This window comes from Sycon ciliatum, chromosome 4, assembly GCF_964019385.1.
Source record: "Sycon ciliatum chromosome 4, ocSycCili1.1, whole genome shotgun sequence".
Taxonomy (NCBI): Eukaryota; Metazoa; Porifera; class Calcarea; order Leucosolenida; family Sycettidae; genus Sycon; species Sycon ciliatum.
This window is the reverse complement of record NC_088646.1, coordinates 28678388-28744842: the sequence shown is the minus strand read 5'-3', so window position 1 is coordinate 28744842 and position 66455 is coordinate 28678388. Positions and strand designations below refer to the sequence as shown.

The 66455-nt window shown below is 48.0% G+C and overlaps 6 protein-coding genes across 6 annotated transcripts; 2 read left to right on the top strand and 4 right to left on the bottom strand.

The window, feature by feature from the left end:
- Positions 1-11622: 11622 nt before the first annotated feature.
- On the bottom strand, positions 11623-12201 carry LOC135813500 (uric acid degradation bifunctional protein PucL-like). The gene has a single exon (XM_065326593.1). It carries the CDS (start codon positions 12199-12201, stop codon positions 11623-11625), a length of 579 nt encoding a protein of 192 aa, XP_065182665.1.
- A 1440-nt stretch (positions 12202-13641) lies between these two features.
- Positions 13642-14226, bottom strand: LOC135813499 (uric acid degradation bifunctional protein PucL-like). The gene has a single exon (XM_065326591.1). It carries the CDS (start codon positions 14224-14226, stop codon positions 13642-13644), a length of 585 nt encoding a protein of 194 aa, XP_065182663.1.
- Positions 14227-20118: 5892 nt separating this feature from the next.
- Positions 20119-24669, top strand: LOC135815485 (proton myo-inositol cotransporter-like). The gene is made up of 5 exons (XM_065328791.1): positions 20119-21141; positions 21376-21532; positions 22138-22346; positions 22561-22672; positions 23266-24669. The coding sequence occupies exons 1-5, from the start codon at positions 20697-20699 to the stop codon at positions 24200-24202; spliced, it is 1860 nt and encodes a 619-aa protein (XP_065184863.1). The 5' UTR covers positions 20119-20696; the 3' UTR covers positions 24203-24669.
- An 851-nt stretch (positions 24670-25520) lies between these two features.
- Positions 25521-46118, bottom strand: LOC135815484 (uncharacterized). Its single transcript, XM_065328790.1, has 14 exons — positions 45776-46118; positions 40648-40721; positions 39736-39834; positions 31150-31967; positions 30759-30816; positions 30119-30168; positions 29639-29804; positions 28929-28999; positions 28208-28276; positions 27710-28007; positions 27207-27307; positions 26717-26860; positions 26544-26611; positions 25521-26143 (listed from the first exon to the last, which is right to left on the bottom strand). Exons 1-14 carry the CDS (start codon positions 45823-45825, stop codon positions 25984-25986), a joined length of 2226 nt encoding a protein of 741 aa, XP_065184862.1. The 5' UTR covers positions 45826-46118; the 3' UTR covers positions 25521-25983.
- Positions 46119-46936: 818 nt separating this feature from the next.
- Positions 46937-61698, bottom strand: LOC135815483 (uncharacterized). The gene is made up of 13 exons (XM_065328788.1): positions 61401-61698; positions 61130-61289; positions 60063-60733; positions 59463-59559; positions 59175-59269; positions 54080-54179; positions 53243-53308; positions 51189-51245; positions 49901-50025; positions 49592-49668; positions 49123-49203; positions 48510-48553; positions 46937-48044 (listed from the first exon to the last, which is right to left on the bottom strand). The coding sequence occupies exons 1-13, from the start codon at positions 61449-61451 to the stop codon at positions 47707-47709; spliced, it is 1962 nt and encodes a 653-aa protein (XP_065184860.1). The 5' UTR covers positions 61452-61698; the 3' UTR covers positions 46937-47706.
- Positions 61699-61955: 257 nt separating this feature from the next.
- On the top strand, positions 61956-64049 carry LOC135815480 (26S proteasome non-ATPase regulatory subunit 9-like). The gene has a single exon (XM_065328785.1). It carries the CDS (start codon positions 62092-62094, stop codon positions 62716-62718), a length of 627 nt encoding a protein of 208 aa, XP_065184857.1. The 5' UTR covers positions 61956-62091; the 3' UTR covers positions 62719-64049.
- The last annotated feature ends 2406 nt before the right edge of the window (positions 64050-66455 follow it).

The window sequence follows — 66455 nt, the reverse complement described above, 5'->3', positions numbered from 1 at the left end:
GTGATGAGCTCATGTTGACACACCGGAAAGTTCTCTCCAGACGAGCACAGCAACAATACGAACACCAACATTCCAAGTGAACGTTGTCATCCTCGTGAGTCGTGAAGCAGTGGTTTTTTCAACATAACAGTAGACCCTCATTGTGTTGTTGCATCGTGCATCCCACATGTTTTCATACTCCATAGGTTTTTGAATTAACCTTGCAGTCTGCTAAACATGCCACTGGGTGCTTATGCACACGTGTATCACTGTATATCAATAGCAATTCCGTGGACCTTTCAGCTTTTCGGCTTCAAATAGTGTTGGGAGTCCTTCAGCATCTTCTACCGCATTTGTGGGTAAAGATAACCTAGTTATGTACATGATTGTAGTATTATTGTAGGTGACACGACTGACGCCAGCAATAAGCTGATATCGAGTGCTGAGTCATTCATCGAGTCAGCGGATGATCCAATCCTATCTCTACTCGTGTGATGATGATATCATTATTGTTTCTCTTCATTTCCCTTGACATAACAACAACACCAACAGAAAACAACATAACAAACAATTGAACATGATTGTGCAACTATAGATTCAGATACATGCATGCATGCACCGGTACATGTACGTTACCGGGCTGACTTTCGTTCGTTGTCCTTGTCCCTCCAGCATGATCACGCCTGCCACATCATGTACTGTAATCGTCTTCTCCGTCTCATTGCGGCGCGGTCTCTCGTGCCCCTCCCCCCCCCCCCCCCATCAGCCCACTATCAGATCTTCCCCATCTGTACTTCTTCGTATTCACCAACCCACTTTCCCTTCTCAATGTACAGTACAGTCATGTACAAGTACCACCTAAAAGTAATTCCGAGCTAACGTTAATCCATCGTAGGTTTGCCATAGAGCACAGGGCAGCTTTGTCAGTTTAAGGTAGCAGTACTGGAAAACGGGTGTCAGATTTAGCCAAAATATCAATTTCATGGGAACTGCTTCAAGTGTGATTTTTCTGAAAGAAGGAATACCAAAGGCTCTACAAATGAAGTTTTTTGGCATTCGAACCAGCCAAAGCAGAGATATGGCCCTTCAAAAACTGAAAATACCCGTCAAAATTTCAAAATTGCACTGATCAGCTGATCGATGTCAATCTATTTCGAGAGGGTTTCTGTACAATATCAGCGCATCTTTGCCAATCTCGGCGTGATTCACACTATCTGTCCAGCTAAAACCAGTTTAGAGCTGGGCTGAGTGTCGCGATCGCCACATGCAGCGCCTGCCTGGCCCAAGCTAGCTGGCCTGGCTGGCCTGCACTCAACCCACGCAATTGTATTTTCAAAAATGATAAAAAAATTCTTTGTTCTCAAACTGTTTGCCAATGCGACGAGCGTTTGTCATCGACGTTGCAGCTCCGCGCTTGAGTTGTTGTGCTGGCGCTACTTGGTCAGGAGACGGGTGATGAACACAAACGAAGGTCGCTCAGCAGGCCAAGGAAAAGCAAATTTCCTAGAGTTACGTCCAAGCTCGTTTCAAGTCCTGAAGTATTTGAGCCAATTGAGGGGAGTGAAAGCGAACACTCGGCGAGTCGCAGGCTGATGGAGCTGGTGAGGGCGTAGAAGATGACTCTGATCTTCCAGCTGATTTTGTATTCAGTGATGCCTCGTGTGATAACGATGGAGATTAGTCTGAAGAGGATTGCGATGATATTCCATCAGGAAATCGAATTGTTCACATGGAGAGCTTACAGCAATTGGTGACGTCAGCGTGTGTATGTAGTAATTATCAAGAGGGCAACCTGACTATCAAAGATAATTTTCGTCATGGCCTCGCCTCAACAATTAGTTTGCAGTGCGAATCGTGCTGCTCATCAACCAGTGTAGCCCTGGCAGAAAGACACCCACTTGCTGAATTGTACGATATAAACCGCCGCCGCAGTGTGCTTGCCATGCGCCTTATTGGTAGTGGACGAGAAGGTCTGAACAATATCTGTGGGATATTGGATATGCCGCCTCCTGTTAGCAAGTCCAATTCTGGGCACAGCGATGCACTACACACTGCTGTGGAAACTGATGCTAGGGACAGCATGAAGAGTGCTGCACAGCGTCTTCTTGTTCGGCGAACAACAGAACAGCATTCCCACCCGGAGCATGTTGCAGTTAGCACCGATGGAACGTGGATGAAGCGCGGATTCTCATCAAGGTTTGGTATGCCAACTGTTGTGTCCTATGAGAAAGAAAAGGTTCTGAACGTGGAGGTGCTATCAAAACACTGCAGTGGATGTAAAACTTGGAAGAACAGATGGCAAGCAAGAAAGATTTCTAATGCTGAGTACGAACAATGGAAATGTTTTCGGCTGTGCTGGAAATGATGAGCTGCTCTAAGGGTTCACTTGCCAGCTCTGGTCTTCTCAAGTTGGATGAAGAGAAGCAGTATCACAGGAGGAGAAGGTCCAGTGAGGAGCAAAAGTCAGCCAGGAAGAGAAGAAGAGTCATTCGAAAGGGATTTGCTGACACGATACAGCAAGCAGAGGTAGTCACATACATTGCTGGAGGGTTCTCAGAGTGCCAAAAGTTAGTGTTTTTTGGCCTTCCGACCAAACTTTGGTACACTATATCTCCAGACTGGCTCATCACAGCCCAATAAACCTTATATGTAGATTGATCAGTGGAAAATTTCCCAGATGCTGAATATATTTATAAAGCCATAGTTTTTTGTTTGGCGGATGTTAGCTGCCTCAGTAGTAATAATCTTTTTCGACGGTGACGGGCGTCTTCACAGATGATGTTGACTGGGTGGTGCTATTTGTGTCCTATCTCCAATCTGTTCTATTCAGCATCTGCTACTGTTGTAGACTGTTGCTTGTGATGCATTTTTAACACTTCAGCTGATATTATGTTGCTGCTAGCATGTACCAAAAATCTGAGATGACGGCATTTTTTTACTCTCCAGTGCAGTGAACTTTTGGGACGATGCGAAGTAAATAAGTTCAAGGTAGTACTTTTATTAGGTGGTGGCGTGAATCATGAATCTGTGCTCAAAATTTTGTGGGAAAAGATTCACAGACGCCGAAGTAATACCCGATTTTAGTTGTATGTATTTGCGAATGGCATATTCCAGTACTGCTACCTTAATTAATCCGATAAATAGCATGGCTGTGTACATGTAGCAATACAAGGCTCGTTTGCGCATACTAGTAGTAGTAATCGAACGAGAATCATACATCCAGAGGTACACCCAAATGTCAAGCAGGTTGAACCCAGGCCGGGATCGAGGGCATTGCCATTGCAGAATTTGAGCTCATGGACGTGTACTATCGACTTCATAGTCGTCATACAGTCGGGCACGACGGGCAGGGCATTCCAGAGGCGGCAGCTGGCTAGAAGCGGTCGGTATGAGCCAGAAGCACTGTGAACCAGGGGAGGGGAAGGTGGCGTTCCAACTGACCTCGAGTGGCCATGCCTGTAGTGTGAACCAGGGGAGGGGAAGGTGGCGTTCCAACTGACCTCGAGTGGCCATGCCTGTCGATGGGCCTTGCAAGACGTAGTGAACCCCTGGGTCCTCTGCCCGTGGTTGTGATGTTAGCATACAGTAAAACCCGCCAAGGCGACCACTCGGACAAGGCGACCACCTGTCCAAGAAGACCACTGATGCTATTTCCAGTCAAATGACCCCGGATAAGGAGACCACCTGGTAACAGAGATCACATTTTTAAGGTCCCTTGAGTGGTCGTCTAAGACAGGTTTCACTGTACTTGAAGTTCAAGTTCCTCATTGTGTTACTTACACGTTACAACTGTAAAAACGGCCCCACTCCGTTGACTGAAGGTCTGAACTAATACTTTTACCTTGTCCCGTGACCTCAGGTTTCCCCGTGAGTGTGAATCCCCTATTACTAATACTAGGGAGAGGTGGTGGACAAGTATCACACATCTTTTGTTTTATTTTTTGTTTGTTCACAGCGTGCCAAAGTCTCAGCGTGAATCATCCGCATGCACACTTTACATCTTTCCAAGCATTCGTCTAGGGATTGAGTTGAATCTTTTACACATGCAACCTTGTTACATTTTCCTTGAGTTTCTTTGGATAAGACTTTTTCAAATTTTCATTTTGATTTCATCGTCGAGTTTCATCCCTTGTGTCTTTGGTTTTCTTCCTTCTTTCCAAGTCGTATTGTTTGCATAAATCCGTTTTGAGAGTATCACACATCTAACTGTACGAGAATTAGGAATCATATAATAATGTTGTATTATGCAGCTCTCACACATGGTCGAAACAGTGTTTGGCAAAGCAAGGACTACACGAGCACAAGCCGTGTCGTGGCTTTCAACGCGGACGACCATTTCCTCTGCCTGTAGTATGCACAGTGTTCTATTACCTCGAGTCAAGAATAAGCTCAATGGTGTGAGACGATCTAACGTTAGCAATATAGTGTGTGGCTGAATGTGCACAAATACGGTCGCAAAGAAATGCAATCAAAGACTGGCTGCGGTTTTGGATGTACGAAATAGAAATCCTCTTTAGTTCTAATGACTTACAACAACTTGCTTGTTCGTGTCCACATAACATAATCATGGACAGGAATAATTGTAATGATCTTCATTCACAATGGCTGCGTTGCCCCAATCATGGCCATCACCTCATCGACTGTTCACAAGTATATTGCAAGACTGCCTCTGAACAAATCCCCCGGAGCTGATAGGATCACCAATGAGATCCTCAGGAAACTGAGCTACTCAATTGCCCGCCCACTCTCCATTCTTTTTAAACTTTTCCTCTCCTCCGGCACATTCCCGGCACGATGGAAGTCAGCCACTGTCATTCCAGTGTACAAAAATAAAGGCGACAAGAACAACCCGTCTAATTACCGACCAATCTCCCTCCTGTCCTATGTCTCCAAACTGCTAGAGAGAATAGTGTACGACCGCTTGTATGGTGGCCATATCTCCCCTCTTCTTCACCCCGCACAATCTGGCTTCCGTCGTAAGGACAACACATCCCTGCAATTGTCCCGCATAATCCAAGACCTCTGCTCCCTAAAAGACCAGCGGCAGGTCTCCTGCATCTGTTTCTTCGACCTCTCCAAGGCCTTCGACACCGTGTGACACAAGGGCCTGATCGCCAAACTTCGTGCCCATGGTGTCTCCGGCTCCCTACTCGTCTGGATAACCAGCTACCTCTTGGACCGAAATCAGTGCGTCATAGTGAATAGAACCTTATCTGACCCCGAGTCTGTGACATCCGGAGTGCCCCAGGGCTCCATTTTAGGCCTCCTGCTCTTCCTCACATACGTTAATGAACTCCCCTATGCAATTCCCAATATTTCTTTGTTTGCAGATGATACCACTGTCCTTAAGGCCTTGCTTCCTCCCCATCTCACGCCACCCTGTACCCCAAAGTTCAGACCTGTATCAACGACATTGTTCACCGGATGAGCACTTGGTACCGCACTGTGGCAACGTGATGCCGTGCAAGATCCCGGACGATGTCCCTAACATTATACTGCGGACAGCAGTGGGCCAAGGACTGATCCCTGGCCTGGGACACCCCAGAGCCGCTAACGTACTCATATCAGCACTTCGCTTGTCTCCTACCTGGACCACTGTGGACGTACTGCCTCTGATCAGATACATGTATACAGTAGGTAGTCCGCGAACCATAGCAACACATGTCCGCTGATGCCCATATCAAACAGGTCCACTGACGAGTGGTGCTTGACCATGTCGAAGGCCTTCGACATATCTACAAAATTAGTGCGCTTCCAGGCGGTGGTCTCTCGTCGTCTCGAGCCTTCCGTACCTGCTCGGAGCTGTCAACAGCTAACACGGAGTCTGGCGTGGAGTGGTGCTTGCGATATTCAAATTGCCCTTCAGGAAACAGACCATTTCCGCGCAGATACTCAACGACTTGCTCGTGAACTCTCCAGTAGCTTTGAAATAGCTGGCAGAAGTGAAACAGGCCAAACATTCTTTGGTTGGCTGGGGTCGCCTCCATTGAACAATGGGTTCTTTTTAGTCGTTCTGAGAGAAGTGTTCCTTGGTTTGTTGGTACTATTAGTAATATTACATGTCTATCCTTCATTGAATACTGAGCGCAGTATTGCCTATGTATATACTATAGGTGTTCCGGCGAGCTTGTGCCTAGTTGTGGTCTTCACTTCAGGCTTAGTGTAGTACTCAGTCTACTGACTCAGTAGTACCAGTAGTACTGGTAGTGGTGGTGACCTGGTGACGGCGTATACGTGCAAAAAGAAGCCATGGCCATGGCGGACCAATCCGCAACTAACGTCGGTGTGACTTTCGGAAACTATGTAGCGCGTAGCGCTCACCCAGCGCGTTTCATGTCAGAGAAGGAGGCAGCTGTGGCATGTCTCTCTGGAGCTTCTTGGGAGGCGATTGCTTTGGAAAGTGAAGGCAGAAAGCTGCTCTCCACGAACATTGGCAAACACAGTTTTCGGTCATCTCTATCGGGTCTCCACGTTCTTGTGGCTGCCAGCCATACTTGCTTCGAGAGCCATCTCCCCCTGGTGCTTAGTCCAGATATGATTTGGCTGACCATTGCACAAGGTCTGTCGCAACACATCAACTCTGCTCCCGAGAAGTTCAGATATCGCTTTGTGGAGCATGAAGGCCAGCTTCAGCTTGATGTAAGGAGAGATGAGTTCATCCGTGGTTCTCCATCCAATGACTGGCCAGGTGTTTTCAAGGAGTTCTCCGGCAAGATCCGGGACCACATCGGAGCTAATACTCATGATCTGCTTGTTCCGACTTTCTCCACCACCACACCAGTGTCAGCCGCAGCTGCAGAGATTGTGCTTATGGAGGCCATGCAATCCTACTTCAGGTATGATGTCCCCACAAAGTGTGCAATTCCATCATTCACCATTTTGGGCACACCCGAGGATTGGAAATCGATACGCGACCGGGTGCTTGGCTTCCTTAAGATCGACCCCGACCTCTCATGGTGGACGGATGTGCTGGTGACAGTTATTGAGCATTTCATTCGTGCTGCAGAGGGCAACGCAGATCTGAGCTTTTGGAAAAGCTGGTACAAGTCTGAGTCCATTTCGGGTGGGGCAGTGGTCACAGGCGCGATTCTTTCCCTTTTCCCCTACATAGAGTTAACACGAAACAAATTTGTTGATTACCGGAGACCGCCATCCAAGAGAGAGTTTTATGCCGCGCGAGGTGGCGTGATATTATGCAGTTTCCCATCGTCACTGGCCAAAGCACCATTCACCTGGCAGTACCTGGGCACAACACTTCCGATGGCGTACGTCTCTGGCCTTATGGCCATGTCGTATGACGAAGGGCAAGGCGTGAAGCCAGTTGTGGGCTGGGCAGTGCTGCAGGACGAAGCTCTTGAAGAAGCTGAGCGCGAGCCCAAGCGCAAACGCTGGTACTGATGCCTCAATAGGGCACTATGGGCCTGGTGGCGAAATCTTGCAAGTAAATTGTTCAGTACATCTGATAAAATATTACAGGGTGCGACTGAGCTCTCGGTCATTGAAGAACATGTTGACTATCACCTCCACCACTACACTGTGCTCGTAGAGCCTCCTGCATACAACCAGCATCACTCTGAGGACACTTCCGTCGATGATATTGATAACTCCTTCAGACAGCTGTTTCGCTGATATATAGCTCATCAGTGAAGTTGGATGTTGAATGATAAATATATAAGAGGGAGGGATGGAGGGACAGACAGATAAAGAGAGAGAGAGAGAGAGAGAGAGAGAGAGAGAGAGAGAGAGAGAGAGAGAGAGAGAGAGAGAGAGAGAGAGAGAGAGAGAGAGGGAGAGAGAGAGAGAGAGAGCGAGAGAGAGAGAGAGAGAGAAAGAGAGAGAGAGAGAGAGAGAGAGAGAGAGAGAGAGAGAGAGAGAGAGGGAGAGGGAGGGAGAGGGAGGGAGGGAGAGAGAGAGAGAGAGAGATGGAGAGAGAGTCTACGGAGATGTGTACATGTACATGTGTGTGTGTATCCTTACAAAGAAAGATTCCCAGCATTCAATGATCTTCCTTCTTCTCCTTCCGACTGCAATCTCGCCGCCCACTCTATTCTTGCCTGGTTTTGCCATGGCCGCCTTCCACGCGGCCTATCTATAACTTTAGTTGTGTCCCAGTGTGAGGACTTCAGGACTCTATGTGCTGCTGGTGGTTGGCTAGCCTTTGGATCGTTTTGACATTTACACCGGCTTTTTTTGTTTTGTTCGACGGGCTCCATGGTCGAGACATTCATTTTCTTTTAAATAGAATTTGCTTAAAGTATTTGTAATTCCTGCAGGATAAGGACGATTGGTCTCACATGCCCTCGTAATTGTGGTACCAGTATGGAATGTTGAAATTGCACATGTAATCCCTGTACAATGTCCATTTCTGGTCAAGTACTCCATTTGGCCGCACCCGGGTGACCTGAAATTGTGGCATCAGTGTGTCGCGGGATTGGGTTCACTCAGAACTATTACTTGTCCATGCATTTCTATTTGAGGGTGTGCTTATACCCGGATGTAGGCACATGCGCTTTTATGCCCATCGCGACAGTCATAACTCTCTCTCTCCTCTGAAATAGGGTTTTTTTCCCATGTGAACTGCAGGCTGTTTAAAAATACTAGTACAGTCAACTTGGCTAATAACGACTGCGGATATAACGACAATTCGCGAATAACGACTGCGGATATAACGACAATTCGCGAATAACGACAGAGTTTCCATGCCCAGAGCACAGTCCATTCTACCTGAATATATAATGAGACTTCGGGTATAACGACACTTCGCGAATAACGACACTTTTCTGATGCCCCGCCGAGTGTCGTTATACGCAACGTTGACTGTAGATGGACTTCAGTATATATAATATACACACGAAGAGACGAGGCCAGTTGAAAATCTGATGAGGCCTCAAATCAGTACATGTTGTCTTTTGGTGATAATGTGACGAAGCACAACGATGTCAATTTATACAGCATATTGGCGGAACAATTGTGATGAAACGTACACAGGCCGAATGAGCTGCTGCTGAATGGTGGTGTGAGTTGCGCCAAAGAGTACAAGAACTAGAACAGGGAGGTGGGAAGTCAAAAGCTGAGCACCGGGTTCCTAACAAAAATTCCTTCTGTCTGCAAAGCTCAGGCTGTAGCTTGGCTATGTAAACAGCCAGCCGCAATGCGAGAGGGTCAACTGAAACGACTGAAAACCGCGCAAAACAAAGCCATCCGCTGCATCGATGGCAACTCGCCCCGGACAGCCATGCAGCCGCTGCTCACTGCTCACTCCCTGTACCGGTCCGTGTCAGCGAGCTCTACACTACAGGCAGAAAATATTGATCACCATCTCATCTGGCGGTGCATCCACGCCCGCACCAGCCCTGTGCTCGCCCAGCTTCTGACCCTGGCACAAGGCACCCCTACCCGCCATCAGCAGTCAAATGGCCTTAGCCAGGCAAACCGTAGCCGCCGCGGTCAGCGGAGATTTTCTGTTGCTGGTGCTCTGCTAGCTGTGGAACGCTCTCCCTGGCTGTAGGGAGTAGTTCGAGTTGCTGCTGATCGCTCTGCTCTCCCTCCCCGTGCAGTTCAGTAATCCTCACGTAGTATCACAGATACATCATATTCTCTCTCCCCCCCCCCCTCCCCCCGTTTACTCGCAGCTAATATTAGTATCCTATTCTCTTACTATGTGCTTCCATAGCTTTTACTATGTTCTTCCATAGCCACTTCTAGGCTAAGCCTTCGCCGTCATTTTATTGGGTCGTCATCCCGTTTGAATGTGCGAAGTGAAATAAAAAAGCCAACCAACCAACCTCTAGCACATCTACTGTAGGTGGCATTTTGCTGCGCACCCGCACGTGAATCACATTATCACGGTGTCAGCCTTTTCGCTGACGACACAGCTCTGCTTTGCTCCAATGCTTGCCCGATACGACTGCACGAAGCCATGCAAGATAGCATTGGCAAGGTTATAACCTGGATGCATGATTGGAAATTGCAGCCAAACGTTGATAAAACGGCAGCTATGTACATTTCCCCTTCTCCTCCTTCCCTGCCACTTTGTTTTCCTTCTTCAAGTGTTGCTATTCGTATTGTTGAAGAGCATAAGCATCTTGGCGTTGTTATTGACTCTAAATTGTCGTGGTCACCCCATGTGCAGTATGTCTGCAAGCGCACAAGCTCCATCCTTGGGGCTCTTCAAGCCCACTGTAGACATCTTCCTCTTTCTTGCAAACGCTTGTTTTATTGTTGCTATATATTGCCCTTACTTGACTACTGTGATACTGCTTGGTCTGGCATAATTACTACTGTATTGAACAAGCTAGAAACCCATAACCGCATGCTCCTTAAAACTTATTTAGCAAAGATCGTCGCTTTCCCTCCGCTAGTCTTTACGAAATTGCCAAGATCAGTCCCCTTTCCACTCGACATAAGTACCACCTCTGTGTTGTCATACATAAAATATTACTAAATAAAATACCCTTGCATATGCAGGCTTATAATTGGTTCTCCGAAACACGGAATACCCGGAACTCATTCAGTCTCCCGCGCGCTGCCTCCACCCTATTCACTAGATCCCCGATCTTTGCTGGCTATGTGTTTTGGGCAACATTAATTTACCAACGCAGGCCAAGACCAGCACGTCGATAGATAATTTTGTTGCTAAAATCTCTGCTCAATAATAAAGATTTCATGTATATCCTGCTGGTTTGTCTCCTTTGCCTTTTATTTGTATTCTTTTATCTGTTTTACTGCTGTGGTTGGCTTTCACCCTTGTCTCACTTTTACTGGCCGTCATCATGATGTGCCATGAGATAATGATATAAATACAAATACAAAATACAAATCACCATGGAAGTCACTTGTCCCATTTGCCCCAAAATTGCCGGATTAATTTTTATAAATCATACATTCTTCCCCTCTTCACGTACGGCTTCCCTGCCTGGTCCACCATTAACAAAACCCACATAGGTAAATAGGTAAATTAGAAGTTCTCCATCGCCGTATACTGCGCATCATATTTCGTACTGATCGTTATATCTCAAAACTAGACTTGTATGCTGCTGCATCCACTACCATTCTGCAACACTACCTTGATGCTTCCAAGTGCACCCTGGCACATTCATTTTTTCTTGACCAGCACCCTGCTCCATTTACAGTCCCTTAATTGGTTTAAGTCAGGTGCCACCACCCGAAGCTGCGTTCGTCTCCCCCTAGCTAGGTCTACCCTATTCGTAAATTCCCCTTTCTTTTCCTCCAACTCCACGTGGCTCCAACTGCCTCCCAGTGTTAGACAAGCTCCAGATATGCCCAAATTCCGTACCCTCGTCAGACAGCACTTCAGTATCTCCCAGTAAACAAAATCACAGTCACCACTTCCGCTGCATAGCTCGCTGAGCATCCCATTGCTTTGTAAGTTGCTAATCCCTTCCCACTTTGTGTACGTGCTCTTCATTTCTTTTCTTTTTTTCTCTTCTTCCGTGGTTGGTCTCACCCTCTCCTCAATTCAATTGGCTGTCTTGACATGCCACGAGGTGCAGAAATAAATAAATAAATAAATAAAAATGGCTTGCATGACAGCATACTAATGTACTAGTTCAGCATGCCTATGGTACCGGTCCGGTGGTAGCCGAATACCAATACGAAGCGGTGTATGTTCACACTGCGCACTCACAGCTTGGAGACTTCAGCTTTGCCCATTCTATCCAGACGCAGACGAGCTCTTCTGTGGATCTGTTGGAAGGCGTTGGAGAACTCGGTGTTCGCATCGTTCTCGATTCGCGCGGCAAACTTCTCCAGGACTTCAGTGCGGGTCAAGCCACGCACAGCCAGGAGGAACGGATGGCCAAACTTGGCCCGGTACCTGGCGTTAAGGCGTTGGAACTCGGCGAATTCTTCAGGTGAGCAGTTATACAATCCGGCACTGGCTTGCTCGGATGCCGAATCCGCTGACAGTTTACCAGCCAACGTCAGCCTTCCCTGCAGTTCGGGATGCGAACGAAGTAGGGCCAGTCGCGTGTCATACCCAGCCTCGTTAACGACTTTCTTCATTCTGCTAGCTAAGCGATCGATTGACGTATCCGCTTCAGATATTCCTTCCAACAGAACCTTCTCCGCTACCCATGTCCCATGTTCGTAGATACCGCTAAACTTGGCCTTAAACTCATTGCTGCTCAGCCTACACGGTGGCGCCTTGAAAGTCAGCGCTTGCTCACGCTCTTCTGTTTGCGGGACCAGAATAGACTGCATGTTATCGATGATGGCGTTGAGCTTTGTTTTCACCCGTGCTCGATAAAATTTAATATAATTATGACCCCGGGGTAAAGGGTTAAAACTAACGTCACAACACAAACGGCCGAGCGGCCCGAGCCTTCTTCCTAGCCTTCTTTCACACATGTGCATGTGAGGGACAGAATGGGAAGAATATACAGTAGTGCGGAAAGCAGAAAAGAGAGAAGAGCAAGGGAAGGAGACCTGGCTCTTATAGTCTTGCCGCTGAATACAAGTATGAGTAGTTATCATGTAGTCTTATTTGAAGAGCAATATAAAGGCTGCAATGCAAGTGAGCATGTTCCATCATCCATGGATCATAAAAGCCTTGGGGACATTTCATCATGAACAGCCAGCATTGCTTTGTTCTGGATTTAACGCGGTATATCACCAAGTTATTTTAAACATCTCTGGTGATTTATAGAAAAGAAAAAGGACCAAGGAACTACAAGTTACGCTATAATGTCCACTGCCCACCAGTTAGCTCATGCGATAACATTGCACGACACTGACCAACGGTACTGACGTTCTACAACTAACTGGCTACCAGCTCTAGCACATCTTGGATGCGCACTCCAACAGCCTTCCAACTTGGAACTGAGGTGCTAAGTTAAAATTAGCTGATGCGCTGATTGTTTAGTAACTGGTGGTGTTAGAGAGAGAGAGAGTCCATCGCTTGAATAGATCAGCAGTCTCTATTATAGCCGGGATTCCAACCATAATATAACAATGTATACGACTTGATATGACTGCGAAACAATGCCAAACGTGTCCCTAGTAATTATAATGCACCCTCCCAGCTGATTTACAGTAGCTCAGGTGCACCTCTTAAAACTTTAAAGCAGAGGCGCAAGTCCTTTAGCTTGGGTCAATTCTCTTCTTTGTTCAACGAGAACAGCCACTCACCCAACATACACACACAGCACACACAGTTCAGAGCTGTGGCAAGTCTTTCAAGCTTTCTCTTGCAAGCTTTCTCTTGCAAGCTTTTTGCTGCAAGCGTTATCCTAGCCGGAACTACTAGCCTCAGTGCAGGCCAATGGACACCCTACTCCCTAGCTGCGGGTCCGTATGAGCTCAGCTGGTATTCCTTTCAATGCAACAAGGAACTGATGTGCGCCAGGTCAGACCAGAGGTCTGGATGGTCATGCATGTGATCGGGATGCGTTGGCTGGGCAGAGAAGGGAGCATTGAAGAGTGCAGCCATCCAAAGGGAACATCAGGACATAATCATTGTCTGCCTGATGATCTCTTGGCAGTGATTGATGTGCGGCTAGTCAACGATAAGTGGCTCCAAGTATAAATAATAGAATGTTTGTTTTTCTTACTTTTAGCAGATCCACATGACAACTACTTGTACATCATGATAACAGTAGTACTCAGAGCTTGAGTTGACCTCTAGTAGAGGTCAAACTAACTTCATAGTTTTGACACTTCAGTTCTGGCTAGCATGTGCAGGCGCAGACGAGCTATTTTATGTACCTGTTGCAACGCTTTAGAAAACTCTGTGTGCGCATCGTTGTTGATACGCGAGGTGAACATATCCAGGATATCGGCGCGTGAGAGGCCGCGCACAGCTACGATAAACGGATGGTCAAACTTGTCCACGTACAGGGCGTTCAGCCGTTGGAACTCAGAGAATTCTTTAGCAGAGCATTTATCCAGGCCGGCACTAGCCTGCTCTGCAGTGGACTCCGCCGTCAGTTTGCCTGCAATAGCCAGCTTTCCAACCAGCTGGGGGTGCGATCGTAGCAGTGCCAGCCGCGTGTCGTACCCAGCCTCGTCAACGACTTTCTTCATTCTACTGGCCAAGTGATTGATTGACGTATCCGCTTCAGATATTCCTTTCGACAGAACCTTCTCCGCTACCCACTCGCCATGCTCGTATATACCGCAGAACTTGGCCATAAATTCATCGCTGCTCAGGCTACAAGGTGGAACATTGAAAGACAACGCTGGCTCAACTTCAAGCCTTCTTGCCTGCATGGCCACGACCTTTTGCATCTTACTACACTGTACTTCAATCTACACCACTGCCACGATGGCTGTGAAACTGGCAAAATGAAAACGGAACTGCTTTTTGAAATGGCAAGGAGTGAGGATTTGCGCAGTTCACGCTGATATGATTAGTGCCGCTCATGCCTGAGCTGAGGCCTGGTAGACCTACACGTCAGTGTAAATCTTCAACAAGATTATTTTAGTATAGTACTGTCTGTATACTGACTGTAACACTGCTGTAAACACAGTTGCAAAAAAGTAAAAGTAGCGACTTCTGCGGCGTAGACCTCTACCACTACAAAGTACAATACAAGACAATAGTAGTTCAAGTACTTGCACTCATGACTCAGGGGCGTCGGCCACGGTACGGTCACTACGGTATTGACCGTACCACTATTTGCCCCAAGTACTCTGTGAATCAATAAAATGCACTGAGTTGGGCTCTAATTTCCCAAAAATTTCGGCTCAGCCATCCCTCCCACACGAGTGAATTGTACTTCAGATGGCTGACCGTACCACACTAATTACCTTCCGACGCCCCTGCATGATGTACTAGTAGTAGATGTAGAGTCAGTAGTACTGCCAGTAGCACTTACCTCAACACCTGTAAGTTTAACTGACTCAGGTTTCACTCTGTACTCCATTTCACTTGGAGCCAGCGCCTGCCTCAATCATTCCCCACCCGGTACCCGTTCCACGGAACATCCAAAAGTTAGTAAATTGTTAGCTTTAATTCTAGACAGCAGCTTATCACCATCTCCTCAGAGCGAACTGCACTGTCACTAGTCACTGGGCCACTTACAGCTGACGCGATGGTGCGAGCCGACGGTAAGACGACACAGTCAGTGTATACATGTAATATTAAATTTTTATTTTCACAGTGTACTTCGCAAAGTCAAACGGGATCATTGCCCAAAGTCAAGAAGTGTCTAACCTGCTTGGACATCATCTCTCCTCCCAGCTACAAGTACAAGACAGTCTCCTCTTGAATGAAGAGTCATTGTCTGTAACGAACAAAGTACTAGTAGACTGGACATGACCAAATGTTTCGATTTCGCTCAATGTTGGCTCCTCTCATCCCTTGGTAGACCTCGCTCAAACACTATCACTCAGCGGTGGCGACAGCATCAGCGCGAGAAGGAGGAGGAACAGGAGCAACATCATCACAGGTAGTAGCGACGACTACTACTTGAATGAAGAGTCATTGTCTGTAACGAACGAAGTACTAGTAGACTGGACATGACCAAATGTTTCGATTTCGCTCAATGTTGGCTCCTCTCATCCCTTGGTAGACCTCGCTCAAACACTATCACTCAGCGGTGGCGACAGCATCAGCGCGAGAAGGAGGAGGAACAGGAGCAACATCATCACAGGTAGTAGCGACGACTACTACTTCAGTACTAGTACTAGCGAGTCTAGTCAGTACAGTACTCGAGTCATGGTACTAGCAAAAGTCCATAACTATTACTTACTACATACTACATCTTTTCTCGACCAATGTCGCCTTCTGTCCATGTAACCGCCTTCGGTATTCATATGTTGGCCTATTTAACATTGGCATGCTCTGCGGATTTGTAGGCATGCTAGGCAATTTAAATATTATTATCCTGCAAAGTATTTTGTAGGTGCGTGACTACTACGTCATGTACTACAATTGGTACATGACTTAATAATAGCCGTCTGGCATGGTACAATAACCTTTTTTATTTGCTTTCTCTTCTTCCTCGGATGGTTTACAATCTGTATCACAATTATTTGTGGGTTAACTATTACTTACTACCGGTAGTAGTAGTACTACCGGTATGTTACTTGCATAATAGCCATGTTAACCCCCGTATGGCCATGTCATGGACTGACTGTTGGCAGTGTAACCAGTGTTGCCTTGGTACTACACCAGTACCATGTACCATGTATACGCCCGTCGCAAGAGAAGCATGCAAATCTGCAAATGCACTGGATGTGCACCCACAGATTTTCTATAGCAACGATAGCGGATCTGATTCTGATTGAAACAGATCAAGACAAGCGCCAGATAACTGTCTAATCCACACAACTGGCGAAGCCATGTGAATCGACCCCCCAATGCACACCTGGTCTACACCACACGGAGTACATCGGAATAGGACGGCCAAGACAGATACCTATGCACACCCTACACTTGCTGGGGTAACCAATAGACAGCACGCTGCTTTGATCAAAGCAGACACTAGATGCACTGGTACCTTGGAGTGGAATTGGAGTTATTTTACCAACCAGCCTCGGCAACTGGGTACTGGGAACCCAGGGCCAACAGACGTACCAACAACCTTAGCCATGAAAGCTATATAGTAACGACACACTGGATTGTGGACCCGAAACTAGTCCAACTTCCAAAATGCTTTGGCAAGAGGGTAGCCTTCCGACACCAGTACACGAGTACATGTAGTCTGCGAAGCCCAGAGACTCAATGACGACTACTTCGGACTAGTACAGCTACAGTAGATCTACGAGGGCTGGTTCCCTGTCAGGTTCTTCAACTCCTACTAATTATTATTTCCTAGGTTCCTTCTGGAAGTACATGTATGCCAGGAGCCAAGATACCCATTCTGCACCCTCACCGCACAAGAAGACCAAAGCTTCACTGTGACTTCAGGACCAAGTTTCAAGCACAAGTCACTTTTTTTAGTGACAAGACACAATAAATATTATACATGTACTTGAAGTAATTCGTATACGGTAACTATTTACTTGATGCCAAGCAGAAAGCTACATGTACATGTACATGTACATGACATTGTACAATCATGTAGATCTACAACTATACATATTATTATTAGATAAACCTTGTTTTAGTTCACACATGTTGTTGCTTGACAGCATGAAACAAGTAAAAGGTGGAGGACACCGTGTTCGAAAACAGTGACCGATCTACAACCATACACAGTTGGTAGAGCCCCGGTTCGTTGAGACCATCCCAACCGTATGGGTCTCAGACCCGGTTCTGACCCTCTTTGTTCCAGGGAGTTTTTTATAGAGTTCTCCGAACGTCAGCCGTGTATTCTGTGATCCCACCTGGATGTCTTCTTGATAGTCGTCAGCTGACAACAGTCACTGTCACCACCATGACACGGTCGTGAGAAGGTGCTCTCTGTAGACGAGGTTGGTGATGGCCCGACGCGCCCATTTCAGGTTAAAATAGCTTCTATTTTGTATCAGTATGACTACTTAGTATCAAGAAGAATCCAGGTGGGATCACAGAATACACGACTGGCGTTAAGAGAAGTCTATAAAAAAAACTCCCCTAGAATAAAGAGGGTCAGAACCGCGTCTAAGACCCATACGGTTCAGATGGTCTCAACGGACTGGGGCTCTACCAACCGGGGATGGTTGTAGAAAAGGCCACTGTTTCCGAACACGGTGTCCTCCACTTTGTTTTATGCTGTCAACCAACAACAATCATGACTGTAGTCATGTACATGTACATGTACGGTTGAAATGCAGCAGCTACAAAAAAAACTGAAGCGCATCAGAAAGCGCACCTACTTGTATGGATTATTGTTCTTCTAAAACCATTATATTTATAATCCCGGCCGTTATGAAGGTTCTACAATAACAATATGCATAGGCGAAACACATCCACCCCACGGCCAACACCATTCAGCCAGTAGCAACAGAATACAACCATGTACCCAGATTGTGGATACGAATAATGGTTGCATGGTAGATCTACTACTAGTACTACTAGTACTAACTCACTGTACTGCCACTGGTGCACTGGAACATGGTAGCCTACTACTTACCAGGTCTCCGACCTTGGTGGACAAGACGGCATGGCAAGAGACGCTCAGACAGGTCCCCAGCCTCCGAGTCCCATTGTACGTATACCATGTATACGAGTCATACTCGTAGACCCTACTGGCACTGAGAGGCCCCCAGAAAAAGTCAGGAGTCAGTTCACTTCCTGCTAGCATGCTGCTGACCATTTTGAGTATTTTGTTCATATTATTAATTTATGGCGGTAACATGCACCTGGCAATATGGCGGTAAATACACGCCGGATAGTAATTATACAACAGGAAGAATAAAAATGGCTGTGAATACAGTCTAATGTCGAGCCAGACGAGCCTCAGCCTGGACGAGGTCGACAGGCGCTAGCCTACATGTAGGTGGAAGTGACGGCGGCGAACAGAGCGTGATCTGCGGACACAACGGATGGCAGACCTGGCGAGAGAAAATGCCAAGCAGCACCGCAGCCACTGAGCTACAACCCGGCTATAGGCAGTATTGGGTTTGGTGGCCAAGCCGTGCACCAGCCTCTTGATTACCATGGCTGCTTCTGGGCCCTTGCCACCACAGGAGGAGCACACTAACGGTGTGAAGGAGCCATGCTCGACTTCATTGACACGTTCACCGTAGACACGCTTCTTCTCGCCTATAAACCTTCGGTAGAGGGAGGGGAGGGACTTGGCACGATAGCTTGACGCGTGGGGATAAAACACCCTTGTATCGAAGACTGCGTTACGGCTATCGGTCCAGAATCCCTTCACCCGCAGGTCGGCACGGGCATCAGGATCAGTGTTGGCTGACCGATGGTAAAAGGTTTCACCAGTTAGGGGCTGCAGTGGTGGCTCCACCTCCACATCATGATGGAACTCCTTCATGCAATGAAGTCGGTGGGGTCATTGTGTCCCATGTGGATGAACCCCGACAGCTTGCAAATTTGAGCATGGTCGACTGAAAACCTTGAGCCACAGGGACAGGATACTGGCAGCAGTGACAAATTTGAGCATGGTCGACTGAAAACCTTGAGCCACAGGGACAGGATACTGGCAGCAGTGACAGGTTGTCCAGGGGCCAACAATAGTACCGGAGCCGGATATGGTCGTGAAAGTCAGCTTTCACATCAAAGCTGAAACCGTGCTCAGCCGCAGGGACGGTGGTCAGGGTACTGGACCCACCCTTCTCGTGTGCCAAGGACATAGTCATTGCTCGCTGTTGTGGCTGCGGCAGTGGGTCTTGGATGGTGGTACATGTAGCTGTTGCGTCCAGTACTGCGGCAGCGCGGTGGCGAATCCGTACTGCCGAATTGGCTGCCTGGTCCAGCCGAATGGTCTCCAGCAACCCCGATCCGCCGGTAGCAATCTGAGCTGCGAGGTGGGTGGTGCACTCTAAAGACACAGCATGCTTGGGTGGAGAGTCCGCAACAGGGTTGGCGAAAAGACAAGTATTAGTAAAGCCTCCATGTCGAGCAGGCAGAGCCTCCATCTCCAAATCGCTCACTTCATGCTTGGTCAGAGCTGGCAGTAGACGGCTGCAAATAGCATCCTGTAGAGGCTGCATGTGATCACCAACAGTGGTGGGCATACATGTAGTGCGTTGGAGGAATGATTATGTCCACCGGTGACCATGGTGACGCAAACCGAAGACGAAGGCAGCAAAATTTAATGCAGTGTGAGGATGTGTAGCTGCTACGTTGGCAAGCCGCTCAATCTGGTTTTTTTGTTTGTTTGTTTTTTTACGAGCAAGCACAGCCCTAGTAATAATCAGGGAAAGAGGACAACTGGAGTGACACTGGACAACAAGACAAAGGGGAGTAGGGGCGATGTGCTGATGATCATGTGGTTGGCGATGCTCATCCGACCGGAGGTCTCGGAATCATAGCCTACGACCAAGCATCGATAGCAGCTAGTAGGTCTACTACTAGGGACTAGTAGTGGTCCATGCTTGAACTTTTGCTTCCACTACGCCGCTGGCTCCAGTATACTACAATTGTAGTACTCGTACTGCAGTCCAGACTGTTCGACGAGTGTTCGTACAGCGACAATTCAACGCCGACAAACTCCTCTGATCCGATGACGTACACGATTATGTCATAATAGTAATTCATAAAATTTTCTGAACATTTGAACACACAACATTTCGAACACACTTCACAAAAAAATAGTTCTGTTGCTGTTTCGTATGGTCGTACTTGTATAGTTGTGGATCTTCATCATGAAAGGAGGCTGAATCTTCAGAAATAATCCTGTGCTTAGCGCTACCAAGTAATCTGAATGCTACACTGCACCAGTGGTGATCGCGTCGGGCAATTTGTTCGCACACACGATCCAGTTTTCTAAAAAATATAAAAGAGATAGTTGTACATGTGCTTAAATTGTAGTACTACTAATACTATACTAGTAATTCTACCTCAGTGCGTGTACCTGTACCCGTAGAGAATAGAAAGCTCGTGAGTCGCATCGACACATACGGAACGTCTGCGGAGTAGTTGAACTACGTGGAACTTCAGAGTCGTCCTACCGGCGTGGGAGAAAGATCTTCTTATAATATTGCTAGCTAGCCTCATCGTGCCTGGGCTTGTAATCTTGGACAGCAGCAAGCCCACTGTACAGTTACTGCTTCAACCTATGCACTCTTGCTAGTATACCTGGCATACCACAAGGTACACCAATGGCCACGGATTGAAGAGCGCATGCAATCGACTGTCAGTAGCAGGCATGGAGCGACCATCGAACACCACAGCAGCCGCGAGCTTGGACTCGGATGAGGAGATGCCGGATGCCCTATCCTCCAGCAGCAAGCAGGCCGAGCAGGGGACAAGCAATCGCCAGGAGATGACGACGTTTGTGTATGTGCTGACGTTCTTCGCGGCCATCGGCGGTTTTCTGTTCGGCTATGACACTGGTGTTGTGTCGGGCGCCATGCTGAAGCTGGCGCAGGACTTTGACTTGGCCACATGGCAGAAGGAGCTGCTTGTCAGTATCACCATAGCCGGTGCGGCTGTGTCAAGTGCTGCCGGTGGCGTGCTCAATGACTACCTGGGACGTAAGCCGGTGCTGCTAGGTGCGTCACTCGTCTTCACAGCCGGTGCTGGCCTGATGGCTGTGTCGACACATTGGATTGAGCTGCTCATGGGTCGTCTCATCGTCGGCATTGGAATCGGTATGTCTTACAGACTAAAAACACAGCTGTATGAGTCACGACTGTGTTGGGATCGCATGTCTGCTGCTGCTGCTGATGATACTGATGATGCTCTTGCTCTTGCTGTTTCTGCTGCTACTATTGCTGCTGCTGTTGCTGCTGCTGCTGCTATAATGCTGCACATGTCTACAGCCACTGTGTTGGTATTTAAAATTACAGTGTGATGTCTGTGTCTGTGTCTGTGTCTGTGCTTAGGCTTTGCCTCCATGACGGTGCCAATGTACATCAGCGAAGCAGCCCCGATCCATGTGCGTGGCAGCTTGATCACGGTCAACAACATGTTCATTACAGGTGGCCAGTTTGTTGCGAGTGCTGTCGACGGTTTGCTGGCTGACGTGCCGCATGGCTGGAGGTAAGGCATTCACCACACTCACAGAGTCCGAGGCGCGTAGCCCGCATGGGGCACTGGGGGGGGGGGGGGGGGGGGGGGTTCACGTGAACCCCCTAAATATTTCGACCAAGGTTCAGTGCACATAATGACCATTAATGACATGCACCAGCCATCCTACACATATGTGGCCGTGCACCCCCTAAAAGGGGGACCAGTTGCGCCCCTGCAGACCTGTGCAGAGCCCCTGTAAGCCATGTGGGAAATAGGTCCCTATATATACTCACGATCAGTCCGCTGATGATTGCAGTAGCATGAAACGTTGAGTTGTGGTAAATTCAAACTGGCCCTCTTTCTCTTTTTCAGTTTTAGTCACTTTGTTTCCTTCATTCGTGTTGCTACAGTCACATTCAGTGCGAGTAGCTAGTGTGCTCTGTACGTGTGCTGCCTTGCAAGTGTGGAATACAGTTCCCCACTGTGTGTAGTCAGTGACAGTCACACAGCTACTTTGTCCAGGTTAGGTCGGGCTGTGGCTTCATTCGTCTTCCTTAATCTCCGCCATTTCTCTGGCCTTTCTCCCCACTCTAATGCTGCATCCGCACACCCATTTGTGTTGTGTGTTTGTACAGATACATGCTTGGTATCGGTGGCATTCCCAGTCTCGTTCAGTTTGTCGGGTTCCTGTTCCTGCCGGAGAGCCCTCGCTATCTGGTCAAAAGGCGCAAGTTTGGCCTGGCCAGGAGCGTTCTGCAGAGAATACGCGGCAGCAATGCCAACATTGACGAAGAGTTTGAATCGATTCAGGAGGAATGCTTGTCATCAGTAGTTGAAGATCAAGGTGGGTGCGTAACTGGAAAAAGGACCATAATTATGTCGAGTGATGAATCGTCCAATCATTTGATACCAGTAGAGAGACTGGACAACTTGTCCGATGTGCTTTATATGACATGGAAGCGAACATGTTAGAATACAGTGTTGTGGTTTGTTGGCTTGTGCCGAATCAACTGCGTTTGCAACGTCTGTTGTCGCTGGTGTTGATATTGTTGCTGCAGGTACGTTTGGCACACTTGTGCGTATGTTCCGGTCCGGCCCGGTGCGGCGAGCTCTCATAGTCGGCTGTTTGCTACAGGCCTGCCAGCAGCTAACCGGTATCAATACACTGATGTAAGTTGCACTTGCTGCCTTGAGTGAGTGACTGTTGCAGCTAGTCTGGCTGGGCCGCCTGCTTCGGTTACAGCAGCGTGTGTGTGCAGTGGGCTCGCTGAGCTACAGTGGTCGCCAGGTGTGCTGTTGTATCATGGTACTGACTACTGAGTAGTACAGTGGTCTGTTCATAATCTGGCACCATTTCCATCTGTGCGAAAGAACTTCTAGTAGATTAGGGCTCGGCTATCAAATCAGATTTTCAGCGGTAAGTCTAAGATACAAGAATGGGACATGTTGACTGCTGAAAACGGTGCTGGTTCATCGAGCGTGCTGGTGTGTAAAGTGCTGGGTTAAAACATGCAGATGGCCTTTCACCGTGTTCACATACAGCGCTGCTCAATGAAATCCGATTGCGCAAGTCTAGTTTGCACCCTGGGCCAGTTCATATCCCAATATTCGCAGGGTCTGCGCAGCACCCGGCGTGGCATTGACTTCCTTGATCGCATTGTATTGAGCTGCGACGTACATGTACTTGCACACATGCACACTGTATCATGTAACGCTACCATGAGTCACGGTGTACTGCTGGTGACTGTATTGTTACTTGACAGGTACTACAGTGCATCAATCATCAAGATGGCAGGGGTGGAGGACGACACCAAGGCCATCTGGCTTGCAGCGGCCGTGGCTGCTGGCAATCTTGTCTTCACCGCCGTCGGCGTTTACCTGGTGGAGCGCTCTGGCCGCCGCAAACTGATGCTGGGCAGCCTGGCAGGTGTGACCCTGTCCCTGGCTGTGCTAGGCGTGGGATTTCTCATGGCCAGATTGCAGTCACCCGTGGCTCTGGTAGACGGCAGCCTGCCTCCATCCACCTGCAACACGCACAGCACGTGCAACTGGTGTGTGCACGATGCCAACTGTGGCTACTGCTACTTGAAGCACGGCAGTCACGGCGTTCTGAACGGGACGTGCCAGCCGGTGTGGAGCGTCAACGGGACAAAGGCGACGAACCGCTCCTCGCTGTGGGACAGCAATTACACGGACTGCAACCCGAGTGTGGCATGCTCGCCGGCCTTTGCTGGCGACACTATGCACGCCAACAGCACTGTTGACTCCACCGAGTGGGCGTACGACTACTGCCCGACGCAGTACGCATGGCTGATCGTCCTCGCTCTCATCCTGTACATAGCCATGTTTGCTCCCGGCATGGGACCCATGCCGTGGACGATCAACGCTGAGCTGTACCCGCTGTGGGCACGCAGCACGGGTAACTCGGCCGCCACCTTTGTCAACTGGGCGTGCAATCTGGTCATTTCTATGACATTCCTCTCGATCTCGGAAACTCACGTTCTCGGTCGCGCCGGAGCGTTCTGGATCTACATGATCATTGCCATGATCTCCTTTGTGATCTTCTATCGAATCCTGCCGGAGACTAAGGACCGGCCGTTAGAAGAAGCAGAGAAACTCTTTGCCAAGCCCTGGTTTGGTGCTGGTTGTGTTGAACATGGAGTGGAAGAGCATTCTCCCCTCATGACTGTACAAGCATAGTGGACGACGGTGTGGAAAGCTTCTAGTCTATATGATATTATAGTTACTCAAACATTTGTGCCATGCTGTCTTCCATTTGTTTTGTTTGGTTGACTTTTGATTTGTGTTCAAGCTGCTGGACGGCGCCATGTATTCTGTGATAACCTTTTGCGGTGAGCAAGTAAGAATGACAACTGCATGCTGCTGCTTGGGACTTGTATCCGTTGTCTGCTGAGCTTTAAATTGAATCCAACTGCGCAACCTTCAGGGTGAATCTTTATCCGTTTTAAGCCATCATTTTTTGTTGAGAAAGAACGTTAATGTAGTGGCGCATGCATTTCTTTGACAATTTTGTACTTCGAAGTAATTGCTTTACAGCCGCGGCGGCGCCAGAGTGTATTCCTATATCCATTTTAGAACTATTTTATTTGACTTGCTTTTATTGATAAATAATACTTCAGATCTAGTGGATTGTGCCATTCATTGTCGTTACGTTGTTGGTGGTGTTGGCGGCGGTGGTAGTGTAGTTTTTTTTTGTAATTGTCGTCGTGACTTGTGCTTTGTCGAAGCACAGTGCACAATGTACTTGGATCTGTATTGGACCTTTTTCAAAGTTTTTGGTAGGTTTTCTTCCAGCAGATCACCTGCTGTAGCATTCTCAAGACATGTCGTCCGTGAGATTACTGGAGGGGGCGACCTACTGTAGCGGACATGGAAATCCAGTCGATTGACCAGGGCCGGCGCCCTCAGCGCGTACAGAACGCTGCGTGCAGTGCACATGTTGATCCGATGCGACCAGCGAGCTACAGCGCATAACTGCATGTGTGTACCGCTTATCCACGGCTGCATGGCTAGCGACCTGGGGCCGCTAGACGTGCGACCGGATGTCCATGTCCATAACAGTAGTTTTGGAAATCACTGACGAAACTTCCAGCGAGCCACAACCTAACTTGCTACTATAACTGTAAATCAACAAATACTCGGCGCATATTTATTTTCGGCTTGACGCCTTAAGGCTTAAAATTATTTGCAGCTGATTTTTTTAACTTCATGATGCAGTATGACAGTGCATAGCGGCAGGAGCTGTACTGGTTAATGCGGCCGAAAACGATTTTGTCCGATGGAGGCTGAAACACGCCGAAAATGTGGAGACTTTTGTACTCTTGCTGCAAGTAGGCCGGAAATTCGCGCTACATGCAGCTCGCTCAGAAACGCTGCACAAGAATGTGGATCAAATAATGCATCTGGCTTACAAAGCCCGGGAGTATTCTTTCAGGCAGGGAGCCGTACCCAAACCACGGTTTGAGTATGACTCCCTGCTTTCAGGTGATCAAACAGTACTCTTTCTGTGTGCTCAAGCAGTACTCATTCAGGTGATCCAACAGTACTCTTTCATGTGCTCAAACAGTACTCATTCAGGTGATCCAACAGTACTCTCTCAGGTACTTCAGTACTAGTAATCAAACGGTGCTGTGTTATTGATGTCGAAACGGATTTTATTAGCGTAAATACAAAATTTTAAAGAGCTAACAAGTTAAAAACTGGACATGTAACTCGGGGGGGGGGGGGGGATACGTCAGAATGGTGAGTATTCGTGTTGATTTTTCATTATGCCTGTTTGTCCTGTAATAATAATTATATCATAATTATGATGAAAATCTGAGCATGATCCAAGTCACATGGATGACACTTTCATCGTACCGGAACATGCAGTGTTCAGCACAGTGTCCTATATACAAGTACTAGTACACGTGCTGGGTGGTGTGATCCCACACACACTTCTCATCAGATCGGCAGCCTCGTCACTTTCTCTCTCGGGATACTGCCAATGCAATGGCATTGGGCACAAGGAACAGCTTAGCAGCTGGGCTGAGGCCACACTTGACCAGTGTTGCGCCGTCGTCGCTGAAATACGTCCTGCTTACGCTCGATAGGATGCGATAGGTGATTGACTCGTTTTTCCTGGACAGCACACAGCACGCAATCCAATGGATGCAAGTTTCATCTTCGCATTCTAAATTGCTTCGTGCCATGTGCTGCCTATTACAGTATCAGTCCCAATCCCCAGCACCACCAACAACACCACTATTCTTTGACCCCATTCACCAGGGAGTAGTAAAATTACTAAAATAATCAGTTGAAAGTATTTTACTACTCCCTGCCATTCACCGAGGTACTGTAAATGTGTGGTGCTGCATGCATCCAACATGGACGAATGAACAACCGTAATGCTATGTGTTCTATGCAATGCCATAGTATTAGCACAATATACCCAAGGATGTGCAAGTCAATTAGGCATCCTGCACATGTATGTCCAGTCAATTGAGAGCACGACAACATTTCGCAATCCGTTGCAACCTACCTGTGCATGTTGATGTAGAAACGCAGGCGACCAATAGTTTCTGTAGGAAGCATCTTCAACAGGTACATCTGCAGCGAGGGAACGCACACATCCACAAAAAGAACACTCCTCTTTGTCAGTGTGCTGTGCTACTTGTCGTTAGGATATCACCTTGGTGGTGGCGTTGTACGTACTTTCATGCCGTCTTCAGATTGAATTCGAAGGCTGATGAAATCCTTTGATGGCTCGCATTGCTTGCTACTGGACAATCCTGACCGTGTGCAGTCTGTCGAAATAACCTCCGTACTGATTGGACGTGCTGCTGCAGTCACCGTCATCTACACAGCAATGAATGTAAAAATAAAATAATAAGTGATCAGTTACCTATCTCCATGAGAAAGAGAGAAAGAGAGAGTATGTGCAGAAGAAAGGAGGAAAGAAGAATGTGCACTACTCATGTGGCTGAGTAGCAGCTTCCCACTGCGTGTGAGTCATAACTCATAACTACTGCGAAAAATAGTATTGCATATAAATATGGTCCTCATTGTTGGTGCACCTCTTGAAATTGAGTAGCACTCCACTCTTCCTCTCCTCTCCCGTCTCTCTCTCTCTCTCTCTCTCTCTCTCAGGCTCTCTCTCTCGGCTCTGCCGGCTCTCTCTCTCTCTCAATCTCAATTTGCTTACTGTACGGAGCTTATCAAAGCCCGTGGGGTTTTCAACGTGGAGCTGTCCATCCTTCACAGTCATCTTCTGCATCGGATTACGTGGAAGGGTTCTCTCCGGCTCTGAATAATGCACAAAACAAAATATTCAAGCAAATCGTTACTTCTCCTGTGACTAAAACAGTAGACTTACTACGGAATTGAAAAATGCATGAGTATGGTTAAGTCATGCCGTCGACTTGTCTAACACGCTACCACAAGAACCTTTACTACTACTACACAGACAGGTACATGTAGATGGTAAGTCAATGGCGTGAAGCCGCAGAGCATGTAAAGTTGACATACCGGTAGAGTGAATTGGTGGGATTCAATTGCATGTATTAGGGTACATGCAAGCACTGTAGCAACTAGCCGTGACAATTCTCAACACCAAATGTTACACGAGCCTCGGAAACACACAGTGTGTTGCCTGGTGACTTGAATTCAGGTTACCACGCGAAAATCCAACCATTTGAAAATTCTCACCTGGCCTATCACCGTGATTCTGACTCAACGCCTGTTCACCGGTAACCCAGTCTGGCTTGCCCGTCTTGATGCCAACCCCAGGGAATACCGGGGTCTGATACTGGTCGTATAGCAGGTCACGCTGGTCGGACAGGGCAATCTTGCCGCCTGCTGGGTACTGTGCTATCAGGTCCTCCGGCCACTCTCTTTCACCCAGGTTCTTGATAATACGGCTGCCACCTCGACTCTCGTACGCGTGGAATCTGTTGTTGAGGATGAATCCATTCTTGAAAATTACCATGTCAACCACATCCGGAGCCTTAAACAACATATTAAAGAATAGGAAAATCACAGGCTATTTGGGTTCAATCAGATTGAGTTAAATGGCAACAGATCTTCTTCTGTGTTGTACAGTGGAGGTACAAGAAAAAACACTGGCACCGCACTGGTCAACAATATGGGTGAATTTACCGCTGTGTTGCCCAGTTTACGCTGCGTACTGCCAACAATGGTCCTCACCCTGAATTTGGCTTGATTTTCGTGGAAGTTACGGCGAATCATCTTCTCCGGCACTTGCATGTTGATAGCCTGACAGCAGCACGACAAGAGCAGAGCAATCCAATCAATATGGCCCGTATCCATGTGCACACAGATATGCCTGTACTGCAAGTTCTAAAATAAATGTTCTAGTCCGGAACTTGCACCGGAAGCAACAAGTAAGTTTTTTCCGATATACAAAAGCCCAGATGTGCAGTGCAGGTCTTGTATCAAGTTGTACGTGATGACGCACGACCGCTGGACTCGGAGGTGCCAGCCATACCAGTAACCAACGACCCTTCATTCCTGACAGCACTTGGCCGTGCATCACTAATTTTGAAACCGACAATCACACAGTGTACCAGCACAAGTCACTTGGACCTCTCACTAACTCCTTATCATCACGACTTCGAGCCGGCGTATAGACCTTGGATATCATGATTCATGTGCATAATCGAGCAATGCCATTCCATGCATTTAATACCGACCAGATCAAACAGACCCTCATGCCGAACGTGTGGTGGGAACAATCAGACCTATGTACCTATCACAACAGAAGACTAGCCAACTGATTGCAGGAGATGAAAGAATGGTTGTAGGTCAGCATAGTGACCACCCCCCACCCCCACCTCACGTACGGTCCCCGCCCGCAACACAGGCCTACGACATAGTAAGATAAGATACTTATATGGCAATCACCTACCCAAACAGCTCGAACTATGCCGTCAAAGTCGACATCGAGGGGTTGCGGTGACGTGGGCAGGTACGAAAGGTCTGCATGGTGGAGAATGGTGAAAACATAAGCATTGATAGAGCATGAACGCCTGACTCTACATCAACTACTTCGAAGTATGCATAGCACTAAATTGCAACAGGTGATCGGACTACACTCTGTAACAAGCTTGGATGCACTAGATGGCAACTGCTACGACGTGGCCCCCACGCAAGGCACATCCACTGTAGAATGTGAATGAAACCTGTATTTCCAGAAGCACATAGAACTGTAAACGGCTCTTTGCCAGCACACGCCAGCTTAGAGAGTGTTGTGTGGGTAGGCGTGTATTTACCACCATTTTGCCAAGTATAATTTACTGTAATTTCTCTACTATGTCCTTATGCGGACCTGTTTATAGGCATCCTCTGTAGGCTAGCAACAGCTGCTAAGGTTGATCATCATCGCAGCCTAAGGTATACATGTATGTATATTATTGGGTTGAAAATCTAAGGATCACCACTGAGTCTTTCTCATACTTCTCAGCCACAATTGATAAGGAAAAACAACAGGAAAGGACACAGTTCTGACTTGAGCCGTTCAGTATGTTTATATCATGGCATGGATCGAGGTGCGATGACGTCTATACGGAAAGAGGCAGTCTAGTCATGTGAAATACCTGCAGGTATCCATAGCCTTACCTGGCATCCACACATCACCAAATATTGTAGCACCGGCATCACCAATTTCGGCTGCATCAGTTTCATCATCATCATCATCAGAAGGTAGACTGTCACCGCCAGCGTTGATGCTAGCATCACTCAATATAGCTATAGATGCTGCCTTGTTGTGTGATTTCCCCTTCACCTAGCCCGTGGCAACGCAACAGAAATCAAACATGTTGATCGTAGCTCGTAGATGGAAAGTAGCAAAACACAGTTTTTGCCCCAAACCTAGAAGCTTGTCTTACACTGTGTGGCTGTTACCATTGGCTACCGGCTTTGTCCCGTAACCATGGTAGCATGACACCATGACATGCAACAGCGCATAGTCTGATTCTCGAGCTTGAGATACACTACAATTGAGTCGTGAGAACGCAATCCATCAGCTACATCCCTGATACCAACTCTTAGGGACTTCTGCAAGCATGTCAAGCAAACAGCAGCACATTCATGTCATACCCTATCAGGGTCTTGTCCTGCAACCCTTCTCAGGTTTTCCTCAGCTCCAGCTGTACATGTAGTACAGGACAAATGAGGAAAGCACCAAACATGTCAGCAGCCGCGATATAATGTGATCCGTGTAGGGCCCATTATGGAAAATGCTAGGTCATGTGATGATCCATGTTTCATGTTACAGGTCATGTGATCCATGGCCCGCAATGCTAGCTAAAGTGAGGTCTGGGCATGGAAGTGGGCAAAGCTAGGTCACGTGATCCACGTACAATGCTAGGTCGTTTGATCCATGTACAGTGTTAAGTCATGTGACCCTAGGGCAAGGCCAGATCAAATGACCAGGGTGCCGGGTACCCTTCATAGGGGGGGGGGGGCACGGGCGCTTCACCAAAGTATTGTATCATCTGTATTACACGTGTAGGATTGCCGGTGCATGCCATCATGGTCATTGTGCATGCTGAACCTCGGTCGAACTTTTTAGGGAGTGCACGTTGCCCCCCCCCCTCCCCCCCCCCCCCCTTCCCGTGCCCCATGCGAGCTACACGCCTGCAGTGATACTGAGAGTGTACTCGCCACACATTCCAAATCTCAAACATCTCCAACACTCCCGGAGGCTTTGGCTGGACTTCAATCAACTTGAGCTCACCTCCTGATCCTTGCCTTGCATCTCCAAAGGATCTCACAAGATGTGTGTTTATATCTATCTGTGAAAACAGGAGGAGCAGCAGATGATAACGCATCATGCTAGTAGCTAGCTCCACATAGAACGAGAGGTTCAGAACAATGACAAGGAGAGCCGGAAATATCACTCGCTGCTACCTGTTGTTACAAGAACTTGGTTGAGTACAAAAGATCAGGTGCTTTGTTGTTGTGGCTCAACACGCACGCACGCACACACACACCACACACACACACACACATACACACACACACACACACACACACACACACACACACACAAGCGCACACACAAACACACACACAAACACGCGCACGCACACACACACCGAAAGAAAGACAATGTAGAAAGCACCTACCAGCTCATTGCATTGACTATTCAGTTGCGAGCAGCGGACCCTCAACGACTCCACTTCCTTGTTCTTTGCCTCCAATGCCAGCTTCAGAGCTCGATATTCTGGCGTGTCAAAGACACTACTGGATTTGGCGGATTTGTTGGGATAGCAGTTGAATACTGGAGTACTTTTACTGGGGTAGAGCAGGGCAGGATTATATGTCCCAGTCTCAGACTTAGGCCTGTTCTCCTGTACCTTCTTTGCATTACTGTTCACCGGCCGTGTGTAACCGAGAGATGGGACACTACTGGATGCTTTATTCCTTGTTCCGGAGGCCGTACTATCCATCACCCGACTTTCACTATTGGTATTGCCTCTGTTCTCATTTCGACTTGAAGACCTGCTTGTCAATACGTCAGTATTGTGGCTAGAGTGACTCCTCGAGGCTGAAGGTGGACGGCGATCGGCGATGGGTGTCAGCGTGCGCTGGATTGCTTGCCGTGTGCCGTGTAGGGCTCTGCCATCGCTCCTGGCAGCAGTCAGCGTAGAGTGACCGTCGACATCGGCCATGGCATAGTCACGTTGTCTGTCGGATGTCTGACGTGACGGGCGCTCCGCAGTGTACTGACTCTGATCTCTGCCGCTCGCACGGGATGTTCCGCTTGCTTTCTTGAGCGGTGGCAGCGTGGAGGTCTGAGGCTTGGACGTACCATGATTACTACCAGGCTGTGAAGAGTGGCTTACTTTGGACGCTGTCCTTGCCATCGGAAGAAAGTACTGATCTCTAGATTGTGATGTTCTTGTTGCAATAAACATGCTTGGAATCTCCATGGCTGGTGGGCCTGAAGAACAAACACAGATTACAGGCTCACAGTTGATATAAACCTCATCTTATGGTCTGTGTGCAATTCAGACTTGTAGTAGACGGACTTCCCCCTACACAAATCACTATGTATTACTATGTAGCGTAGTAGACAGACTTCCCCCTACACAAATCACTATGTATTACTATGTATAGGGCTTGAAAGTGATGACGTCAAAAACGGCCAGGGAGTACTAAGTTGACATCAGATTTTTATTTTGGATCCACTAAGGTGTGACTTTGCTATTGCCTCAGTATGTGGGTGCATAGCAACCCACTCATGTCGTATGCAGGGGTGATTTTTACTTCGACACCAGTTGTAACCCCGCCCCCAGTAGCCAAATCAGTCAGTTTCACTGGTAACATCACCTTGCTGTGAGTAAGACGGCTTGAAATGTGCTTGGATCCATACAAAAACTGGATCCAAGTGGATCCAATTTTTGAATTTTTGAAATTGTTGCTATGCTGTGACGTAGCACTTTCAAGCCCTATTGCACTATGCATTGCTGACACCATCAGATCCCTTGCTTTCATTCGCTAGCTAGCGCTCGGAGCTGTAACTGGCAATCTCGTACCATATATATAGATCCGTGTGTCAGTTGCCCAGCTCAGTTGTTGCAGAGTCTTTGCCTCCGTTGTTTCTGTCGTCTTCCCTTCCCTTATTGAGTCTTTCAATATACTATAAGTAATTCTGTGTCACCTACGTTTGTCGTTCCGTGTGTGCAATATTGTTCCCTGAGAATACTACCTGTGTTTTGCCGGAGAGACTGAACCAGTTTTGCCTTGTCACTCGGTCGCGTATTACATTTGGTGGCAGCGGTGTTAGCTCTGCGTTCGTCAGTCGCAGTATTCCGGACCACGCCTCGTTATTTCGCCGTGCAGTGAACGTTGCCGTTGCCGTTCTCGTCTCAACTCAAGCTGAGTAACTTTGTTCCGTGCCAACTTACGATTTTAATATTTACATTTTTGTAGTGCTAGTATTTTCTAGGCTTACTTTGTTGGATCTATTCGTAGTCTTGCCCCCTAAGTAAGCTAGCTCTTCGTTGCCAGTTTTTCTTGCACTGCTCGCCGTACTTGAACTGTTGCTATAGCGTAGGCTTAGTCCTCAAACGCGTCCCGTGTTGCTTGCGAAGTCCTATAGGCCTACTTGTTTGTTTGTTATCCTTATACAAGACACCGAAAATGGCACAGAATCCTCAAGCTGCTGCTGCCGCTGCCGCTGCTGCTCCCGCTGCACCAGCTCTGGCTCCGGGTCAGGTTCCGGCTCCTCGACAGGCACCACTTGCTCGGCCGGTAGTTGTACCGCCGACGTTTGGGGGTGCCAGCCAAGACGATTGGCACTGCTTCATCGCCAGGTTCGACGCAGCGTGCGTGGTAAATGGGTACCGGGATGCGGAAAGGCTGCAGTTTTTACCTTGTTGTTTCAAGGAGAGTGCTTTTACAACTTACCAGACCATTCTGGCGGCACACCCGCAGTATACGTATGTAGAAATGTGCACCGAATTAGGGCTACGGTTCGCACCGCCACAGCAAAGTCGCCTCCTTGAGGCCGAGTTTCGAGCTCGCCTGAAACGATCCACTGAGTCCCAGGCCGAGTTCGCCGCAGCTCTTCAGCGCCTTGCGGCACGCGCCTTTCCAGGTCAACAGGGTCCGCTGTTAGATCGCCTGACGCTCAATCAATTTATTGACGGCCAGGTCAATAGTGACCTGCGCTTGCACATCAGGACATCCAGCCCTGCAGCCCTCGATGCCGCCGTTCGACGGGCGTACGAAGTTGCAGCGATCTTAGAGGTCGAGAATCGCCGCAGTCTTCCAGTTCCTACACCAGCCTGCGCTGCCCTGACCGCCTCTATGCCTCAGGCACACTCCGTAGGTCCACTCGCGGATCCGACTCCTACGTCCAGTGCCACCGTGGCCCACGTAGCTCCGAGTTCGACTTCGAGCTCCACCGACCCGCTCGTACTATCGTTGTTGAGCAAAATTTCGGACCAGCTAGCTGATCTACAGGTCTTCTCCGCAACCTCCGCTCCGTCGCCACGGGCGTATAGTGACGACACTCGAGCTCCACGCGGCCGTGGTCACAGCGTCTTCCCTCGAAGCGCGCCCATGTCGGGCCCAACTCGATTTCCTGGCAGCTCGAATCGTAACCCGCCTCCGTACAACGGCACAGGCCGCGGACTTTACGATGGCGCGCGTGATCGCGGGTGCTTCACGTGTGGCGATCAGTCCCACTTCCGTCGTGATTGTCCCCACTCGACGCGTGGGGGTCGTCCGTCGGGAAACCGCTATTGACTGGTGCTGCTCGGCAAGCTCCAGTCTTCGATACTAGTGTTCCTAGCTCGACTGTGCCGACTTGTACTGGTTGTGAATGTCGTCCCTGTTATTGTACTGTTGATGTGCGTTGCCCTACGTCTGCACCTGTGACTGTGTGTCCTGTTACGCATGTTCAGTCGTCTTCTGCAGTTTCTCCGTCTGTCTATGTTGCGGTTAGTCTCCAAGAGACGAAATGCCATGCTCTAGTTGGCACTGGGTCTAGTGTTTCCCTTGTGTCTACTGCATTGTGGCGTAGTCTGTGCACGACCTCCTCTGTCCCTGTGTCTGCTGCTCCTGTTGTGTCTGGTGTGACGGGCCGTCCCCTCTCCACTACGGGTACCGTGTCCCTCTCTGTTTGTACACCCTCGTTCGTAGCTGTTCAGAATTTTATCGTTGCTGCTGATATCACGTCTGATGTAATCCTCGGTGCTGACTTCCTACAGCAGCACAATGTCCTGCTTGATTTCTCCCGGGCTCAGTTGGTCCTGGATGATGTTAAATTGCCGCTTGTACCCCTTCCCCGTGTGCGTTCGCTTTCTGCTGCTGTTGCTGCCGCGCCCACACCAGCCCATGTTACGACTGTCGTGCCCGACCTGAGTGCTCCGACTGTTCCTGCTGCCGTCGCTGCCTCCGTACCTGCTGCCGTCCCTGCCTCCGTGCTTGCTGCTGCTGCTCCGCCTGCTGCTGCTGCCAATGCTGTTGAATCTCTGGTGTCTCGTGTTGCTTCCTCGTTCCGTGTGTGCATCACACAGTCTGTTTCAGTTCCGCCCTGTCATGAAGTTATTCTTCCGGTTGCCCCGTCGGTATGTGCTGCTGGCTCTCCTGCTGCTGATACTTCGTATCTAATCGAGCCCCTTGATTCGTTCTCAGAGAAACACCCGACATTGGATGTCGGAACGTCTGTCACGTCCCCGGATAACTTGGTTATCAATGTGGTTAACCGTGGTACCACCCAGATTACCTTGCATGCAAATACTCATATTGCTGTATGTGAACCTGTCCCTGAGTGTGCTGACACTTGTGCTGCTGTTGATGATTCGCCGTTCATGCCGCCGCCGCCTGTACCAGTAGAGAAGATTGATGCGTATATCGAAAAGAATTGTTGTCACCTGTCACCAACGGACCGTTCTACCTTGCGTGACCTTCTCCTGCAGTACCACGATGTATTTGCTCTTCATCCCGACGACCATGGGTACTGTGATCTTGCGCCACATAAGATAGACACAGGTGATCATTCGCCTATTAAACAACAACCTTACCGTGTTCCATTCCGTCATCGTGAGCAGCTCCAGAATATTATCAATGACCTTCTGCAGAAAGGTGTCATTATTCCCTCTGCGAGCCCGTGGGCTTCGCCTGTTGTCCTCGTGCCTAAGAAAGATGGCTCTCTGCGTCTCTGTGTTGACTATCGCCGGCTCAACAAGATCACCACAGCTGATGCTTATCCTCTTCCTCGGGTCGACGATACCCTAGACGCGTTCTCTGGCTCTAAGGTATTCTCGACACTTGACCTTGCTAGTGGCTACTGGCAAATCGCAATCCACCCTCAAGACCAAGCTAAAACAGCCTTCGTGACGCCCCTTGGGTTGTACGAGTTCACGGTTCTTCCTATGGGTTGCTGCAATGGGCCTGCCACATTTCAGCGCTTGATGCAAACGATCCTCAATAATCTCCTTACCAGTCCTGATCCCGTCTGCCGTGTGTTTTTTGATGACATTGGCCTTGGGTCAGCCACTGTTAGTCTTGGCTTGGATGGCCTCCGGTCCGTTTTCACGTGTCTTCGTCGGTACAATCTCAAGCTTCGGCTTGAGAAATGCGCTTTCCTGCAGCCCCGCACTAAGTTCCTTGGTGTGGACATCAGTGCCGATGGCCTTCACACCTCAGCTTCGAAGGTTCACGATATTGTTCACTGGCGTACGCCGACATCCGTTCGTGAAGTGCGTGGTTTTCTCGGCCTCGCTGGGTATTACCGGAAATTTGTTCCGCACTTCGCGCAAGCTGCCGCCCCACTGGCCGCACTCACTAAGAAAAATGCGAAGTTTTCCTGGGGTCCTGCTTGTCAGGCTGCTTTCTGTGTACTAAAAAAACGCCTCTCATCTGCGCCTGTGCTTGCTCAGCCTGACTACACGTCTGCCGCCGCTCCCTTCATCCTTGATGTTGATGCCAGTGATTTTGGTATGGGCGGTGTGCTCTCTCAGGTACAAGATGGCCATGAGTGTGTGATTTCCTACGGTAGTGCTATTCTCAACACCGCCCAACGTAACTACTCCACTACAGAGAAGGAACTCCTTGCATTTGTTCACTTCGCTGATGTGTTCCGCTACTACCTCGTTGGTCGAGCATTTGTTGTGCGCACTGATCATGCTGCTCTCAAATGGCTCCATTCGCTCAAGGAACCACGCGGTCGTCGTGCCCGTTGGTTAGAACAACTTGCTGAACTCGAGTTCACGGTTATTCATCGCCCTGGCCGTCAACATTGCAATGCCGATGCTCTGTCTCGCCGTCCTCCTGAGTCTGTTGCCGCCACTACCCGTCAGTCACCGCCTGACCAGTCGTCACCAGCCGCACCAGCAGCTCCTGCTCCTGCTTGTGATCCGGTACCCACTGTACCGAAACCTGCACCTGACTCCTGGCTGCCGCGCTTTACTGCTGCTGAGCTGCTTGCTGCGCAAAAAGAGGATCCTGATGTGTCCATTGTGTTAGGCTGGCATGATTCTAGTCATGATGTGTTTAATTCTCCCCCTGCACACACATTAACTGCCTCTAGCCGGGCTGTTCGCCGCTATGCTTCTGAAATTCATTTGCTTTCCCTACGTGATGGTGTTTTGTATCGCACAGACCCATCGGCTGATTCTGTTTTGCAATTAGCTGTTCCGTTCTCTTTCCAAGCTGATATCTTAGCTGCAGTGCACGCCGATGTTAGTGGTGGTCATCTCGGTGCTACAAAGACCATTGACAAGGCCAAATGCCGTTTCTTCTGGCCAGGTATGTCAGCTGATTTGCGCACATTTGTAGCTAATTGCCAAGAGTGCATGTCCCGTAAGAGCGCTACGACTGGCCGAGCACCATTGCAGTCCATGCGAGCTGGCTTCCCTAACGAGATCGTAGCCATGGATCTCGTTGGACCACTGCCTACCAGTCGCCATGGCAACCGTTACCTACTGGTATGTAGTGACTACTTCTCACGTTGGCCTGAAGCGTACCCTCTACCCACTATGACTGCTGCTGCCGTTGCGGATGTGTTCTTTCGGAACTGGATCTGTCGGTTTGGTGCCCCAGAACAACTCCACACCGATCAGGGCACACAATTTGAGTCTGAACTCTTCAGTGAACTGTGTCGCCTCATGCATATCCGAAAGACTCGGACCACCGCGTATCATCCCCAGGGCGATGGGCTCGTGGAACGCCTCAACCGCACCATAGTTTCAACGTTGCGAGTGTATGTAGCGGATCTGCCCACCTTCTGGGATCAGTATGTTTCAACCGTCCTGCTTGCATACCGTACAGCCAAGCATTCTTCTACCCAATTCACCCCAGCTCAGCTTATGTTTGGTCGCCAACTCCGTCTGCCTATCGACCTTGTCTATGGGTCACCCCCGACAGAGTTTGTGTCGCCCGCCGAATATGTCACACAACTGTCCAAGTCCCTCCACCATAGCTTCGATACTGCCCGTCGTAATGATAATGCTGCGCACCACAGCCAGAAGGACCACTACGACCTTCGTCAACGTGGCACTGCATTCCAAGTCGGTGATAGTGTGTGGCTCCTTGAACCTGGAATGCGTCGCAAACTCCAGCCACCGTGGACCGGACCATACCGGATTGTCCATGTGTCGCCGCCAACGTCATACGACATTCAATTGATCAACGAACCCTCCAGCACCAGTAAGCGTGTACATTTCAACCGCCTCAAGCTACACGCCCGCTCAAACGCCAAGTCGTCAGTCTCTCAGTCCGGCCCAGATGTCCCGCTGTCTGAAGCGCCACTGGCTCCTACTTCTCCATGTCTGCCGCCTGTTCCGCTATTCTCCTGGCCTGATGCTGATGATGCCCCACCCCAACCTGTTCCTCCTCCGCCGCCGGTTTTGCTGCAGCCAGCACCACCAGCACCTGGTCCGCGTGCCCATCTGCACCGCAACGCCGGTCGTCCTGTTCGTTACAGGAACAACTATGTGTTCCCACAATGAGTTCCAAACTCGCACTTGCCTTGCCTTTCTGCTCCACTCTGTTTCCATTGTGTGCTTGTGTATGATTTTCTTTTTCTTGCTGATGTATTTTGCTGCTTGAGCCTCGTTTAGGTCTACGTTAATTCTGTATTATGTTCTTGTTTGTTTTCCGAGGACGGAAAATTATTTGAGGGGGGAGCAGTGTAGTAGACGGACTTCCCCCTACACAAATCACTATGTATTACTATGTAGCGTAGTAGACAGACTTCCCCCTACACAAATCACTATGTATTACTATGTATTGCACTATGCATTGCTGACACCATCAGATCCCTTGCTTTCATTCGCTAGCTAGCGCTCGGAGCTGTAACTGGCAATCTCGTACCATATATATAGATCCGTGTGTCAGTTGCCCAGCTCAGTTGTTGCAGAGTCTTTGCCTCCGTTGTTTCTGTCGTCTTCCCTTCCCTTATTGAGTCTTTCAATATACTATAAGTAATTCTGTGTCACCTACGTTTGTCGTTCCGTGTGTGCAATATTGTTCCCTGAGAATACTACCTGTGTTTTGCCGGAGAGACTGAACCAGTTTTGCCTTGTCACTCGGTCGCGTATTACAAGACTGAAAAGAAATAGTGAATCCATACTGCATGGTGGTGCCACCGGAATTTCAGGTGGCCCAGTCAAACGGGATACTCGACCAGAAATGTACATTATTGAATTTTAAGGAGCAGCTATTCAGCATATTCAGCATGGCTTTTTACAATGGCTACATCACTGCCCATACAAGTACTTCACAAGTCTGCAAATAGCGGCGACAATGGTGATCGGGAAAATACTCGTATACCAAGCTTATTAGCTTGGTATACTATGCTAGCACCTGAACTCGGAGCCTCACCGGCTCTCTCCCTCTCCCTCTCCTCTCTCTCTCTCTCTCTCTCTCTCTCTCTCTCTCTCTCTCTCTCTCTCTCTCTCTCTCTCTCTCTCTCTCTCAGGTATCAATGACTTTGCAGCTAGATCTCAGTCACAACAGCTGAAACAGACGTCCCGGATGATACAATTATAAGGGCATTGCCGCCGAGAGAAAGCAGGATCGTAGTCAGAGATACAAGTTGCAACCTTGCCCTATACCATTTTTGTAGGCCCGAAAGGGATATATGAACACTGCATGCTACACCATAGAAGCTGGGTCAAATAGAGCACAAGATACTCGTGATCATCTTCACTTTGTAATCTGACTCTACTGTATGAGCACTTTTCAAATAAGCTTACCAGTACCATTGCGGGCAGCCAGGCTGTCTTGGCTTAGGACTGCATGGCGGAGTCCTACATTGCTGGCCAGCTCTCGTTCAATAGATGACTGAACTTCCTCTGCGAACCAGACAAGGACAGCAGGATAAGACAGTTTATAAGCTGATTCATCATGGTATGGTGGTGGTGGGGGGGGGGGGGGGGGGTAGCTTTTGATGTACACATACCCGGCATTTATCATCATCCTGGGAATATTAACATGATTGTGTCCCACATCCCCAGCAGGGTACCATAATATGCATTCATCTGCATTCACGGCAAGGAAAATCAGAAAGACACTCTGCTCCGTACAAGCTGGTGAGGTACCTTAGTGCCTTCATTGAACATACCACCCAAATGTTCTTGATAGAGGAGAGCTGAATCACATTTCGCCTCTCCGATGATAATTAATCATAAACCCAAGACAAGTCGCGCACTTTTGCAATTTGGAGGGCATATACTGAGGGCATATACTGAGGGCATATACTGAGGGCATATACTGAGGGCATATACTGAGGGCATATACTGAGGGCATATACTGAGGGCATATACTGAGGGCATATACTGAGGGCATATACTGACGGCATATACTGACGGCATATACTGACGGCATATACTGACGGCATATACTGACGGCATATACTGTTGTATACATACATACTATTGCGTAAGTCGCGCACTCGCGATGAGTCATGCATTTTTTTCTTCAACACAGGGTGCGCGACTTATCGTGAGTAGACAGTACTGTTTGGGTTGCTAGTCTTGGTGTTTGGGTGTTTGCATGGATAAAAGGCGATGCATGGACGTCAACAAACACGTGTGACATCCAGTAATACTGTGCGTCAGGTATCATAGTTTTTAAATTTTATTACGACCATAATGTCTAACACTCACCAGCTGTGGCATTCAAATCGTGACCAGTGCTGGGGTCAGACGGCACCGGCAGATCGTCCCAAACATGATCTGGCCTGCAACCATGACAGAATGAACAAAACCCGGAATGATAACATCCGAGTGCAAAATGATGGAGTACATGTATGTCCAGCATGCGTACAGACCTGTGGGCAAATGGGTGTTGCACTGCTTTTAAAACTTTAAAGATCCGCAGAGCACACATTTCATCCAGAAAATATGTACAGATGATATCACAACGGCGTTCTGCATGTGGTTTTCACTTGATCAATTCAAGCTGCACGCATGCCAGATCTTTGCTTCAAATTTACAAGTGTGTATTGTTTTACTGGAGTACCCTAGGATCAGTGATTATCACGGTCTGCTTCGATGAGTATGTACGGGTCTTTGCGCTGCACTTGAAAAAGAAAGTCAACCAATGTTTCGGCCCTGGGTCACCCGATCAGGAATGTTTGTTTTAGTTTCTTCACTTTCCTGATGGTGGCACTGGGCCGAAATACTGGCAAGTTGATTTATCTTTTTGTCTTTTTCAAAAGCAGGTCAGAGACCGGTTCAACGGAACATTGGTGACTGACATAATTTACAGCATTGCTGATAGCAAAACGTTATTACAGCGAAACCTGTCAAAGACAACCGCTCAGGGGACCTTCAAAATGTGGTCTCTGTTACCCGAGGTGGTCTCCTTATCCAGGGCCATTTGACTGGAAATAGCATCCCTTGGTTCTGGTTGCAGTGGTCTTCTGGGACAGGTGGTTGCCTCATCACAGTGGTCTTCTGGGACAGGTGGTTGCCTCATCACAGTGGTCGTGTTGACAGGTTTACTGTACCTCCTCCATCTTATAATGTCAATAGAACCATGATGGTAAGTACTCTACATACAAAAACCCAATAGAACCATGATGGTAAGTACTCTACATACAAAAAGTGCACAAGTTCTGCACTGGCAGTCAAGAAACTTCAAAGAGGTGAATCGTGAGGCATTGTGACATATCCGGCAAGTATCCTGGCGACGTGCAAGTTTCTTTGAGCCAGTTGTGCTGTTGATCCATATCTTCGCATGCGCCTCGGAAAGTCAGATCATTTCCGTTAATCGTTTTTCTTTGTAATTTTCCATTCATTTTCTGCTTTAATTCATATTTGCTTTGTTTTCCTAGCTTACTATTGCCGTGGCTGGCTCAACGCCCTTGTCTCAGGGGATTATGTCCCTGCATTAGCTATGCTTGTCACATGCTATGAGATTGTGTCTAATAATAATAATAAATAATTGAACTGATGCCCAACTGACTCTACCATTCTTATCAGTTTCCATGCCGGCACGCCTGGTCTCTTTGTGTCCTTCCGCGCTCCCACCTGCGGCCTTTGTATTGCTCCCGCCCTACTACAGAGCGCACACAATCATGTATGTGCATTGTATAAATTCCGACTACTTGTACATGTAGTGGCGAGTGTTAGCCTATCCATACTGGAATGAGGCATACAATAGTCATGCAGTCTCGTACTTTAGTCTACAAGTTCATGTACATTGGAATGGCTTCCTGTCTGAAGCCTTTCCATACTGGTACTCGATGTTCCAGTTTTGTGACACGAGAATGGCACGAGAATTAGTGTACCGCTGAGTGTACCGCTATACACGTGGTCGACACTTAGTCGACACGTTGTTGATACTTTTTTGACACGTGACCCCGTCAACGGTCTGCTTTGTGCCAATGACACTCGGTAAACGCCGATGTCGCGTACGACAAAGACGACTATCCCGTACGCGAAATAGTTGAGAACTGCATGACGTGGACCTACCTAGTACCTGACGGCAAGGACAACTGCGAGGAGGCCCCTTTCGGTACCCCTGACGGGAAGGAGAACTGCAGAAGTCGAACGAGGAGGCCCCTTTTCCGTACCCCATACTGCAAAGTGCCATTGATGGATACCTTTTGCACCTGGAACGACCCCTTAAACGCTGTCGCGGCGACTATCCCGTACGCGAAATAGTTGAGAACTGCTGACGTGGACCTTTTGCACCTGGAACGGCCCCGTAAACGCTGTCGTGTCGGCGGAGTGAATGTGCAGGGTACTACATTGTAGGGTGAAAAGAATTGCTGCAAAGACGTCCCCTCTACTAGGCTCTAGCCAGTCTAGGCCTTTGCCTTTGGAGACATCGTCGGCGAACTGAATGCGCAGGGCGAAAAGAATTGCTGCAAAGACGTCCGCTCTAGGCCTTTGGAGACATCGTGGGAACTCCTTCCGGTACTATACAAACTGCTGACGTGGCCGTGGACATGTACATGGAGAGTCATGGTGGGACTTCATGTACATGGATACATGGTGGGAATTCCTTCCGGCACCCCCGTACCGCAAAGCCAACGGTGGGGAAGGAGAAGTGCAGACGTGCAGGAAGACGAACGAGGAGGAACCAGGACGAGCGAGCAATGGCAGGACTAGCTGGACCGTAAGTAATAGCTGAATTGTGCATGACAACTTGACATCCATGCGGCACTCGCCACTTGCCACTGCATATTTCTTGTCCACTAACAATGTCTCTCCTCTGCCCCCTGTGAGTCCACGGCCCTGTTGCTGAATTGGCCCGATGAATCGAATGTCTTCCGCAACTGGAACGGCCCCGTGAACGCTGTCGCGTCGGCGACTGAATGCGCAGGAGGGAAAATATTGCTGCGAAGACGTCTCCTCCAGACGACGGTAAGGCACCCCATTGATATGTTGCCAGTGTGTGCCAGGGTATCGCGCGATGGTGAATGAGGAATGATGAAGGGTACGGTGGGACTGTAGACCTGTTACCTTCTACTAACACGTTATCAGGTGGAGAGTGTCTTGTACTCACGTTATCAGGTCGAGAGCGTATTGTAGTCACTCTCTCTATTCCTGTACTTCATTACGTTTAAGGTGTACGTATAACTTCTCAAAAAAATTTAATGGTCTACAGTCGTGTCGGAAGGGTACGGTGGGACTGTAGACATGTTACCTTCTAACACGTTATCAGGTGGAGAGTGTCTTGTACTCACGTTATCACTATATCAGGTCGAGAGCGTATTGTAGTCACTCTCTCTATTCCTGTACTTCATTACGTTTCAGGTGTACGTATAACTTTTCCAAAAAATTTAATGGTTCACGTCTTCAGATAGAGAGCGTATTGCACCCACTGTCTAGTCTCTGTAGTGCATTGAGATTTTGTTGATCGAACATGAAATGGATACACAGACAAAGCCAGGCCAAGTACATGGCGAGATGTCGCCAGAAGAACGTCTTCAGGTAGAGAGCGTATTGCACCCACTGTCTAGTCGATTTTGTGGATCGCACATGAAATGGATACACAGACAAAGCAGGCCAAGTACATGAGAGAGTGGACGATGTGCAGATCGACACGGCCTGCGGGTACTTCATTAAAGTTACCCGTGACATAACTAGGATAAAAGTTAATCACTGCAAAAACATTGCCAAGTATGTGAGCACTTTGGACTTGACAGAAGAGTGCACGGGCGACGTTGACAAAACATACCGCGGTGACTGTCACTATCATGACAGCAGGGCACATCGCACGCAGCATCGCAGATCGTGTCGAATTGCGCATCATAATATTGCAAAATTGCTCCTGTGCATGCAAGTGGATTTCATTGCACTTCTCAGTTTGGGAAATGCTCGATTATGACAATTCTCCGTGTGAGTGCACTAGCCCTGAACAGACATGTAGGTGAACCGTTTGTGGTGTCTCATAGCCTACCTCACGACCTTCTGCTTTCTTTCTTCATCACTTGTATCTTGCAGGTATATCATCCCGTGACGACCACACTGAAGTCTGAATTTGAAGTGTGAAGATGCTTCAGCAACCACATCGTACTTTTCCATTGCTTTCATTGTGCTTCTACTGTGCATGTGTGTAACTTGTGGGGTAAACATGTGATGACATTGTACGCTGGCGACACGGTCAGATGTTCATGCGTCTAAAGTACACCTGCATGTTATGCATTGAAAAGGGTTTGCCACTTGCGATCCTGGGACGAGTATCAGGTCCGCTTTTTCCTGTGTGGGCTGTATCAGATTGCTGTTCACTTCTCTATCTGTTGGATATGTGACTTTCTGCAAGTTTCTGGTGTATGATGGCCACGTCCTTGCTTGTCACTTTGTATGATATTACATTCTGTATTCGCTGCTTCCATGGCATGGTCTGCAAACTGCAATCCTTGGGCAAATGTCATGTTTGCTATGTTGTGCTTTGGCCGTCAGCTTGTCTACACGCTGTAGTTGAATTATTTTTGTTTCACAACTGACTTCCTCAAGTACGGTGGCCACTGCTTTGCATGGCACCACTGCTTTGCATGGCATTATACATGAAGAATTTCCTGTTTGTGTCGTGTGCATGTGCGTATGTGTGCGTGGCCACGTGTGTGTGCCGTGTGCATACACATGTTTGTGTATCTGAGTGCGGGGTAGCGAGGCGGGGAGGGCTGGTATGCATCCGTGTGTTATTGCAGTCGCATGGCTACATACAGTACATCGCGCGCGTGGTCATCGTGTTTACCTTCGGGGTTGGGGTGGGGAGGGAACGGAAAAAGAGCTGAAATTATCCATATAAAAATCGCTCTGTGAGCGGTTCTGAAAAACCTTTACTGGTACTGCCCCGTCGTAAAAGTAAGAAATTAGAACTGGCCCATTGTCCCCCCAAATGCGAACTGATCCACCTAAATCGCGAATGACGGGACCCGAACGCACCAGTAGCACGAGGTTCCAACCTGTGGATGCAGATGGGGACGTTGGTCCGGACCATAGGCCATGTACTGTACTAGCGGTAGGCTTCCCTATCAAAATAATAAATTCTACTGCTACTACTGGTGTTACCCTATGATAATTGCCGTGATCCTGTGCCCTCCCGACCTCGTGCTACTGGTGCGTTCGGGTCCCGTCATTCGCGATTTAGGTGGATCAGTTCGCATTTGGGGGGACAATGGGCCAGTTCTAATTTCTTACTTTTACGACGGGGCAGTACCAGTAAAGGTTTTTCAGAACCGCTCACAGAGCGATTTTTATATGGATAATGTACATGCATTGAACAGTCGTATACTTTAGTCGATTGATTGAATTATTGAAGTGATCAGTTCCGTACCTTTTGCTCAGGTCCCGCCGTCGTTTGCTATTCGCTTCATGGCCGTTCATATTCGCTAAATCTGAGACCGCGAAGTGATCGTGACTGAAGGTCTGTAAAATCTAAGCGAGATTGACTCGGACTGCAGCTAGGTTGATACGAGAATGTGACTATTTTGACTGACTGCACTCAACTCTGTCGACCAGTTCGCTACAACACGCTTCACAATAATTATTGTTACGTCCTCAGCACACCGATATCAACTGACACACACTGTCCGCGGCTCGTGCAGTGTTTCATCGTCATTTTGGAGAACGCTTGAGAAACATTGCAGATTTCATTGGCAGTTCATTCGCCCCTAATCCTATCGTCATTCACAAAACGACAGTCATGGTAGACCATCATGACATAATTGTAATTTGTACTCTTGCCTGACTCCAAGTCCAAGTCCAACTGAGTCTCGACTCTTGCCTTGGACTGTTGGACCTAACTAATACTTACTGTAACTATTGTTACTTAGTAACCATGGTAACAGTAATAATTACTACTTCCAAGAGTACATGAACTCTTGCTACTTCCTTAGTAACTCCCCTTGGCAACAGAACTCGCCTAGGCTAGCAGAGTCACCATGATAACAAGAGTACACACACAGGTTTATGTACTCTTGATGATAAAATAACCTAATAACTCCCGCCTATGCAGTGTAGCTCCTGTCTAGTACCGCGTCGGTACTAACCTACGGCAAGGAGTAGCGCCAGTAGTCAGTACGAGTCTATTCATTGCCGAATTAATATTTGGGTTGTCTTTTTGTTTGGGTTCTTACTTCGTGGCTTCACGCTTTGTGGATAAACTTGTTAGCTGTTCTCAAGTAGATCTACATCAACATGTCTAAAAACTATTCCATGATTACTACTAATCCATTCCCTGCTGCTATTACTAACTGGTGAGAGAGAGAGAGAGAGAGAGAGAGAGAGAGAGAGAGAGAGAGAGAGAGAGAGAGAGAGAGAGAGAGACAGAGAGAGAGAGAGAGAGAGAGAGAGAGAGAGAGAGATCAGAATAGAGAGAGAGAGAGAGAGAGAGAGAGAGAGAGAGAGAGAGAGAGAGAGAGAGAGAGAGAGAGAGAGATCAGAATAGAATGACCGAGCAAAGCGGACAAACACCACAGTGTGGAAAAAAAAAGAATAAACATGTATTTATATTTTCGAATCTAGGATAGAGCTCAAGACAATAACATGACGTTGAGAATTGGGCAGGCAACAACAGCCCCTAAGGCAGCATACAGTGGTCTAATACTAATAATATGTACAGAACATTCCGCAAAATGCGGAATACGAAAGAACAAGGAGGTAGAGCAGTGATTGTCTAGATGTATTCATAATAAATAAACAACGGTTGGTCTGAGCAAATAGACGTTAGCAGCAGAAGCAGTAGCAGAAGGCTAGTGACAGCCTTTTCGAGAGTTAGCTCCATACTCTGGTGTTGTTGACTGGGTCTGCCAAAAATGATTAGCAAAAGAGTACGGAATAATTTAGGAAGGTTTCTGTTCGTCAAGCGGCAGAGCTCAGATAGGAAACACTACCGAGACGATGACATAACACATACGATCGTCACCATCAACCTGGCTGGATAGCGGTACCAGATAGGTAACAGAACACACAAACATACACATGCACACACACACACACGGACAAGAATGGACAACATCGAAGCTATTAGCAGCCAGATGAGACAATCCACTCGACAAGAGTGCGACAATCAAACAGGAGAAGACTTAACGAACTATAAGAACTTAGTGTGTGAGGTCTGAGCAATGCTGATGCATTGTCCAGAAACGGGCAAGGTTAGCAGAAGCAAACAGAAAAAGTAGGACAAATACCACGATTGGACACATATTGGTCAATGTAGGCAGACAGAAGTCGGAAGGTCTTGCTTGCACTGCTTTTGCTGCTGCCTCAGCTAAACACACTGGAGCTGGAACCAAGGTACTTCCCGTTGGACATGGACTTGTCCAACAATCCCCTCTCGGACTGCCGCGTAGCTTGTGGTACATTGGGGCACGACCTCCCCCACGCTGCTTTCTGCGAGCCGAGGGATGCAGGACCAAAAGAATCTGAACTGCTGGAACTTCCTGCCTTTGTGGAGTTCACATTGGTGAGAGACGTGCTACGTGAGACACCGCTTTGTGCACCAGTGGGTGTGGAGACCTGAGCGTGGAAGGAGTAGCCTTGGAAGTGGCGCTCAACAGACACCATGAGTCGCCTGCAGTGGTTTCGAATGTCACCATCCACATCTGCACAGTAACATTATACAGAGAGAGAGAGAGAGAGAGAGAGAGAGAGAGAGAGAGAGAGAGAGAGAGAGAGAGAGAGAGAGAGAGAGAGAGAGAGAGAGAGAGCACATCCAGTCTTACAACAGTAGTCAGCTCACCAAAAAGAAAGCACAAAGCCCAGTGAAATACAGACAACAACCAAACAAGCAATGCTGGTTGCCTATACCTATCACAATCAACAGCAACAGGAGAGGAAGCGCATGTTCTCAAAAATTGTGTGGGTAGAGATCATCAAGATACACCCTCCAAGGAGGGTAGAATACTATCAAGAAGATTAGGGAACCGGCTGCTCGTCAGGGCAAAGAACGTGCTACCTCAGGGACATGCTGCCTTAGAACTGCAAAATGAATCAGGCTTGGCTAGAATATATCTTGCCCCCCCCCCCCCCCCAACCAACAAACCCACAGTTATCAACACAAGCCTTACCAGCGAGCACAGCCGTGACATCAGGGGTGGCAGTTGCACTTTGGCTGCAGAGAGGGAGAGAGAGAGAGAGAAATTACCACAATGAAACAATCTAGAACAGCATTGACACAAGAATGGAAGGGACACAAGCGTGTAGATATACATGTGGAATGATCGATCAAACTGAGACCGTGTAATGCTGCATACGTACGTTGTACAACTCAGCCATGAATTCTGCATTACTTGTACAGTCAATGAGTCAAGTTTCCTTTGCACAAAGTGCGTGAGACGGCATTTCAAAAAAGCTGTACTGTAAGACATGTTATAATAACGATTCGAAAATTTAAGAATTGTCCTAAATTGATAGGTTAACGAGAATATACGTCAACGATCTTGCGGTCTTCAGGCATATCCGCACATAACACATGTGAGGCATACATGTCTTACAGCACTTTGACGGCATGGATGAATCCTTAAAAGGTTACCTTGATGCTACACGCACACTACCATCAGCACCCCCCCCCCCCCCTCACTGCCCCCAATGACCGCTACCAGGTGTATTAGTAAATCGACTCAAAGAAATTATGTGTGAAACTAAACAGCACAGTTAATGCACACGCCATTACACACTTACAATAATTCGTAGAACTTCAGCAGGGCACCGGCGTAGAGGTCGTTAAGCACGCCAAAAATCTGTTGCCGCTGATTGCAAATCCTGGCCAAGTGGGATAGACAAACACAGCAATACGATGAGTAAGGAATCCAACATTTCTGCATCTTTTCCAAATAGCCAAACACGAAGCAGTCGAAATGGGGTCAGAGTGTTGACAAGGAGAAATAACGAAATGGTCCATCAGCTACACTGTCAATCTATCAATCAAGGTGCATGCACAACACGGCAGTGACTGCCATCCCGAGCTACAACAGATTTGCATTGCCTTGTACAATGAACACATTGCAGGCATATCATTAGTTCATGCAACCAATTACTATCGGTAGTTTTAGGACCCCAGTCCTCCTCAGTATCCACACAAACACACACACACCACACCACACACACAACTCTGCTTCAGTTGACTACATGCCCTCCTTCACCAACTCACTTTTGAAAGTACGATGTGTGTAAGGCTAAAAGCACGGAGTTGGTGATCTTTGCTGACACCTCAATGAAGTTGAAATTCTGCATGGAGAAAGACACGGGCCAGAAGACGTTAGAAGTTCGTTGCCAGAATTGAAAATGAAAAGACAGTGTGGAAAAGTTCGAAAATTAGAGTATGAAAGAGAGAGAGAGAGAGAGAGAGAGAGAGAGAGAGAGAGAGAGAGAGAGAGAGAAAGGCATGCACACAAATGTCAAGAAAGCCCGTCACATGCCCTCGCACGCTCTCGCACAAGCAAACATTCTGCATACATACCTTGCCTCCCTCGGACAGATGGAATATATCAACGACAAGGCCCTGCAGTCCATCGGTGTTGATAAGGTGGAGCAGATGCATGTAGGCTACCAAACCACCGCCATCAACTCCAGTCGACCCATCATCTGAGAATGGAAAGGAAAGGCAGCACAAGCAAAGAAAATATCACTGCAAAGTGCTTTGCAGATCCAAAAAGAACAGTATTACACCTATTTCAGTATACAGGTTCATACACACTTTGCGCACTTTTCCTCATTGTTCATCTGGTATATTTACCGAGGGTTGGTTCACTTCACCTAAGCCAAATTGGCGATGAGCAATTACTACAAAGCAGTACAAAAATGAACCCAAGTGCTATGACAGGATTGCCCAGTAGAGCGGGAATTCTTGCTTCTTCAGAAATTCACCGGAAAGCAATGGTCTAGGCGTGATGGCGCAGGCCTTGCAGCCATGTATATGCATACGGTACACCGGGTTTTAAGGGGGTAGGTATGCCTGGGGATGAACTGTGCACAATCCAGCATTGCAAGTCTGATCTATTGTGTTGGTGTACAGTCTGGATCTATCTACCGCCCCCTGCAGAACAAGCAGCCAGGAAGTGACTCAGCGTGGCAGGCGGATCAACCATATTCAAGGCTACATGTACTTCCGAAGCATGTCCGACATACAACAACACACGGTACTGTGGTGGGCAGTCAATCCGACCACTCACTCGAGAAGTGAGCTGCGGGTTACATGGTGGACGTGTGAGCTGAGCTGGGTTGGATTTGCAGCGCTATAGGGCATCAAAGGCTGCTTACTCGGGGCGTAGAAAGGGTGCCCGTGGTTGGATTTCACTCGCCAGCACTGTATAGTACATGTAGGTATGTCTGAAAGTACCCAAAATTATGTCCTGAGGGCAGTGAAAGTACAGTGGCTTGTGGCGCGTTTGCATTTCTACGAATGCAAGGCCAAGCACAAATCACGGCCCAGGCAATGCACGGCTTTCACACCTCAGCCGTGCTTCGGTAGTGTACGAGTTGCCCTATCGTGTGCCTGCAAACACTCCAGAGGTATGCATAGTGCTAGCCTAGGGCAGCTTGCCACGGCATGAGATGAGCAGGCATACACTATTTGTATGTACAGAGTGTGTGCGGTCCGAGCTCATTTGTTCATGTACACATGGAGAACATCCATGAGTCCGAAGTCTTTCCCACGCCAGTGATTATTCACCAGAGAAGGACTACGTGAGATCAACTGCACACAAAATAATGGTTAAAGACAAATCAGTATGTGAGAACACACATACCTTTGCAACCGATTTTACTCCAATGTTTGCCAGTGGTTGGACAGCTACCACCGAGTTCTGACACAAAGGGAAATAAACGATACACATGTGCATACAGTCAGCAAAATTAATGTCATGAATACAAATCTGCCTATAAAAGGATGCTACTCGAAAAGCACACCATATATGGATTTTAACCTGCAGCTACCCCTCCCCTGCCTACCAAATATGGGATTTGTCCTCCAGTCACCTGATAAAAATAATGTGATAAAACCATCTACTGACCAAGATCTAGTATCATTCATATCTCTTTGTCTGTCACCAGTTAATCCTATATGTAGGATTAGACTTCAAGACGCACTTGCAGTCTCGAAAATGGTCGAAATGGATTCAATGTTATTGAGGATACATTTCGATCTTTCCCACAATGCATCTCTTTCTTTAAAATGAATGAATAGAGGTTACCCAATGGCTAAGACCCCCAGGAAAGGTCTCTGTGTGCAATTATTGCTGATGAATTGCAATTACAAGTGGCAGAGATAGACTAGGAGTGGAATAGATGAATATTAGCACCATCCTAGCATTGAAGTAGTGTTGTAAAGTGCTCGCAGATCAAAATATATGAACTAAAGACACTACAGTCAACTTTGCGTATAACGACACTCGGCGGGGCATCAGAAAAGTGTCGTTATTCGCGAAGTGTCGTTATACCCGAAGTCTCATTATATGTATTCAGGTAGAATGGACTGTGCTCTGGGCATGGAAACTCTGTCGTTATTCGCGAATTGTCGTTATATCCGCAGTCGTTATTAGCGAAGTTGACTGTACATGCATGGGGCATTTACTAAATCAGTTGTGTTCAAGTATGTACACATATTAATAGTGGAATACTCTTTTGGTACTAGCCTAGGAGGTGCTTCTTCTTTAGCCATAGATGCATAGAATTTTGTTCTTAGCTCCATATGGGCCATATCTAGGTTTGGATATTGCCAACTAGGGTTTTTGTTGGCAGGGGAAACTGGGAAGAACAAAACCAATTTTTGAAGAGACCAAATCCTATATATATTATAGGATTTTGAAATTTCTGGACAACTTTGCACGGCAGGGCCGGTTACAGAAAAAGTAGAGCCCTTGTGCAGGTGAAAGTTGGCTGACATCATCTCTGTTAACGCACTCTCCACATACAGGCATGCACCCGGCTCAGAACACATTGTTTTCTGGTTGGCATATCAGGGATATTGGGCGGAGCAGCTGGCGTGCATGAGAAAGACAGGTCGGCCTGCTCTGCGCAGGAGCTGAGACCCGGTGCACACATACTGTGTGTGAGAGAGAGAGAGAGACAGACAGGTCGGCCTGCTCTGCGCAGGAGCTGTGACCTGGAGCACACAGAGTGTGAACGAGAGACGGTCGGCCTGCCGTGGGCAGGAGCTGCGACCGGTAGTGATTGAAATGAGCCAGCTGCGGAGATAGACTGCCCTCACCCGATATAAGTATATTGACAAGAGTTGTACTGACACTGTTATTGAGGAAATTATGGTGACAGTGACGGAGAGATAGTGATCCCCAGTCGAATGGGGTTGGGAGGGAAGGGGAAATTGACAACTGACAGACAAACCAGTGAACAGTCAAGTCGTCGGAAAGCAAAAGCGACAAAGGAGTCTCTCTTTTCTCTTTCTCTCTCTCTAAAGCAAGATTTGGAAAGCACGCGTGGGAGAGTGGCGTGCGCTGCGCATGCGCATGTATAGCAATGACATCATAATCAGATGCATGATCATCAGACTAAGTATGAGTGGTAGATGTTCCACGTTCGTTAACAGGGCTTAGCGCACACGCTAAACCACCAATAAACACGGAATGCACTCCAACAGGTTTTTGAAGAAAGAACTTTACTTTTAAGGTATGATCTACCCTTTCCCAAAAATTGTCAAAAATCCTATACTAGTATATATAGGATTTGACAGACAAAGAGATAGTGCTTATTAGTAGTCTTTCTGCATGCTCCTTCATACCCAAATTATCACCTGAACCACCAAAATATGCCATTTGATGCTGCATTACTGCAGGTCCAGACTTACTGGTCAGTTTGGCGTACAACGTGCGGGATATGCACAGGTGGAATGGATCTTCTGCATTGTAGCCACCTGAACAGCAACACACACACACACACACACACACACCCACACACACACACACCCACACACACACACAAGACAATACAGAAGATAGAATATCTTGCACTCTTCACCTATTTTTCGTCTTCATAGTATACAGTGGGTAGAACGTGGCAAGCCTTTTGCAGCACATGGATATAGTGCGGATTCTTTCTGTTCAAGCATCTCCTACCCCCACCCCTACATGCACATGACCCTATCCAGTCGTCACTAACTGATGGGTCTGAAACTCTGAATGTTCACTGTACAACTGGAAAGCTATTTCAAGATACGACTACCCTGGTACAAAACAGGAACACTGTGAATACTGAATACCTACATCGTGGTGTGAATATAAGTGGTTACATTAGAGTTTACGAACAAGTCAAAAGGCACGACGGAAGGGAATCGAAATGATTGTCATAGTATCCAAACCGCCCAGCCTGCTCCGAGGCAGCAGCACTTTCAAATGCGTCGTGTACCAAGGTGAGGGCAAGCATACTGTGAACCGGAAAACCATTGTGATCTGGAAAAGTTTGTCGCAATGTTTGCGACGGGCAGGAAATTGAAAAACTAAGTAGAAGTGAAGTGTAGAACAGTGGTAAAAGAAACAAATGAAATTCACTCCAAATAGCAAACATTTCCAGGTGCGAATTTGTCTGTGCTCGCAAACCGTGAACTGAAACCGGCGCAAACGTTTCCCGGTTTACGGCACCCAACTATCTCCCATCATACTGAAGACACAGCGGCCAGAGCACTTACATCCAGCTACGGTCACGACAAGGTCCTTCTCAGGCTTGAGACACCGGTCAACGCGGATTTTACTGGCAGTCAGCATCGAGGGTTCTCCCACTCCGCCCTCCTAACAAAAGGAATCACAAGACCACAACAAAGGTGAGAATGGATTCACCTATACACATTTATATCATTGGTGGCAAGAGTAGCTGCTATTTGCCCAATAAACACCAGCCATAGAAATCAGTAGGATTCCCCTTTCACAGAAAATGAGATTCTCAGGCAAAACTCAAATTGATAGCGTAACTTGAAGTTCAGAAGAAGAAGTAGCGACGACCCGGCCATTATGGAATCCAATACACCACACCACCACCACATTGTGCTCTTGGCCAGTCCAAACTCTGCACTCACATCACCATCACCACAGCGAGGACAATTCCGGTATATAGATTGATATTGACAATGACCCTCCAGATTTAGCCCTTATAAAGATCAGTCTATTCTTATTATTCATCATACAGTGAAGCTTGGTTATAACGACATTGGTTATAACGACAGATCAGCTACAACGACGAAAAATCCATGGCAGCAGCAATTTTGTATTGATTTGTGTACAAAAAAGATCGGTTGCAACGACAACTCGAGAATAACGACCAAATTGTCATGCACCGTAGTGTGAAAATGGGTCAATATAACAACATTCTCACGACTGCGACGTACGATTGATTCTGGCTTTCACAGCTGCCGCGAGTGCAAGACTTGCCGCTGGCCGGGTGCACAAGATCGTACAGTGCAGTGCACATCGACTGTGCACTGCACTGCACACTCGTACACGCCCGGAAACTTTGAAGGAGTGTCGACATGTCGTAGATCTACTGACGGTAAAATAAGTGTACTGTGTACAGGTGTAGTGCACACTTACCCTCCCTCCGTACCTTCCGTATCTTCTGCGACGGATTTTCGCAACATTTGCCATGCTTCTTTCTCCGAGAAATCACTTTGATAATTATGATAACGTGTACATAGCTATGCAATAGACAGCAGATAGGGCTTGCTCTTTGTTGTGTTCAGTTGAAAAAAGCACCATTGTGCAGAAAATTAATTTTGCCGCGTTTGGGTGTGCATATTGTGTTGGAAATCCCAAGATCGGATATAATGACAGATCGCAAATAAGGACTTTTTTGGCGTTCCATCTCGGGTGTCGTTATAACCAAGCTTCACTGTATGCCTCCACTGATGAGCTCAGGAGCGATACAGCTGTCTGGAGGGTCATTGTCAATATCAAGCTATATTCCGGAATTGTCCTCGCTGTGGTGATGGTGATGTGAGTGCAGAGTTTGGATCGGCCAAGAGCGCAACGTGGTGGTGGTGGTGTGGTGTATTGAACTTGAAGTTCCTTGGTCCTTTTCTTTACTATAAACACTCAAAAATTGTCCGAATTTTGCCTGAGGATAGCATAGCATGAAACTCGAGCAACAATAAAGCCTCGTTCTACCTTCTGTGTAAGAAAGCACTGCCCATTGTGTGGAAAGAGGAAAAACTCTACCACAACGTGTGATCCTTAAAATGTAAAAAAGGAAAAGGGACAAAATGTTAAGAGTTATGACTAACTGTCCACTAGGGCTGAAAGGAATATTCGAAATGTGCAGATCGGAAAAAGAATATTCTTCGTTAGAGTAGAATAAGAATGTTCGTAAATGTACAGAAACTCGCCTTTTTGATATCGAACAGGTTTATTTGGTGCAGAAAGTGGGTGAGATTGCCACCTTCCATGTGTTGTCATCAGCAAGACAAATGATAACATTGTCCTTTTCAAATGTCCCTCCTGTAATTGGGGTATACACCAGTTGATGGTCTATGGTTACCATGGATACAACTAGGTATCCATGGATATTGTATGGTTTAGAATATTCGGAATATTCTTCGTTTCACACGTATTCGGAAAGAGAATATTCGTTCGCTTCATTGAGCATTCGTTTCAGCCCTACTGTCCACCAACGTAACCAGATCATATACAGACAGCGAGTGCGACAAAATGGCACAAAACTGACAAGGAGTACTGACATTCAGACATTCAGCGACCTGACACTTGGGTCCAACACTTCTCCAAGGCGCAAACTAACAACCTTCCAACTTGGAAGGCTCAGGTTCGGAACGGTCCAAGAGGGGAAGGAAGCGCAATGAAGAAGAGCACGAGCTACACCCCTCCATAATTAAATTGGCTCACCACCCGAGTTCAACTTGAAATGTAGTAGGGATTTTTTTAAATACTTGCACTGCATAACACCAAGCCTCTGAATACAAATACTGAGTCAGTTTGAACCTGTTCCTCGTTGGTCTAACAGGTGAAACCCAAGTGAAAAGCTGGCACCTGGATCAGTTCCCATTCCATCTGTGTGCACATGTGTGTGTATGTGTGTGTGTGTGTGTGTGTGTGTGTGTGTGTGTGTGTGTGTGTGTGTGTGTGTATCAACTTAGCCGTTTAACGACAGCTGTATGTAAAGGTCAAGGTGTGTGTGTGTGTGTGTGTGTGTGTGTGTGCGCGTGTGTGTATCAGTTAAGCCGTTTATCGGCAGCTGTATGTCAAGGTCAAGGTCAAGGTGTGTGTGTGTCAGCAGCATTTGCACCACTTCTGGGTCGTCAAGGACCGTGCAAGTCTGGGGCACCAAAAACTATATGACCAGTGCTCTGCGAAAACCGACCTTAGGTGCTATTTTGGCGAAATTGAGTTTGTGCTGGATTGTTGACCCAGGACCCTTTCTTCAACTTCTGGTGAAGTTTTAGGTGGATTGCATACATATTCAGTTAGATACAATGACAATTTCTTTGCACTTTTCTTGCAATTTTTGGAGGAAAAATAGCAAAAAATCCAGGGTTTTATGCTACTTTTTGGAACCAATGCAGCGAGAATTCAAGCAGGATGATTGCAACCAAACTTTGCAGAATAAATCTGTATGTCATAATGCTCAAAAGGAAAGGTTTATGATGGCATTGGATCTTCCTGTTGTGGAGATAGACACATTCTATCTCTGTTCTGTGGATGGTGTTGCTCACGAATCTGGTGGAAGAGAAATTTGGCTCTGTTTGAGGATATGCCAGCCGGAGTGATGCGTAGAGGCAGGTGCAAAGTAGTGAAGAAGCTAGGATCAATACCGGATTAAAGGATATTGATAGTTTTATCTGGTACTGGTAGTTAGAACATCTAGTTATGTCTACATCAGCCGCACACATTGTTTCGTAATCGGTGATATCATGGCAGTCTCTTTTCCAAATCTTGCCAAACGTACTGTATGCAGCTTTGCAACCAGGATTTGTGAACGCCTGGTGAACAAGCTTCTTCGTAGTGATGCTGGGCAAATACATGTAGGTTGGTACTGGCTTGTTGTGTCCATGTCGAGCCGCAGGTTAAGGGAGGCCATGAACTATAGCATAATACTAGCATAGCATAACGCTCTATAAAATGCTTCAGCTCCACAACATCTTCTACAGGCAGTGCATTCCAGAGTTCTGTGTTGGGCTGATTACACTTGCACTGACAGCAGCCTGTAGATTTCAGCACCCAGGGCTTGATCCTGGAGGCACACACAAAGACTTCCTGACATGCATGTACCGATGACTTCCACACCAGCCACTGACTCTGTACTTCAGTAGTTCAGAGTAGTGTTGTTGAGCCCCATCTATCACATCTCCCAGCATGCTGGACGCGCTGGGTAGCCTCACCACGTCTCCTGAGCACGTCTAGCTTTCCGCCTACACACAAGCAGCGATCTCAGTGTCTTGATCAGGACCTGCGCTGCGTGTGCTGTAAGTGCAAGCAAGGTTTCAAGTGTCACGCTCTTGAAACAGCACCAGTGCGGAACACCTACAGCGCTTGTCAAACTTGTCACGCGCCTCCTGGATTGTAGACAGTACTTGAACCGATTTTTCTTGGTGTGCACTCTGTATATTGCCGGCATTGAGGGGCTGGGCTGGTGGCAGAACCGACGCCTGATCGAAATTCTCCTCCGCATCACCGTCCAGCTCGATCAGCGTTACGTCCTGCGATTCCACATCCGACTCTCCTCGGCACTGCTGTCATCAGAACTGCGATTGGACCAGGCCAAAAAATGACTATTCATCGTGAAGGAGTTCGGCTAAAACCTCTGGGGAGAAGCCCGCAGCAATTTGAGCTAGCGACTGTCTTCTGCTTCGTTCCGCCATGACTCTCACCTTGTAATCTTCAAAAATCGACAGATCGTGACGTTTTGTTCTTTTTCTCGAAAAAATTACGAAGCACCTAAGGTCGGTTTTCGCAGAGCGCGGGTCATATACCAGTTGGGTCTGGTTTCATTTGGCACACCTGCACGATTGTGGAGTATTCAACTACAAACACGATGTATGGCTAAAACGAGAGAGCTTGGAAGCTCAGGGCCCTACGCTATGCTTTTTTGCCTTGATGACCTTGACAAAAAAAGCATAGGGATGTTATAAATTCTTAGAAGTTTCTATTTTTTGTTTTTAGACATAACCTGGGATTCGAACCCGCACTATTGCCCTGCACGCATCCCCGGTACACTTCGCATACATACTAATTCTTCCAAGTTGCTTTACGTTATGATCTTGTATTTGAAAGCCCTATTTGAATATGCATTGTGGCCAGCCGTCTTTGATTGTACAGTACGGTACGGGATAGGTACGGTACAGGTACGGGACAGATACGGGACAGGTATGGTCGAGGGTAATACGACACCGTCTACCGCCTTGATGAAAAAAAGAAAAGGAATGTTATAAATTTTTCAATTCTCCTTTTTTTCAGGCATTACCTGGGATTCGAACCCGCACTATCGCCCCTACATGCATTCCCCCATACACTTCGCATTCATACTCATTCTTCCAAGTTGCTTCACGTTATGATCTTGCGTTTGAAAGCCCTATTTGAATATTGCGGCCAGCTCTATGTGGCCAGCTGTGTTTGATGGTACGTACGGTACAGATACGGGATAGCGCCAGGCGTGACACAAACACACAAACACCAAATTAAAGTTGTGTGGACCCTGGCTAACGCCAGACGTTACTGAAGTAACGTCTTCTGCATAGCTACGGGAATAAAGTCTCAGTATAAACAGGCTTCACCAAGGCTTACCGCTGCAGTTTTACGCTCCAGAAGGAACTGCCGAGATTGGAAATATGCCAGAGCCTCCACGTAGGTGATTTTGTCAAATTTCTGTGCTTGGGCGACTGCACGGGAGCAGAGGGCAAATCACAACAATGAACAAAGGCCGCTACCAGCAGGGCTTGTACTAACACAGGCTGACATCAGCTGACTAAAATCCAAAGCAAGTTACTTATGAACAAATCACAGAAAAAAGGTGAAACCAAGATGTTGGACAACCCCCCCCCCCCCCCCCCCACAAATCTCAGGAAAACTTACCCATGTCATAAGTGGCATGCAGAAGATTGATAGAATCACTGCTGGCATCCGTCAGGAGTGAGTGCTCCGATCGAAGCAGTCTGGCAGTAATACGTTTCTAATCAAAGAAGAAAAATGGAGAACCATACGCAAAGTTCAGTGATGAGTATTAGTAATTGAGAAAGTTGACAACGCAGCACCAAATGTGTTATCCTATTGACAATTGCTATCCGTTCATATTTCACTTCTTAGTATAATAGAGAAGTGGTGAAAAACACCCGCCGAAATGGCGGTAACTACACGCTTGCCCACACAACGCTCTCTAAGGTGCAATGTTCTGGCAAAGAGCGGTCCTTCTCTCACCACCACCGACCAGCCATGCATCAACTAGGCACCTCACACAAACTGATGATGGTGGCGACAGAATGAGCGCTCTTTGCCAGAACTCTGCAGCTTAGAGAGTGTTGTATGGACAGGCGAGTATTTGCTATTTACCGCCATTTTGCCAGGCATATTTACTACCATTCCTCTGCTATTTCACTTCACGATTGTGCCTAAATAGTTACAATATCGTAAACGTCCTGTACGAGGTAGGTGACATCTATGCATCACGATGCTTACCTCATAGCAGGCTACGAATGCATTGGGAAACTTGCCGCGACTCCAGGAGAGCAGCTGCTGTGCGGCGATGTAAGGGAGAAGCAGCATGACAACACCTCCGCTCGGGTCCTGGAAAGCTTCGTGCAATGCTCGTCGCGTGATTCCAAAGTAGAATGTGTGGCGCAGCGAGGATATGGAGCCAGCCACACAGCTGATCCCACCAGGAGCAGAGCGCCGTTCAGCCAGCGGTGGGTGAGCCATGCGAGCAGACGCACTCCGCTGGAAGGTGTGCGGCGATAGCTGAGCGCCTTGTGTGTTGATCGTTGGCACAGAGGTACGATGCATGTCCGTCACACTGTTCGCGGAGTCACTCCGTGGCCGCTCCTCACATTCTGCATCCTCAATGCAGATGGCGGTGGCTGATGGCACTTTGCTCAATGAACTCGCCGTGGAGGCACATTCAGCATTGGGCACGGCACTCTGCCGAGTGTCTTCAGTGGCACTGGCTGCTGTGCACTCCCCTTCAGTAGCAGGGAGCAGATCGGGGCTAAATGCGGAGTCAAACACATGATAGTAGCAGACCAGATCCCCTTCCGAGACCATTTTCTCGAACAGGCGCGCGTCCACGTGCTGCAGACGATGACCTATCGTACTCATGGCCGGCCCTGTGTTGTCACTCGGCAGTGTGGTTACTACAGAATGAAACAATGCACACACGAGCCGGGCACAGCAATGTAAAGCAGGTGCAGGTGCCCAGTGGGAATGGAAAACAAACAAGCAAAAACAATCACGTGTGTAGTGTACATGTACATGCATGGTATTATGAAGGACCTCTCAGCTGTCCCAGGAAAACAGCCTGTACAGTGTTGGGTCCATAGCAAGCAATATGGTCCACGTACACGAACTCCAGTCTACAACCTTCCCTTCTCATTCACTATGTGCTTGTGCTACGGATAGTCTAAGATCCTACAAAGCCCACATTTCAGGTGGATTTGGAGAGAGTTCATCCTTCTCATCAACCGGATGTAACGAATATTCAGGCCAGGCTGAGTGTTCGCCACAAGTTCAAGCACTTGACTGGAACATACCTACTGGCGGATAATGGACATTGTCATGATACTCCTCCGCAAACTTGTCAGCTACCTCCTTTCGCAAGCCCATGTTTGGGCCGTACAGCACCATCAAGCGCTCCAAACGTCTCCGCTTCCTCTTTGTACCGGATGGTCCACATTTTTTTAGTTTCTGCGGCTGGAGACAATCAGAGCCGGAACGCATTGTTAGTTCCAGTCTTACTTACCTGCACCTTCTCCATCACTAGTACAACACATGGCAGGTGGAAATTAGGTTTGTCGGTATTACCTGTCGAACGCTCTGAGAGCGTGAACTCCTATCCATTCCGGGAGTTTCCATTTTGCTTTCACGGGCCGGGTCGGCCAAACCTCAACGAGGCAACTCAGGTTCTGGACAAAGTGCTTTGGAAGCCAGATGAATCGGCCATCATCCACTTCCTCCAACCAACCGGGGTTGTTGATAAAGTTGTCCGACAATCAACCCGGGCACCAACACCACTGTTATCTATCTCCAAATCCACGACCTGAGAAACTTCACGAACCCTTGGCTTTGTCAACAGAGATACTAGTAGGTAGGTGTTGCTCCGGCCGAGCGGAAAGACGACCAGTCAGTCAATACAACGGCCTCGGTACAACATGGGCAAGTGTCGAGTCCACTCCGAAGTCCGCAAGTTTGTGATGTCACGAGCACGTACTTGCATATTTGGCATGCAAGATCGTAGGTCGCACGTGCTTGCGTGCGGACGCGCGTACTACTACTACTAGATATACTCGGGGTTTGTAAAAAATACTAAAAATGCAAAAAAAGGAGGAAAAAAGCCATTCAAAACTGCTACATGTAGTCTAGTAGCATGTGCAGATAAAGATTGGAAATTCGAAACATACGTGCATGACTGTCCTCGTACAAAGAATAGCAGGCAGTTTATTATCCTGCGAAGCGATAGTCTATTTCCAGCTAGAAGAAGGGTAGATCAAGTGTCATGTCAGGAGGAGCGTCCAGCATGGAGTCAGTACAGGCTCTGATAATTCAACGGGATGACATGGAGGAGAAAGTCAAGAGCAATTTGGAGTTGCTCAATGGCTACGGAGTGGGCATGGATGCACCCCTGGTCGACCGGGAAGGTTATCCACGCCAGGACCTGGACCTACCTGCCATTCGCGCTGCACGTAACACAGTTCACTGCCTGCGTAATGATATCAGACACATCACCTTAGAAATAGAAAAGGGCCTGTTGGTTGTTCACCAGCGTGCAAGGGAGGCAAAGGAGGAACTTGCTAGAGCGGGTGCATCAGCTGAGGAACAAACACAACTGGTGAAGAAGGCAGAACTTCTTCCTTTTGCCGATATTCAAATAATTTCTGATGGTTCTCCTGCAAAGAGAGCCGGCCTCGCAGAAAATGACTTGCTCCTAAAATTTGGCAGCATTACTGCCACTAACTTCTCTGGCATGCAAAGTATTGCAAAGCTGGTTAGCGAGAGTGAAGATAGGCCGTTGCAGGTGGCTCTGCTGCGACACGGATCACGGAAAGATGTCATCCTTAAGCCGCAGCGCTGGCGCGGGCAGGGTTTGCTCGGCTGTAAGATTGCCCCTCTGCCGAAGAAATAGACAACGGGTAGTCGTAATCTGGCCACTGGTCAGTTCAGGTACCTTCTGCCTGAAATCAGCAGCATACCTCCAAGAGTTTCCACCGCTACCGGTACTAGTACGTATACACGCACGTGATCTGCGGAGAACCTGAACAAGGCTCACCTGCTGGCTTCATGCTTATCCTGATCTGGGCGTGGCTGATTTGCCCATACCATCGCCATGTTTCCGACTTGAATCGGAGCCGACTCTCTGTTGCCATCGGCCCGGCGCGTTGCAAATATGGCAACAGGCTCTGTGTTCACTGCACCGCCCCTGCTCGCATGGGGTGTGTGTGTTCACTGCACCGCCCCTGCTCGCATGGGGTGTGTGCATTTGTGCACACCACTCGCGCTGCCCTTCAGCTATGACTGTACTCAGTGGCTGTGACCATAGCACAGGTACTAGCAGCCGATGTGAGTATCCTTGCATGTGTGTGTGTGTGTGTGTGTGTGTGTGTGTGTGCGTACTGGTGGCACGAATATGTTCCACAGCGATTCTTCATCTTGGAGATGGGCTGCACTGGTTAGTACTGTCTGCTGTTCAACATGTTGGAATGCGCACTGCTAGCCAGTCGACATGGTACTGCAGGATATGCCAGGACATACTCCCTATGTAGTGCAGTGCGGCTGATGAACTGTGGAAAGAATCCATGCATGACGCGGACAGTATCACACTGGTGAGGTGTACTGTGTTGCACAACTAGATTTTGGAGATTGGACTGGCAATGGTGGTGCCTCCGCAGTAGCTATACTTTCTGTTTCTTCTTCTTTAGGCGATTACTTTCTACGCCAATCAGTGACTCCTGGCTGGATAGAACACTCTCAACCTGATGTGTTTGGAAAGCATCTTGGAAACCTGGCATTTTTGATTTTTTTCATGAAGGCGCAGCTGTGCTGCTCAATGGAATGACAGGGAATTATCCGCACAATGTTTTACCTGTATGCAGTGTACATGTAGGTAACTGGCTGGCCTAGAATACCTTCTTTGGAATATTCACGTACGTTACAGCAAGAGTACATGACACCATGCTTCATGGTTATGTACTCTTGATGACAGTCATATATTTGCTGAATTTACTTTTTAGATTGGATCTGCAAAGGATTTTAGTGGAAAATGGACTCTGATTTTAGATGTTCATTGCATTTTTTCACTAGAAACTGGAGTTGGCAGTAACTTTTTTTGACTAGATTCATACATTACCTACCTTTCTGTGGCTTGCTCTCCTGCCAACTTTACGAAATATCCCTACTTTGATATTCTTTTTAAAGATGTGATCTGCCTCATGTACATCGAAACTGCGGTGTAACTTACCTTGCCTATCCTATAGCGTACACTTTTTTTTCTTTTCTTTTTTACTGCAAAGCACTGGCCAGCAACATAAAAGGGGAGGTAGACAAAAGTGGACAAGCGAACATTGACAACACAGAGGAGCGTGGCATGCGTGCCGATGAGGTAGGTCAACCTCCCCCGACCTAGTGGTCTCGGGTTCAACAGTTGGTCTACGCATCAGGAAGGGGAGATGGACAGAGAAAGGGAGAATGAGCATGAGGAGCTTCCCAGGAGAGGAAGAGTGAGAGAGAGAGAGACAGAAAATGATAATAATAGAGACAACCGGTTATTCTCAGTGCTGGTGGACTTCAGTGGCCCATAGCCACACTTGGACATCTGTATGTTACTGTTACTCTGTGAAACCTCTGATGCTTCTCTTGCAACGGGCGTACATGGTATGTGCGCGTGTGTATGTGGGTGGGGTGGTACATGACGCGTGTGTGTGGCGTGTGCTCTCTCTCTTTCTCTCTCGATAATGTTTGCTCGCTCTAGATCTGAAGCGACCCGAGTACACAACGGATCAGCTCAAATATGTATGCTTAGTTGAATACCTGGTGCAAGGAACAAACTCATAAGCATAGATCATGGGTACAGACATCTACCAGGCGATGCCCGACTGCGAATTACATCATGATGAAGGTGAGACTCCGGGTCTATTGGCAGTATTGCCGATGCGTGGCTGTTGTGCTGCATGCAGCGTTTTCGTGGTCAGAGCATAGCCGTGGCTGGATGTGCGCCCCTCGTGGCTTCCGGCAATCAGCTCATTCGCATTGGAGGTGCATTGCTGTCCATCTACTCCGTTAACCAGACACACACTAGTCGTATAACAACGAGTATCAACAAAGGACGGTTGAACTGTGCACACATATTGTGCTGATACAGAGACATCTGCAGCAGTGGAGGAGAACTGGTGGCACTTTCTAGACGACATGTTTGACGCTGCGGCCAGTGTTCCCAGCCATTCCAGCCGTAAACAAACGGATTGGTTCATGGAGAGCCAACACACTGCACTCATAAGGAGGCACACGGGGGGCTGCTCTCGAATGATGACATTGGGTCAAGTCGCAAGAGCTTTCGAGAATCCCAGAGGGTCATCGCTTGCAGTGCATGATGCTAAGACTGAGTGGCTGGAGGATGTGGTGCAGCAAGGTTGAGGATGCTGGAAAGAATGGAACTTGCGGTGTGTGCATGGTGGCAGTGCATCCAGACCACGGCTTGCAATCGGTTATCACTGGCCGTCGCTCGGTCAACACCTCTCAGCTTTGAACAAGAATGGAACCCTGGCATTTCCCTTTGAATATACAGAGCTTGCTGGACCCAGGCAGGATGGAGGATATAACATTAGATTGGAGGCGTGTGAACCTGAGCTGTGCCTATCTCAATGAGTCACCCACGTCGGGAGAGGTGGAAGCTGCCCTCTGCCATATTATATCACTTTGGGAGGGATGGAAGCTGCCCTCCGCCATATATCACGTCGGGAGAGGAGGAACCTGCCCCCCCCCCCCACCCCACACACACACACCATATAATATATCATGCCGGGAGAGGTGGAAGCTGCCCTCCACCATATATTATCATGCCGGGAGAGGTGGCAGCTGCCCTCTGCCATACACACAGCTGTGCAGTGGTCACACTGGGATGTATCCTTTCTGGCATGATCTCATGTGGTGGTCCTCCCCGTTGTTCAGCATCTTCATGCTCTGGTGGTCGTTTTGTGGTCAAGTAGTTCTGTTCCTAGCGACTGGCGTAATGCTGAGATCAGTAGTGCCAGTGCCCAAGAAAGGAGATCATGGCTACGTCACATGGTCACATGGTGTGGCAACAGTTTGTTGGATGTGGCTGACAAACTTTTTCCTCGTCTGATGCAGGATCGCCTCAGGAAATAGCGGAGGACATTCTGCCGGACACGCGGTGTGTTGTTCGGCAAGGTAGAGGATGTGTTGACATGATCTTTCTGGCAAGGCGACTTACAGTAACTGCTAGTAGTCGATAGCAAGCAATCGAACGCGATACTGCCGTTTTGTCTACTGTTCGTTGACCTCAAGAAGGCAAGTGGCCCGCTGGTGGGTCCTTGCCTAGCTCGGTGTTCAATAGTGTTGAACAGTTCATGCTCCTCGATCTTTTGCTACGGAAATCGTGGACTCTGCATTGTGGGAATAAAGGCTGTCCTGTCTCCAGGTAGGTCAGGCGCAGGCAGCCCAGTCTTGTACAGCATTGTGTCATGCATTGTAGGCTGCATGGAGCATGCCCCATCTTTTCACTGCATCAGCCAGTTAGCTGTCACCTATTTTCAGCTTGGGTAATCGACATGGTTACCCCTCTGACCTCCGATATTGTGTCCAGCCTTCCGCTTTCAAGGTTGCCGCTTTTCGAATCAAACCAATTCG

Excerpts from the sequence above, each read along its gene's own strand:
- LOC135813500 (XM_065326593.1), bottom strand. The coding sequence starts at position 12,201 with ATGCAGTCTATTCTGGTCCCGCAAACAGAAGAGCGTGAGCAAGCGCTG.
- LOC135813499 (XM_065326591.1), bottom strand. The coding sequence starts at position 14,226 with ATGCAAAAGGTCGTGGCCATGCAGGCAAGAAGGCTTGAAGTTGAGCCA.
- LOC135815484 (XM_065328790.1), bottom strand. The coding sequence starts at position 45,825 with ATGAACGGCCATGAAGCGAATAGCAAACGACGGCGGGACCTGAGCAAA. Across the intron at positions 29,000-29,638 it reads TGGTGATGTGTGGATGCCAG|ACCTTTCGTACCTGCCCACG; the intron begins GTAAGGCTATGG and ends TCCACCATGCAG. Across the intron at positions 27,308-27,709 it reads GAATCACGGTGATAGGCCAG|AGCCGGAGAGAACCCTTCCA; the intron begins GTGAGAATTTTC and ends TGCATTATTCAG.
- LOC135815483 (XM_065328788.1), bottom strand. The coding sequence starts at position 61,451 with ATGGAAACTCCCGGAATGGATAGGAGTTCACGCTCTCAGAGCGTTCGA. Across the intron at positions 59,560-60,062 it reads CATTCGTAGCCTGCTATGAG|AAACGTATTACTGCCAGACT; the intron begins GTAAGCATCGTG and ends TTCTTTGATTAG. Across the intron at positions 49,669-49,900 it reads ATCTGTCCGAGGGAGGCAAG|AATTTCAACTTCATTGAGGT; the intron begins GTATGTATGCAG and ends TTCTCCATGCAG.
- LOC135815485 (XM_065328791.1), top strand. The coding sequence starts at position 20,697 with ATGGAGCGACCATCGAACACCACAGCAGCCGCGAGCTTGGACTCGGAT. Across the intron at positions 21,142-21,375 it reads CATCGTCGGCATTGGAATCG|GCTTTGCCTCCATGACGGTG; the intron begins GTATGTCTTACA and ends GTCTGTGCTTAG. Across the intron at positions 21,533-22,137 it reads GACGTGCCGCATGGCTGGAG|ATACATGCTTGGTATCGGTG; the intron begins GTAAGGCATTCA and ends GTGTTTGTACAG.
- LOC135815480 (XM_065328785.1), top strand. The coding sequence starts at position 62,092 with ATGTCAGGAGGAGCGTCCAGCATGGAGTCAGTACAGGCTCTGATAATT.